General features: G+C 58.0%; 4 protein-coding genes across 4 annotated transcripts in view; 3 read left to right on the top strand and 1 right to left on the bottom strand.

Moving 5' to 3' along the window:
- ZFTRAF1 (zinc finger TRAF-type containing 1) overlaps positions 1–7,385 on the top strand; it is a 10,087-nt gene extending 2,702 nt beyond the window's left edge. Inside the window, exons 2-3 of the mRNA XM_082077554.1 lie at positions 798–1,009; positions 4,985–7,385. Coding sequence (XP_081933680.1) covers positions 798–1,009; positions 4,985–5,376 — 604 coding nt within the window. The 3' untranslated portion in view covers positions 5,377–7,385. The remainder of the gene's footprint in view (positions 1–797; positions 1,010–4,984) is intronic.
- A 12,455-nt stretch (positions 7,386–19,840) lies between these two features.
- On the top strand, positions 19,841–39,142 carry PPP1R16A (protein phosphatase 1 regulatory subunit 16A). Its single transcript, XM_082077552.1, has 11 exons — positions 19,841–19,925; positions 22,058–22,622; positions 22,894–22,964; positions 23,100–23,245; positions 26,184–26,287; positions 32,609–32,733; positions 33,923–34,048; positions 36,506–36,581; positions 38,446–38,575; positions 38,664–38,784; positions 38,868–39,142. The coding sequence occupies exons 2-11, from the start codon at positions 22,373–22,375 to the stop codon at positions 39,138–39,140; spliced, it is 1,422 nt and encodes a 473-aa protein (XP_081933678.1). The 5' UTR covers positions 19,841–19,925; positions 22,058–22,372; the 3' UTR covers positions 39,141–39,142.
- Positions 39,143–40,735: 1,593 nt separating this feature from the next.
- Positions 40,736–62,525, top strand: GPT (glutamic--pyruvic transaminase). The gene is made up of 12 exons (XM_082077553.1): positions 40,736–40,891; positions 44,239–44,398; positions 49,235–49,324; positions 49,417–49,525; positions 49,602–49,732; positions 53,252–53,495; positions 57,843–57,922; positions 58,002–58,138; positions 59,568–59,742; positions 60,722–60,877; positions 61,771–61,883; positions 62,139–62,525. The coding sequence occupies exons 2-12, from the start codon at positions 44,243–44,245 to the stop codon at positions 62,227–62,229; spliced, it is 1,482 nt and encodes a 493-aa protein (XP_081933679.1). The 5' UTR covers positions 40,736–40,891; positions 44,239–44,242; the 3' UTR covers positions 62,230–62,525.
- Positions 62,526–69,331: 6,806 nt separating this feature from the next.
- Positions 69,332–70,132, bottom strand: part of LOC309452890 (ATP-dependent DNA helicase Q4-like) — a gene marked incomplete at its 5' end in the record, with an annotated part of 4,949 nt that continues 4,148 nt past the window's right edge. The window contains 4 exons of the mRNA XM_082077551.1: positions 69,332–69,532; positions 69,637–69,742; positions 69,851–70,004; positions 70,083–70,132. The exon at positions 70,083–70,132 is cut by the window's right edge and continues 137 nt beyond it. Of these exons, the coding sequence (XP_081933677.1) occupies positions 69,411–69,532; positions 69,637–69,742; positions 69,851–70,004; positions 70,083–70,132 (432 nt within the window). The remainder of the gene's footprint in view (positions 69,533–69,636; positions 69,743–69,850; positions 70,005–70,082) is intronic.

The following is a 70,132-nucleotide window of genomic DNA, read 5'->3' as shown; positions in this document are numbered from 1 at the left end:
TTTGTTGCCATGTCTCCCGTCATTTTGACTCTACGTCCCACACAATTTTGACTCCATATCCCCCATCGTTCTGATGCCGTGTCCCCCATTATTTTGTTGCCGTGTCTCCTGTCATTTTGACTCCATGTCCCCCGTCATTTTGACTCCATGTCCCCCGTCATTTTGACTCCATATCCCGCATCATTTTGACTCCATATCCCGCATCATTTTGACTCCATATCCCGCATCATTTTGACTCCATATCCCGCATCATTTTGACTCCATATCCCGCATCATTTTAACACCGTGTCCCCCATCGTTTAGACACCGTGTCCCCCATCATTTAGACACCGTGTCCCCCATTATTTTGTTGCCATATCCCCCATCGTTCTGACGCCGCGTCCCCCATCGTTCTGACGCCGCGTCCCCCATCGTTCTGACGCCGCGTCCCCCATCGTTCTGTCACCATGTCCCCCGTCATTTTGACACCATATCCTGTATCGTTTTGTCGCCGCGTCCCCCATCATTTTGTCGCCGCGTCCCCCATCATTTTGTCGCCGCGTCCCCCATCATTTTGACGCCATGTCCCCCATCATTTTGACGCCGTGTCCCCCGTCATTCTGCCAACATGTCCCCATCATTTTGACACCATGTCCCCCATCATTCTGTCACCATGCCCCCATCATTTTGCCACCGTATCCCGCATCACTTTGCCATCACGTCCCGTCATTGCGTCACCGTGTCCCCATCGTGATTTCGAGCATCTCTTTCAACCGCAATGTTTCTCCAGCTCTAAATCCGCCTTTCCGCCCCAACAGGGTGACCCAGTGCAAATACAAGCGCATCGGCTGCCCCTGGCAAGGCCCCTTCCACGAATTAACGGTGCACGAGGCCGAGTGCACCCACCCCACCAAAACCGGCAACGAGCTCATGGAGATCTTAGACGAGATGGACCAAACGAGGAAAAAAGAAATGCAGCTTTACAACAGCATCTTCAGCCTCCTCAGCTTCGAGAAGATCGGCTACACAGGTAACGGCGCCGCCAAAAACCCGGCTTAATCTCGGGCGGGACGCGTTTGGTAGCGCCAAAGAGTTTAGAAGCGATCGATAGTTGATAAATCGCACCGTAAATGATGTTCCGGCGCCTTCTCGCTGGCTTTGCCGGTGATGGGTGTGGGAAGCACCGGTGATGCCGCACAGGTAGGTAAGCCGGGTTTTATTTGGGTGTATCTGTGTTAAAACCGGGTTTAGGCTTTAAACGCCATCCGGATTGTGTCACCAGGGTTTGTGCCGCCCCTCGGATCCCAATAAACGGCACTTGGCCACCCGAACCGCATCCGTCTGTCTGTACTGGACGTTGGAAAGCCTTTTGGCAGCCGTCAACCCCCTGACACCCCAAATCTCCCCATTTTGGGGGTGTTCTCCCCATCTTGGGGGTGTTCTCCAGCACTCTGCTCCTCCCTGACCCAAATCTCCCCATTTTGGGGCTCTTCTCCCCATTTTGGGGGTGTTCTCCAGCACTCTGCTCCTCCATGACCCAAATCTCCCAATTTTGGGGGTGTTCTCCCCATTTTGGGGGTGTTCTCCAGCACTCTGCTCCTCCCTGACCCAAATCTCCCCATTTTGGGGTGTTTTGCACAGGTTTGCTCTTCCCCAACCCATTCTCTCTCTATTTTTAGGGGTGTTCTGTCCATTTTTGGGGGTGTTTTCCAGCACTCTGCTCTCCCCTACCGAATCCTCCCTGGTGTGGGGTGTGTTCTCCCCATTTTTGGGGTGCATTTCCCATTTTATGTCCCTCCCCAACCCCAATTCTCCCCATTTTTGGGTGTCTTCTCCCCATTTTTGGATGTGTTTCCCATAGCTTTGCTCCTCCCCGACCCAAATTCTCCCCATTTTTGGGGGTGTTCTCCCCATTTTTGGGGTACATTTCCCATCTCTCTCCCCCTTCGAGACCCAAATTCTCCCCAGTTTTGGGCATGTTCTCCCCAGTTTTGGGCATGTTCTCCCCAATTCGGGGCATGTTCTCCCCATTTTTGGGGGGCATTTCCCAACTCTATCCCCCTCCCAGACCCCAAATCTCCCCATTTTGGGTGTGTTCTCCCCATTTTTGGGGTGCATTTCCCATCATTCTGCCCCTCCAAGACCCCAAATCTCCCCATTTTTGGGTGTGTTCTCCCCATTTTTTAGGTGTCTTCTCTCCATTTTTGGGTGAGTTTCCCATCACTCTGCCCCTCCCTGACCCCAATTCTCCCCATTTTCCAGTGTGTTCTCCCCATTTTTGGGGTGCATTTCCCACCTCTCTCCCCCTCCCTGACCCAAATCTCCCCATTATTGGGGTGCGTTCTCATTATTGGGGTTGTCTTCCAGCTCTTTCCCCCTCCCTGACCCAAATCTCCCCATTATTGGGGTGCATTCTCCCCATTTTTGGGTGTGTTCTCATTATTGGGGTTGTCTTCCAGCTCTTTCCCCCTCCCTGACCCCAAATCTCCTCATTTTTGGGTGTGTTCTCCCCATTTTTGGGTGGCTTTTCCCCATTTTTGGACATGTTTCCCATAGCTTTGCTCCTCCCTGACCCAGTTCTCCCCATTTTTGGGTGTGTTCTCCCCATTTTTGGGGTGCATTTCCCAACTCTCTCCCCCTCCCTGACCCAAATCTCCCCATTTTGGGGTGCGTTCTCTCCATTATTGGGGTGCGTTCTCATTATTGGGGTTGTCTTCCAGCTCTTTCCCCCTCCCTGACCCAAATCTCCCCATTATTGGGGTGTGCTCTACCCATTCTTGGGTGGCATTCTCCCCATTTTTGGGGGTGTCTTCCAGCTCTCTGTCCCTCCCTGACCCCAATTCTCCCCATTTTTGGGTGTCGTCTCCCCATATTTGGGTGACTTTCCCATCACTTTGCCCCTCCCAGACCCCAATTCTCCCCATTTTGGGTGTGTTCTCCCCATTTTTGGGTGACTTTCCCATCACTTTGCCCCTCCCAGACCCCAATTCTCCCCATTTTGGGTGTGTTCTCCCCATTTTTGGGGGGCATTTCCCAGTTCTCCCCCCTCCCTGACCCAAATCTCCCCATTTTGGGGTGCGCTCTCCCCATTTCTGGGGTGCGTTCTCCCCACTTTTGGGTTCTCCCCATTTTTGGATATTTTTCCCCGACCTCTTCTCCCTTTCATCCCAAATCTCCCCATTTTTGGGCACATTCTCTCCATTTTTGGGGGTGTCTTCCAGCTCTCTGCCCCTCTCTCACCCCAAATCTCCCCATTTTTGGGTGTGTTCTCCCCATTTTTGGGGGTGTATTTCCTATTTTCTCCCTCTCCTTGACCCAAATTCTCCCCATTTTTGGATGTGTTTCCCAGAGCTCTGCTCCCCCCCCAACCCAATTCTCCCCGTTTTTGGGTGTGTTCTCCCCATTTTTGGGGTGCATTTCCCAACTCTTTCCTCCTCCCTGACCCAAATCTCCCCATTTTGGGGTGTGCTCTCCCCATTTTTGGGTGTGTTCTCCTGATTATTTGGGGTGTCTTCCAGCTCTCTCCCCCTCCCTGACCCAAATCTCCCCATTATTGGAGTGAGTTCTCCCCATTTTTGGGGGTGTCTTCCAGCTCTCTGCCCCTCCCCAACCCCAATTCTCCCCATTTTTGGGTGTCTTCTCCACATATTTGGGTGAGTTTCCCATCACTCTGCCCCTCCCAGACCCCAATTCTCCCCATTTTTGGGTGTCTTCTCCCATTTTTGGGTGTGTTTCCCATAGCTTTGCTCCTCCCCAACCCCAATTCTCCCCATTTTTGGGTGTGTTCTCCCCATTTTTGGGTGAGTTTCCCATCACTCTGTCCCTCCCTGACCCCAATTCTCCCCATTTTTGGGGTGCATTTCCCAACTCTCTCCCCCTTCCAGACCCAAATTCTACCCATTTTGGACATGTTCTCTCCATTTTGGGGGCATGTTCTCCCCATTTTTGGGGGGCATTTCCGAACTCTATCCCCCTCCCAGACCCCAATTCTCCCCATTTTGGGTGTCTTCTCCCATTTTTGGGTGTGTTTCCCATCACTCTGCCCCTCCAAGACCCCAATTCTCCCCATTTTTGGGTGTCTTCTCCCATTTTTGGGTGTGTTTCCCATAGCTTTGCTCCTCCCCGACCCCAATTCTCCCCATTTTTGGGTGTCTTCTCCCCATATTTGGGTGACTTTCCCATCACTTTGCCCCTCCCAGACCCCAATTCTCCCAATTTTTGGGTGTGTTCTCCCCATTTTTGGGGTGTCTTCCAGCTCTTTCCCCCTCCCTGACCCAAATCTCCCCATTATTGGGGTGTGCTCTACCCATTATTTGGGTGCATTCTCCCCATTTTTGGGGGTGTCTTCCAGCTCTCTGTCCCTCCCAGACCCCAATTCTCCCCATTTTTGGGTGTCTTCTCCCCATATTTGGGTGAGTTTCCCATCACTCTGCCCCTCCCTGACCCCAATTCTCCCCATTTTTGGGCACGTTCTCCCCATTTTTGGGGTGCATTTTCACATTTTTCGCCCCTCCTTGACCCCAATTGTCCCCATTTTTGGGCATGTTCTCCCCATTCTTGGGGTGCATTTCCCAGCTCTCTGCCCTCCCTGACCCAAATGTCCCCATTTTGGGTGCGTTCTCCCCATTTTTGGATGTGTTTCCCATGGCTTTGCTCCTCCCCGACCCCAATTCCTCCCCATTTTCCGGTGTGTTCTCCCCATTTTCCGGTGTGTTCTCCCCATTTTCCGGTGTGTTCTCCCCATTTTTGGGGTGCATTTCCCACCTCTCTCCCCGTCCCTGACCCAAATCTCCCCATTATTGGGGTGCGCTCTCCCCATTATTGGTGTGTGCTCTCCCCATTTTTGGGTGTGTTCTCCTGATTATTTGGGGTGTCTTCCAGCTCTTTCCCCCTCCCTGACCGAAATCTCCCCATTTTGGGGAGCGCTCTCCCCATTTTGGGGCACGCTCCCCCCATTCCCGGCCTGCGCTTCCCATCTCTCTCCCCGTTTCTCCCCGCTCCGCAGAGGTCCAGTTCCGGCCGTACCGCACCGACGACTTCATCACCCGCCTGTACTACGAGACGCCGCGGCTGACGGTGCTGAACCAGACGTGGGTGCTCAAGGCGCGCGTCAACGACTCGGAGCGCAACCCCAACCTGTCCTGCAAGCGCACCCTCTCCTTCCAGCTCCTGCTCAAGAGCAAGGTCAACGCGCCGCTCGAATGCTCCTTCCTGTTGCTCGAGGGGCCCTACGACGACGTCAAGATCCGCCCCGTCATCTACCGCTTCGTCTTCAGCAACGAGAGCGCCGAGAGCGACTACCTGGCGCTGCCCATCCGCGACTCGGTGGAGTGCAACAAGCTGCTGGCGGCCAAGAACATCAACCTGCGCCTCTTCCTCTTCCAGAGCCAGAAATAGAGCGGGGAAACAGATGGGGAAACCCATGAAATGGTCATTGACTGGTGGCTCTTGCTCTTGCCGGGGCCGAGAATGAAATGAATAAACCATTGACTGGCAGATGGAGCCAGAAATTAAACCGATAAACCATTGACCTGAAATCGATCCAATAAACCATCGGCTGGTGCCTCTTTCTCTCCTAGAGCCAGAAATAAAACCCAAAAACCCCGATAAAATCATCATTGACTGGTGGCTCTTCCTCTTGCCAGAGCCAGAAATGAAATGAATAAACCATTGACATGCAACTCTGCCTCTTCCAGAACCAACAATGAAATGAATAAACCATTGACTGGCAGCCAGAGCTGGAAATCGAACCAATAAACCATCAGCCAGTGCCTCTTCCAGAGCCAGAAGTAGAGCGGAAAGAAGATGAGGAAAGCAATTAAATGGTCATTGACTGGTGGCTCTTGCTCTTGCCGGGGCCGAGAATGAAATGAATAAACCATTGACTGGCAGATGGAGCCAGAAATTAAACCGATAAACCATTGACCCGAAATCGAACCAATAAACCATCGGCTGGTGCCTCTTTCTCTCCTAGAGCCAGAAATAAAACCCCAAAACCCAAGAACACCAATAAAATCGTCATTGACTGGTGGCTCTTCCTCTTGCCTGAGCCAGAAATGAAGTGAATAAACCATTGACCGGCAACTCGGCCTCTTCCAGAACCAACAATGAAATGAATAAACCATTGACCGGCAGCCAGAGCTGGAAATCGAACCAATAAACCATCAACTGGTGCCTCTTCCAGAGCCAGAAACAGAGTGGAAAGAAGATGAGGAAAGCGATGAAATGGTCATTGACTGGTGGCTCTTGCTCTTGCCGGGGCCGAGAATGAAATGAATAAACCATTGACTGGCAGATGGAGCCAGAAATTAAACTGATAAACCATTGACCCGATGTCGAACCAATAAACCATTGGCCGGCAGCCGGAGCCAGAAATCAAACCGATAAACCATTGACCTGATATCGAACCAATAAACCATCGGCTGGCAGCCAGAACCAGAAATCAAACCGATAAACCATTGACCCGATATCGAACCAATAAACCATCGGCTGGCAGCCAGAACCAGAAATCAAACCGATAAACCATTGACCCGATATCGAACCAATAAACCATCGGCTGGCAGCCAGAACCAGAAATCAAACCGATAAACCATTGACTGGCAACCAGAGCCAGAAATGAAACCAATAAACCATTGACTGGTGTCTCTTCCTCTTCTAGAGCCAGAAATAAAGCCAAGAAAACTAATCAAATGGTCATTGAGAGGTGGTTCTTGCTCTTGCCAAAGCCAGAAATGGAATGAACGAACCATCAACTGTTGCATTTGCCTCTTCCGGAGTCAGAAATAAAACCCAAAACCCAATAAAATCATCGTTAACTGGTGGCTCTTCCTCTTCAGAAATGAAACAAACCCAAGAAAACCAACTAGAGACAGAAATAAAGTCAATAAACCATCAACCGGCGGCTCCTTCTCTTCCAGAACCCAAATAAACCATTGACCGGCAAAACCCATCGTTGAGCTTTTAATCTTCTGGAGGCGGAAATAAGAGAAATAAAGGTGTAAATTGGTGGATTTTCCTCTTCTAAAGACAGAAATAAATGGAATAAACCCAATAAAATCATCGACGGCTCAGAGGGAAAAATAGAATTAATAAAACCATCGAGGGGAGGCGGAAATGAAAGAAATACACCCGTAAATTGGCCGATTTTCCACTTCTGGAGGCAGAAATAACCCAATAAAACCATCGACTGGCGGCTCGGAGGCACAAATAAAATGAATAAACCCATCGCCCGGCGGTTTTTCCTCTTCCGGAGACGCAAATCGTTAAAAACTGGGAATAAAGCACCGAATCCCAGGAGGAAAATCCCGCGTCCCCCCCCGCGTTGCGCCCGCGGCTCCAAAGGCGGGAAAACGGGCCCTTTCGGGGGGTTTTACTGTGAGAATAAAGGAAATGGGAGTTTTCCAAGAGTTTTCTGGGGCGGCCTGAGGTTGGTGGTGAATTAAAATGGGGGTTTGGGGGTTCGGAGCGAAATTTGAGGGTGTTTTAATAAAATGTCAGGGGTTAGAATGGAATTGGAGGGGTTAAAACTGAGATTGGAGGGGTTAAAACTGGAATTGGAGTGGATAAAACTGAGATTTGAGGGGTTAAAACTGGAATTTGAGGGTTAAAGCTGGAATTGGAGTGGATAAAACTGAGATTTCAGGGGTTAAAACTGGAATTGGAGGGGTTAAAACTGGAATTGGAGGGGTTAAACGTGAGATTTGAGGGGTTAAATGTGAAATTTGAGGGGTTAAAAATGGAATTTGAAGGTTAAATCTGAAATTGGAGGGGTTAAAACTGACATTTGAGGTTTAAAACTGGAATTTGAGGGGTTAAAACTGGAATTTGAGGGGTTAAAACTGGAATTGGAGGGTTAAAACTGAAATTGGAGGGTTAAATCTGAAATTGGAGGGGTTAAATCTGAAAGTGGAGGGGTTAAATCTGAAATTGGAGAGGTTAAATCTGAAATTGGAGGGGTTAAAACTGGAATTTGAGGGTTAAAACTGAGATCTGAGGGGTTAAAACTGAAATTGGAGGGTTAAATCTGAAAGTGGAGGGGTTAAAACTGACATTTGAGGTTTAAAACTGCAATTGGAGGGGTTAAAACTGGAATTTGAGGGTTAAAACTGGAATTTGAGGGTTTAAAACTGAAATTGGAGGGTTAAAACTGGAATTGGAGGGGTTAAAACTGGAATTTGAGGGGTTAAAACTGAAATTGGAGGGTTAAATCTGAAAGTGGAGGGGTTAAAACTGACATTTGAGGTTTAAAACTGCAATTTGAGGGGTTAAAACTGGAATTTGAGGGTTAAAACTGCAATTTGAGGATTAAATCTGAAATTGGAGGATTTAAAACTGAAATTTGAGGGGTTAAAACTGAGATTTGAGGCGTTAAGACTGGAATTTGAGGGGTTAAGACTGCGATTTGAGGGTTTAAAACTGGAATTGGAGGGGTTAAAACTGGAATTAGAGGGCTTAAAACTGAAATTTGAGGGTTAAAACTGGAATTAGAGGGCTTAAAACTGAAATTTGAGGGTTAAAACTGGAATGTGAGGGTTTAAAACTGAGATTTGAGGGTTAAAACTGAAATTTGAGGGTTTAAAACTGAAATTGGAGGGTTAAAACTGAAATTTGAGGGGTTAAAATTGGAATTGGAGTGGTTAGAACTGAAATTTGAGGGTTAGATCTGCAATTTGAGTGGGTTTTCAAACTAAAATGTGAGTTTTTAAAACAAAATTGGGGAGTTTTTGAAGTGAAATTGGAGTGGTTTTAAAAGCGGAATTTGAGAGTTTAAAAGCAAAAGCTGAGTCGCGGTTTTAAACTAAATTTGAGGGTTTTTTAAAATTTGAGGGATTATAACAAAAATTAGGATTTTTTTTAAACTCAAATTTGAGTGTGTTTTAAAATCAGAATTTGAGGGGTTTTAACATCAGAATTTGAGTGGTTTTAAAATCAATATTTGAATGGTTTAAAACCAAAATTTGGTTTTAAAATCAAAATTTGAGTGTTTTTTAAACCAAAATTTGAGTGGTTTAAAACCAGAATTTGAGTGTTTTTAAATCAAAATCTGAGTGGTTTAAAACCAGAATTTGAGTGTTTTTAAATCAAAATTTGAGTGTTTTTTAAATCAAAATTTGAGTGTTTTTTAAATCAAAACTTGAGCAGTTTAAAACCAAAATTTGAAAGTTTTTTTAACCATAATTTGAGTGTGTTTTAAATCAGAATTCGAGTGGTTGAAAACCCAAATTTGAGTGGTTTTAAATCAAAATTTGAGTGGTTTTAAACCAGAATTTGAGTGTTTTTAAATCCAAATTTGAGTGTTTTTTAAAATCCAAATGTGAGTGGTTTAAAACCAGAATTTGAGTGGTTTTAAATCAGAACTTGAGTGGTTTAAAACCAGAATTTGAATGTGTTTTTAAATCAGAATTTGAGTGGTTTTAAAACCCAAATTTGAGTGTTTTTTAAACCAAAACTGGGTGGCTTTTAAATCAAAATTTGAATGTTTTTAAAATCAGAATTTGAGGGGTTGAAACCCCAAGTTTGAGTGGTTTTTAAATCAAAATTGGAGAGTTTTTAAAAATGAACATTTGAGTGGGTTTTAAAACCAAAATTTTTAAAACCAGAATCTGAGTCGCGGTTTTAAACTAAATCTGAGAGGGTATTTTAAACAAAAATTTGAGGGTTTTTTAACCAAAATTGGAATGTTTTTTAACCCAAATTTGAGTGTATTTTAAATAAAAAATTGAGTGGGTTTTAAAACCACAACTTTTTAAACCAGAATCTGAGTCGCGGTTTTAAACTAAATTTGAGTGGGTTTTAAAACCACAACTTTTTAAACCAGAATCTGAGTCGAGGTTTTAAACTAAATTTGAGAGGGTTTCATAACAAAAATTTGAGGAGTTTTTAACCAAAATTTGAGTGGTTTAAAACCAAAATTTGAGTGGGTTTAAATCAAAATTTGAGTGGTTTAAAACCAGAATTTGAGTGGTGTTTAAATCAATATTTGAATGGTTTAAAACCAAAATTTGAGTGTTTTTTAAACCAAAATTTGAGTGGTTTAAAACCCAAATTTGAGTGGGTTTAAATCAAAATTTGAGTGTATTTTAAATCAAAATTTGAGTGGTTTAAAACCAAAATTGTCGAGTTATTAAAAATCAAGATTTGAGTGGGTTTTAAAACCAGAATCTGAGTCACGGTTTTAAACTAAATCTGAGAGGGTATTTTAAACAAAAATTTGAGGGTTTTTTAACCAAAATTTGAGCGGTTTTAAATCCAAATTTGAGTGGTTTAAAACCAAAATTTGAGTGGGTTTAAAATCATAATTTGAGTGGGTTTTAAATCCAAATTTGAGTGGTTTAAAACCAAAATTTGAGTGGGTTTAAAATCATAGTATGAGAGGTTTATAAATCCAAATTTGAGTGGTTTAAAACCAAAATTTGAGTGGGTTTAAATCCAAATTTGAGTGGTTTTTAAACCAAAAATTGAGTGGTTTTAAAATAAAAATCTGAGTGTGTTTTTTAAATCAAAATTTTAGTGGTTTAAAACCAGAATTTGCGTGGTTTTAAAATCAAATTTGAGTGGTTTAAACCCAAAATGTCAGTGGTTTTTACCCCAAGTTTGAGGAGCAGGATCTGAACTAAATGTGAGGGGGTTTAAAACTGGAATTTGAGGGGTTTTAACCAAAATTTCAGTGTTTTTTAACCTAAATTTGAGGAGCAGTTTTAACTAAATTTAAATTTGTTTTTAACCCAAATTTTGAGGTTTTTTTTTAAACCAAATTTGATATTTTTTTTAAACAAAATTTGAGGGTTTTAAAATGGAATTTTAAGGGTTTTTCTAACCAAAATTTGGGAGTTTTTAAGCAAAATTTGAGGGGTTTGTAACCAAACCTGAGGGGTTGTTTTGAACTAAAGTTGAGGGTTTTCAACCCAAAATTTGGGTGGTTTTTTACAACCGGATTTGTGAGGTTTCTTTAACCAAAATTTGTGGCTTTTTAATGTGATATTTGAGGAGTTTTAAACCAAAACTAAGGAGTGGTTTTAACTAAATTCAAGGGGTTTTAAACAAAAATGTGAGGGTTTTTAAAACCAGGTTTGAGAGGGTTTTTTAACCAAAATTTGAGGGTTTTAAACCAATTTTTTTAAAGTCTTTAAACCAAAATTTGAGGGTTTTCATAACAAAAATTTGAGGTGGTTTTAACCCAAAGGAACGAGCTGGTTTTAACTAAATCTGAGGTGGTTCTAACCCAAAGTAACGAGCTGGTTTTAACTAAATCTGAGGTGGCTCTAGCCCAAAGTAACGAGCTGGTTTTAACTAAATCTGAGGTGGTTTTAACCCAAAGGAACGAGCTGGTTTTAACTAAATCTGAGGTGGTTGTAACCCAAAGGAACGAGCTGGTTTTAACTAAATCTGAGGTGGTTCTAACCCAAAGTAACGAGCTGGTTTTAACTAAATCTGAGGTGGCTCTAGCCCAAAGTAATGAGCTGGTTTTAACTAAATCTGAGGTGGTTTTAACCCAAAGGAACGAGCTGGTTTTAACTAAATCTGAGGTGGTTGTAACCCAAAGGAACGAGCTGGTTTTAACTAAATCTGAGGTGGTTTTAACCCAAAGTAACGAGCTGGTTTTAACTAAATTTGAGGTGGTTTTAACCCAAATGAATGAGCTGGTTTTAACTAAATCCGAGGTGGTTTTAACCCAAAGGAATGAGCTGGTTTTAACTAAATATGAGGGCTTTTAACCCAAAGGAACGAGCTGGTTTAACTAAATTTGAGGGGGTTTTACACCCAAAGTAGCGAGCTGGTTTTAACTAAATCTGAGGTGGTTTTAACCCAAAGGAACGAGCTGGTTTTAACTAAATTTGAGGTGGTTTTAACCCAAAGGAACGAGCTGGTTTTAACTAAATCTGAGGTGGTTTTAACCCAAAGGAACGAATTGGTTTAACTAAATTTGAGGGGGTTTTACACCCAAAGTAACGAGCTGGTTTTAACTAAATCTGAGGTGGTTTTAACCCAAAGGAACGAGCTGGTTTTAACTAAGTCTGAGGGGGTTTTAACCCAAAGGAACGAGCTGGTTTTAACTAAATCTGAGGTGGTTTTAACCCAAAGGAACGAGCTAGTTTTAACTAAATTTGAGGTGGTTTGAACCCAAAGGAACAAGCTGGTTTTAACTAAATTTGAGGTGGTTTTAACCCAAAGGAACGAGCTGGTTTAACTAAATTTGAGGGGGTTTTGCACCCGAAGTAACGAGCTGGTTTTAACTAAATCTGAGGTGGTTTTAACCCAAAGTAACGAGCTGGTTTTAACTAAATTTGAGGTGGTTTTAACCCAAAGGAACGAGCTGGTTTTAACTAAATTTGAGGTGGTTTTAACCCAAAGGAACGAGCTGGTTTTAACTAAATCTGAGGTGGTTTTAACCCAAATGAATGAACTGGTTTTAACTAAATCTGAGGGCTTTTAACCCAAAGGAACGAGCTGGTTTTAACTAAATCTGAGGTGGTTCTAACCCAAAGTAACGAGCTGGTTTTAACTAAATCTGAGGTGGCTCTAGCCCAAACTAACGAGCTGGTTTTAACTAAATCTGAGGTGGTTTTAACCCAAAGGAACGAGCTGGTTTTAACTAAATCTGAGGTGGTTGTAACCCAAAGGAACGAGCTGGTTTTAACTAAATCTGAGGTGGTTCTAACCCAAAGTAACGAGCTGGTTTTAACTAAATCTGAGGTGGCTCTAGCCCAAAGTAATGAGCTGGTTTTAACTAAATCTGAGGTGGTTTTAACCCAAAGGAACGAGCTGGTTTTAACTAAATCTGAGGTGGTTGTAACCCAAAGGAACGAGCTGGTTTTAACTAAATCTGAGGTGGTTTTAACCCAAAGTAACGAGCTGGTTTTAACTAAATTTGAGGTGGTTTTAACCCAAATGAATGAGCTGGTTTTAACTAAATCCGAGGTGGTTTTAACCCAAAGGAATGAGCTGGTTTTAACTAAATATGAGGGCTTTTAACCCAAAGGAACGAGCTGGTTTAACTAAATTTGAGGGGGTTTTACACCCAAAGTAGCGAGCTGGTTTTAACTAAATCTGAGGTGGTTTTAACCCAAAGGAACGAGCTGGTTTTAACTAAATTTGAGGTGGTTTTAACCCAAAGGAACGAGCTGGTTTTAACTAAATCTGAGGTGGTTTTAACCCAAAGGAACGAATTGGTTTAACTAAATTTGAGGGGGTTTTACACCCAAAGTAACGAGCTGGTTTTAACTAAATCTGAGGTGGTTTTAACCCAAAGGAACGAGCTGGTTTTAACTAAGTCTGAGGGGGTTTTAACCCAAAGGAACGAGCTGGTTTTAACTAAATCTGAGGTGGTTTTAACCCAAAGGAACGAGCTAGTTTTAACTAAATTTGAGGTGGTTTGAACCCAAAGGAACAAGCTGGTTTTAACTAAATTTGAGGTGGTTTTAACCCAAAGGAACGAGCTGGTTTAACTAAATTTGAGGGGGTTTTACACCCGAAGTAACGAGCTGGTTTTAACTAAATCTGAGGTGGTTTTAACCCAAAGTAACGAGCTGGTTTTAACTAAATTTGAGGTGGTTTTAACCCAAAGGAACGAGCTGGTTTTAACTAAATTTGAGGTGGTTTTAACCCAAAGGAACGAGCTGGTTTTAACTAAATCTGAGGTGGTTTTAACCCAAATGAATGAACTGGTTTTAACTAAATCTGAGGGCTTTTAACCCAAAGGAACGAGCTGGTTTAACTAAATTTGAGGGGGTTTTACACCCAAAGTAGCGAGCTGGTTTTAACTAAATCTGAGGTGGTTTTAACCCAAAGGAACGAGCTGGTTTTAACTACATTTGAGGTGGTTTTAACCCAAAATTTCAGTGTTGATTTAAAGCAGATTTGAGAGTTTTGTCTTTTAACTAAGATTTGAGGATTTAACCAAAATATTTGGATTTTTTGGACCAAATTTGAGGCTTTTCTTAACCAAAATTTGAGGATTTTTTAAACTGAAATTTGAGGGATTTAAACCAAAACTTGAGGGTTTTCTTAACCAAAAAAATTAGTGTTTTTTAAGCCAAATGTGAGGGGTTTTAAATCAAAAGTGAGGAGCGTGTAGTGAGGTGAGCGGGTGGTGAGCAGATACTCTCAGGATATACTTGGGGAACATACATATAATACATATATAATATATACAGCCATACCACCCTGAGAACACCTGATCTCATGTGATCTGGGAAGCTCAGCAGGGTCGGGCCCGCTCAGTACTTGGATGGGAGACCTTGTGGCCAGGAAGCCAATGGGACCTGGGGTGGGTTAGAAGGGGGTGGTCAGTAGGTCAGAGAGGTTCTCCTGCCCCTCTGCTCTGCCTTTGAAAAAGGGTTAAGTTCAAATACTATCAGGATATACTTGGGGATCATATATATATATGTAATGTATACAGCCATAGCACCCTGGGAATGCCTGGTCTGGGAAGCTAAGCAGGGTCGGCCCCGGTTAGTACTTGGATGGGAGACCTTATATATGTATACACAGCCATAGCACCCTGGGAATGCCTGGTCTGGGAAGCTAAGCAGGGTCGGCCCCGGTTAGTACTTGGATGGGAGACCTTATATGTATACACAGCCATAGCACCCTGGGAATGCCTGATCTGGGAAGCTAAGCAGGGTCGGGCCCGCTCAGTACTTGGATGGGAGACCTTGCGCCAGGAAGCCAATGGGGCCTGGGGTGGATTAGAAGGGGGTGGTCAGTAGGTCAGAGAGGTTTTTTTAACCAAAACGAGCAGTTTTTAACTCAATTTGAGGGGATTTTCAACCCAAAATTCAAGTGGTTTTTTTAAAACCAGATTTAAGAGCTGTTGGGTTTTTTAACTAAAATTCAATGTTTTAACTGAGGGTTTTTAACCCAAATTTGAAGGTTTCAACCCCAAATTTCACGGGGTTATTTAAATATGAAATTTGAGGCATTTTGAACGAAAATTTGTGTTTCTTTGGGGTTTTTTCTCAACCAAAACTTGAGGTTTTTTAAACAATTTCAGGAGTTTTAAGCAAGATTTGAGGTTTTTAAACTAAATTTAAGGGGATTTAACCAAAATTTGATCTTTTTAAACGAATTTGAGCATTTTTCTGACCAGAATTTGAGGGTGTTTCACCTTTTTTTTGGTGCAATTAGAAGGGCCAACGAGCTCCCGGCTCGTTAATTAACCAGTTGTTAATTAACCGATTTGAGAGACTAGTTTTTAATGCATTAATTTAAATTGGGGGGGAGGGGGGGGGATGTCACCCCTGTCCTCCCAGTTTGGGGAGACCCTGGGACTGGGAGCACTGGGAGCCCCAACTCTGCTCCCCCCGCTAATTAGTTCTGTGGTAATTAGTGATTGGGGGGGACTGGGGGCACTGGGATTGGTGTATGGGGGTTACTGGGGAAACTGGGGACACTGAACTGGGGTTACTGGGGAAACTGGGGAAGCTGAACTGGGGTTACTGGGAATACTGGGGAAACTGACTGGGAATACTGGAGAAACTGAACTGGGGTTACTGGAAATACTGGGGAAACTGAACTGGGGTTACTGGGGAAACTGAACTGGGGTTACTGGGAATACTGGGGAAACTGAACTGGAGTTACTGGGAATACTGGGGAAACTGAACTGGGAATACTGGAGAAACTGAACTGGGGTTACTGGGGAAACTGAACTTGGGGTACTGGGAATGCTGGGGAAACTGAGCTGGGGTTACTGGGGAAACTGGGGAAACTGAACTGGGGTTACTGGGAATACTGAACTGGGGTTACTGGGGAAACTGAACTGGGGTTACTGGGAATACTGGAGAAACTGAACTGGGGTTACTGGAGAAACTGAACTGGGGTTACTGGGAATACTGGGGAAACTGAACTGGGGTTACTGGGGAAGCTGAACTGGGGTTACTGGGAATACTGGGGAAACTGAACTGGAGTTACTGGGAATACTGGGGAAACTGAACTGGGAATACTGGAGAAACTGAACTGGGGTTACTGGGGAAGCTGAACTGGAGTTACTGGGGAAACTGAACTGGGGGTACTGGGAATACTGGGGAAACTGAACTGGGGTTACTGGGAATACTGGGGAAACTGAACTGGGGTTACTGGGGAAACTGGAGAAACTGAACTGGAGTTACTGGGAATACTGAACTGGGGGTACTGGGGAAACTGAACTGGAGTTACTGGGGAAACTGAACTGGGGTTACTGGGGAAACTGAACTGGAGTTACTGGGGAAACTGAACTGGAGTTACTGGGAATACTGGAGAAACTGAACTGGGGGTACTGGGGAAACTGAACTGGAGTTACTGGGAATACTGGAGAAACTGAACTGGGGTTACTGGGGAAACTGAACTGGAGTTACTGGGGAAACTGAACTGGAGTTACTGGGGAAACTGAACTGGAGTTACTGGGAATACTGGAGAAACTGAACTGGGGTTACTGGGGAAACTGGAGAAACTGAACTGGAGTTACTGGGAATACTGAACTGGGGGTACTGGGGAAACTGAACTGGAGTTACTGGGGAAACTGAACTGGGGTTACTGGGGAAACTGAACTGGGGGTACTGGGGAAACTGAACTGGGGTTACTGGGGAAACTGAACTGGGGTTACTGGGGAAACTGAACTGGAGTTACTGGGGAAACTGAACTGGGGTTACTGGGGAAACTGAACTGGGGTTACTGGGGAAACTGGAGAAACTGAACTGGGGTTACTGGGGAAACTGAGCTGGAGTTACTGGGGAAACTGAACTGGGGTTACTGGGAATACTGGAGAAGCTGAACTGGGGTTACTGGGAATACTGGAGAAGCTGAACTGGGGTTACTGGGAAAACTGAACTGGAGTTACTGGGGAAACTGAACTGGGGGTACTGGGGAAACTGAACTGGAGTTACTGGGGAAACTGAACTGGAGTTACTGGGGAAACTGAACTGGAGTTACTGGGGTTACTGGAGAAACTGAACTGGGGTTACTGGGGAAACTGGAGAAACTGAACTGGAGTTACTGGGAATACTGAACTGGGGGTACTGGGGAAACTGAACTGGAGTTACTGGGGAAACTGAACTGGGGTTACTGGGGAAACTGAACTGGGGTTACTGGGGAAACTGGAGAAACTGAACTGGGGTTACTGGGAATACTGGGGAAACTGAACTGGGGTTACTGGGGACACTGAACTGGAGTTACTGGGGAAACTGAACTGGGGTTACTGGGGACACTGAACTGGGGTTACTGGGGACACTGAACTGGAGTTACTGGAGAAACTGAACTGGGGTTACTGGGGAAACTGAGCTGGAGTTACTGGGGAAACTGAACTGGGGTTACTGGGAATACTGGAGAAGCTGAACTGGGGTTACTGGGAAAACTGAACTGGAGTTACTGGGGAAACTGAACTGGGGTTACTGGGGAAACTGAACTGGGGTTACTGGGGAAACTGGAGAAACTGAACTGGAGTTACTGGGAATACTGGGGAAACTGAACTGGGGTTACTGGGGACACTGAACTGGAGTTACTGGGAATACTGGGGAAACTGAACTGGGGTTACTGGGAAACTGGGGACACTGGACTGGGGGTACTGGGGAAACTGAACTGGGGTTACTGGGAATACTGGGGAAACTGAACTGGGGGTAGTGGGGATACTGGGGGCACTGGGCTGGGTATACGGGGGATACTGGGAGGCACTGGGCTGTGGATACAGGGCACTGGGCTGGGGGTTATTTGGGATACTGGGGGCACTGGGAATGGTGTATGTGGGCTACTGGGGAGACTGGGGGCACTGGGAATTTGGGTTACTGGGGAAACTGGGAGTTACTGGGCTGGGTGTAAGGAGGATTACTGGAGATACTGGGGGCACTGGGAATGGTATATGGGGGTTACTGGGGATTACTGGGGATACTGGGGGCAATGAGCTGGAGGTTACTGGGGAAACTGGGAGGCTTAGGGGTAATACTGGGGGAACTGGACTGTCCTGAGCTGCAGGGTCGCATGTGGGGGCACTGGGAGCACTGGGAATACTGGGAGGCACTGGGTGGGGGTTACTGGGAGCACTGGATGAGGGTTACTGGGGGCACTGGGAGGCACTGGGTGGAAGGCACTGGGTTGGGGTTACTGGGAGCACTGGGGGGTACTGGGTGGGGGTTACTGGGAGCACTGGGGGGTACTGGGTGGGGGTTACTGGGAGCACTGGGGGGTACTGGGTGGGGGTACTGGGAGCACTGGGGGGTACTGGGAGCACTGGGAGGCACTGGGTGGGGGGGCACTGGGTGAAGTTACTGGGTGTACTGGGTGAGGGTTACTGGGAGTACTGGGAGGGACTGGGTGGGGGGTACTGGGAGCACTGGGGGGTACTGGGAGCACTGGGAGGGACTGGGAGGCACTGGGTGGGGAGTACTCGGGGTACTGGGAGCACTGGGAGGGACTGGGTGGGGGTACTGGGAGCACTGGGAGGGGCTGGGTGGGGGTACTGGGAGCAGTGGGAGGCACTGGGTGGGGAGCACTCGGGGTACTGGGAGCACTGGGAGGGGCTGGGTGGGGGTTACTGGGAGCACTGGGTGGGGGTTACTGGGAGCACTGGGAGCACTGGGTGGGGGTTACTGGGAGCACTGGGTGGGGGTTACTGGGAGGTACTGGGTGGGGGTTACTGGGAGCACTGGGAGGCACTGGGTGGGGGGGCACTGGGTGAAGTTACTGGGTGTACTGGGTGAGGGTTACTGGGAGTACTGGGAGGGACTGGGTGGGGGGTACTGGGAGCACTAGGAGGCACTGGGAGGCACTGGGTGGGGAGTACTCGGGGTACTGGGAGCACTGGGAGGGACTGGGTGGGGGTACTGGGAGCACTGGGAGGGACCGGGTGGGAGTTACTGGGAGCACTGGGAGGGACCGGGTGGGAGTTACTGGGAGCACTGGGAGGGGCTGGGTGGGGGTACTGGGAGGGGCTGGGTGGGGGCACTGGGAGGGGCTGGGTGGGGGCACTGGGAGGGGCTGGGTGGGGGTACTGGGAGGGGCTGGGTGGGGGTACTGGGAGGGGTTGGGTGGGGGTACTGGGAGGGGCTGGGTGGGGGTACTGGGAGGGGCTGGGTGGGGGTACTGGGAGCACTGGGAGCACTGGGCAGGGCACACTGGGAGCTGTTGGTTCACTGGGGTTACTGGGAGCACCAGTGAGGCTGAACTGGGGCGTCAGACTGGGGGTACTGGGAGCTACTGGTGGGACAGGGTTTGGGGACAGGGTTTGGGGACAAGGGGTGGGGTCAGGGGACAGGGGGTGGGGCCACAGGACAGGGGGTGGGGCCAGGGATTGGGGACACAGGGCAGGGGTGGGGTCAGGAGTGGCCGCTTCCTCCTCCCGCCAGGGGGCGCCGCCGCCTCACCCCGCCCCTCCCGCCGCCATCTTGGGAGTGGCCGCTTCCCCCTCCCGCCGCCATCTTGGGAGTGGCGCCCCCCCCCCCCCCCCCCCCCCCCCCCGCCGCCATCTCGGGAGTGGCCGCATCCCCCTCCCGCCGCCATCTCGAGAGTGGCCGCGTCCTCCTCCCGCCGCCATCTCGGGAGTGGCCGCGTCCTCCTCCCGCCGCCATCTCGGGAGTGGCCGCGTCCTCCTCCCGCCGCCATCTCGGGAGTGGCCGCATCCCCCCTCCCGCCGCCATCTCGGGAGTGGCCGCGTCCTCCTCCCGCCGCCATCTCGGGAGTGGCCGCGTCCTCCTCCCGCCGCCATCTCGGGAGTGGCCGCATCCCCCCTCCCGCCGCCATCTCGGGAGTGGCCGCATCCCCCCTCCCGCCGCCATCTTGGGAGTTCATCCCCCTCCCGCCGCCATCTTGGGAGTGGCCGCCCACCGCCACCTTGGGAGTGGTCACGTCCCCCTTCCTGCCCGAAGTCCCGCCCACTTCCGGCGTCCCCGGAAGCGTGGCCGGTTGCCATGGCGCTGTGCGGCGCGGCCCCGCCCCCGGGAGCGGCAGCGCTTCGGGCAGGGCCGCGGCCCCGGCGCCGGCAGGTACGGGCGGGACGGGACGGGGGGACAGCGGCGACACGGGGGGGCGGGGACCGCGGGGGGGCTGCCCCGGGGGTGGGGGGGACCCCTGGGGACAGGAGCCGGGGCGGGGGGGCCCCCCGGACAGCCCCAGCCGGGCGGGGGCGGCGCTTGGGGACAAGGCGGGGGTTGGGGGCACCGGGGGGTCCCCTGGGGGATGGGGACGTGGGGGTCACGTGGGGACAGACCCCCCGGGGATGGGGACGTGGGGTCCCCCCAGGTGTCCCCTCAGCACCGATGGCCCTTGAGTCTTGGAGACATAGGGGTCCCCTTGGGGTCCCTTGGGGACAAGGTTGCCCCCAGGGCTTGGGGACATGGGGGTCCCCTCAAGTGTCCCTTGGGGACAGAACTCACTGGGGCTTGGGGACATGGGGGTCCCCTCTGGAGTGACCCTGGGGACAAACCCCCCAGGGCTTGGGGACATGGGGGTCCCCTTGGGAGCCTCTTGGGGACAGAACTCACTAGGGCTTGGGGACGTGGGGTCCCCTCTGGGTTGACCCATGGGGACAAACCCACTGGGGCTTGGGGACATGGGGGTCCCCTTGGGAGCCTCTTGGGGACAAACCCCCCAGGGCTTGGGGACATGGGGGTCCCCTCTGGGGTGACCCTGGGGACAAACCCCCCAGGGCTTGGGGACATGGGGGTCCCCTCTGGGGTGACCCTTGGGGACAACTCCCCCAGGGCTTGGGGACGTGGGGTCCCCTCTGGGGTGACCCTTGGGGACAGAACTCACTAGGGCTTGGGGACATGGGGGTCCCCTCTGGGGTGACCCTTGGGACAAACTTCCCCAGGGCTTGGGGACATGGGGGTCCCCACAAGTGTCCCTTGGGGACAGAACTCACTGGGGCTTGGGGACACGGGGGTCCCCTTGGGAGCCTCATGGGGACAAACCCCCCAGGGCTTGGGGACATGGGGGTCCCCTCTGGGGTGACCCTTGGGGACAGAACTCACTAGGGCTTGGTTGGGGACGTGGGGTCCCCTCTGGGGTGACCCTTGGGGACAAATGTCCCCGGCGCTTGGGGACATGGGGGTCCCCTCAAGTGTCCCTTGGGGACAGAACTCACTGGGGCTTGGGGACATGGGGGTCCCCTCTGGGGTGACCCTGGGGACAAACTCCCCAGGGCTTGGGGACATGGGGGTCCCCTCAAGTGTCCCTTAGAGACAGACCCCCCAAGTGTGGGGACATGGGGGTCCCTTGGGGACACACCCCCCTGGGCCTGGTGACATGGGGGTCCCTAATGGACAAGGTCCCTCCCAGGGCTTGGTGACCTGGGGTCCCCTCAAGTGTCCCTTGGGGACCTGAGTGTCCCCTCAGGACTGACCCCCGTTAAGCCTTGGGGACATGGGTGTCCCCTCCTGTGTCCCCTGGGGTCAACCCCCCCTTCCTTGTGTCCCTTTCCCATCCCCTTGGGTGCCCCCCAGGTGTGTGACCATGGGGGTCCCTTGGGGACACCCCGCGGGCTTTGGGGACACGGGGGCGTCCCGGCACCGTCCCCCCCGTCACGGAAACGCTCGCCTATCAATTATTCAACCCTTATGCAGGTGGAAACAAATTTGAAAGTGTAATGGCCGCTGCTCGTTAATTAACGAAGCGACGAGCGCCGGGATTTACCCATTTTCGGGGGGTCGATTTTGGGGTGGATTCGGTGAACCGGCGCAATCCCGGGCGCCAATTCCGGGTGGATTTAAGCCCGGATTAAACCTCCAGGAGTTTTTAATAGTGTTTCTATGGGATGATTTTGCTGGCGGACTTTGCTCCGGTGAAAGCGCCGGTGGGAGGGAAGGAACCGGTTGCCGGTGCTGCCGGCTCTGCCGGAATCCGCCCGTTCCCGCCCTGCCCGGCGGGCGACGCCGGCGTCGGGCGCGCCCGGTTTCGCCGCTACCAAAACACCCCGATCCGGCACAGATTTCAGCGTCTCCCCCCTCTCACCGCTCCGTTTCCACCCCGGTAACCCCTGACGGAATTTCCCCGCCGTTCGGTTTTGTGGGTTAATCCCGGCTTAAGGAGCAGAAACGGCCGAACCGGCGCTGAGTTGGTTGAGCCTCTCACTGCTTTTGAACCGTTTTCAATGTTTCCCCCCTTGGTTTTGCCGCAGGAGCTTCGTCCCGACGCGCCGGCGACGCCGAACGAGCGAATGGTGGTCGAGCTGAAGTTAATCAAGCGGCAAACACCGTCTCCATCGCACGACGCCGGTGAACTCAGCACCCTCCGGCGCCTTTGGGTGCTAAGAACGGGCGACACGGAGCGCGGGACATGATCCCGAAGCGCCGATCGGCGACACCGGCGGTGACGCCGCGGGGAAGCGGCACCACCCGGGGTTGAGCCGGATCGCCTGGCGCGGGGTGATGGTTGTGGGGACGCCGGCGGCTCCGCACCCCGTTCCCGCGGCCGTGGGCTCCGGCGCGGCGCCATGGCCGAGCACGCGGAGCTGCTGGCCGAGATGGCGGCGGTGGCGCGGCTCAGCACCCCCGAGCGCCTCAAACACGCCCAAAAACGCCGGGCCCAGCAGCTGAAGAAATGGGCTCAGCTGGAGAAGGAGCCGCCGGCGGGAGCCGAGAGGAGGAGGAAGAGGAGGAAGAGCGGCGGCCACACCAGGATGGTGACGTTTCCCGACAGCGTCCGGCTGCTGGAGGCGGCCGCCCGGCGCGACGCCGAGGAAGGTGACACCAAAGGAACCGCCGACCCCCAAATCCTATTATTTTGGGATGTAAACCCCAATTTCGCCGCTCAAATCCTCAAAAATTTGGCGTGGTGATGTCGGTCAATCCAACACATGGTGGCCCCACCTGGGATGGTTTAAAGTCCCGCTGCGCCGGTTCCAAAGTCCTGGTCAAAGTGGCGGCGCCACCGGGATGCTGCCAGCACAGCCCGCAGATCCCACTTAAAATCCTTCAAATCATTCATTTTTGGTGTTTCTTTAATTGTCCACAGTCCGGCAGTTCCTGGCAAGCGGCGTCAGCCCCGATCTCTGCAACGAGGACGGTCTCACCGCGCTGCACCAGGTACGGCGGCGCCGCTCCATGACTCGGTTTGGTGACACCGGGGTGAAGCGTCAACATCCTTGTGACTCGTTGGGGACACGCGGTGACAGCTCCGCGGTGCCCAAATCCACCCCGGTTTCTGTCCCCCCCTCGCAGTGCTGCATCGACGACTTCGGGGACGTGGTGACGACGCTGCTGGACGCCGGCGCCGACGTCAACGCGCGGGACAGCGAGCTCTGGACGCCGCTCCACGCCGCCGCCACCTGCGGCCACCTCCGCCTGGTCCAGCAGCTCATCCAACGGTAACACCGCCGCGGCGGTGGGGACACGGTGGTGTTGGGGACATGGTGGCGGTGGGGACACACCAGGGTTGGGGACGCAGCGGCGCTGGGGATGTGGCGGCATTGGGGACATGGCAGCGTTGGGGACATGGCTGCGGGTTGGGGACACAGCGGCGGTGGGGACACAGCTGTTTTAGGGAAATGGTGGCGCTGGGGACACGGCAGCATTGGGGACACGGCAGCATTGGGGACACGGCAGCGTGGGGACACGGCGGCGTTAGGGACGTGGCGACGTTGGGGACGCGCCAGGGTCGGGGAGACGGCGGCATTGGAGACATGGTGGTGTTGGGGACACGTGGGCGTTGGGGACGCGCCAGGGTTGGGGACACGGTGGCGTTGGGGACACGGTGGCGTTGGGGACACGGTGGCAGTGGGGACACACCAGGGTCCGGGACGCAGCAGCGTTGGGGACATGGCAGCGCTGGGGACGTGCCGGGGTCCGGGATGCAGTGGTGTTGGGGATGTGGTGGCATTAGGGACGCGCCGGGGTTGGGGACAGGGCGGTGCTGGGGACACAGTGCTGGTGGGGACGCGCCGGAGTCAGGGACATGGCAGCGTTGGGGACGCGCTGGGGTCGGGGACACAGTGGTGTTGGGGACATGGTGGCGCTGGGGACATGGCGGTGTTGGGGACACGGCAGCGTGGGGGACGCGCTGGGGTCGGGGACACGGCGGTGTTGGGGACACGGCGGCGTGGGGGACGCACCAGGGTTGAGGACATGGCAGCGTTGGGGACACGGTGACCTTGGAGACACGGCGGCATTGGGGACGTGGTGACGTTGGGGACATGGCAGGGTTGGGGACACAGCGGCGGTAGGACACAGCTGTTTTAGGGACACGGCGGCTCTGGGGACATGGTGGTGTTGGGAACATGGTGGCGCTGGGGCCATGGCGGTGCTGGGGACACGGCGGCGTTGGGGACACACCAGGATCAGGGACACAGCGGTGTTGGGGACATGACGACATTGGGGACGCGCTGGGGTCAGGGACACGGCAGCGTTGAAGACACGGCGGTGTTGGGGACACGTCGGGGTTGGGGACGTGCCAGGGTTGGGGACGCGGCGGTGTTGGGGACATGCCAGGGTTGGGGACGGGGCAGCAATGGGGACACGGCGGCGTTGGGGACGCGTTGGGGTCAGGGACACGGCGGCGTTGGAGACACGGCGGCGTTGGGGACACGCCGGGGTTGGGGACGCGCCAGGGTTGGGGACACGGAGGCGTTGGGGACATGGCGGTGTTGGGGACACGCCAGGGTTGGGGACAGGGCATCATTGGGGACACGGCGACATTGAGGATGCGCTGGGGTCGGGGACAGGGTGGTGCTGGGGACACAGTGCTGGTGGGGACACGGTGGCGTTGGGGATGCGCCAGGGTCGGGGACACAGCGGTGTTTGGGACACGGTGGCGTTGGGGACACGCCGGGGTCGGGGACATGGTGGCATTGGGGACACACCGGGGTCGGGGATATGGTGGCATTGGGGACACGCTGGCGTTGGGGACACGCCGGGGTCGGGGACATGGTGGCGTTAGGGACACGGTGGCGGTGGGGATGCACCAGGGTTGGGGACACAACGGCGGTAGGAGACAGCTGTTTTAGGGACATGGTGGTGTTGGGGACACGGCAGCATTGGGGACACGGCAGCGTTGGGGACACAGCGGCGTTAGGGACGTGGCGGCGTTGGGGACGTGCCAGGGTTGGGGACACAGTGGCGTTAGGGACACGGTGGTGTTGGGGATGTGCCAGGGTCGGGGACATGGTGGCGTTGGGGACACGGCGGCGGTGGGGACGTGCGAGGGTCGGGGACATGGTGGCATTAGGGACACGGTGGTGTTGGGGATGCGCCAGGGTTGGGGACGCGGCGGCGGTAGGACACAGCTGTTTTAGGAACACGGCGGCGCTGGGGACATGGTGGTGTTGGGGACATGGCGGCGTTGGGGACACAGCGGTTTTGGGGACACGGTGGTGTTAGGGACACAGTGGCATTGGGGACGTGCCGGGGTCGGGAACACGGCGACATTGGGGACACACCAGGATCTGGGACACAGCGGTGTTGGGGACACAGTGGCGTTGGGGATGCGCTGGGGACAGGGACATGGCAGCGCTGGGGACACAGCGCCGGTGGGGACACGGCAGTGTTGGGGACGCGCCGGGGTCGGGGACGCGGTGCCGGTGGGGACACGGTGGTGTTGGGGACATGGCGGCATTGGGGATGTGCTGGGGACAGGGACACAGTGGCGCTGGGGTCAGGGACATGGTGGTGCTGAGGACATGGTGGCGGTGGGGACATGGTGGTGCTGGGGACACGGCGGGGCTGGGGACACGGCGGGGCTGGGGACATGGTGGCGGTGGGGACATGGCAGCGGTGGGGACATGGCGGTGGTGGGGACATGGCGGTGTTGGGGAAACAGCGGCCCTGGGGACGCGCTGGGGTCTGGGACACGGCGTCATTGGTGACACGGCGGCGGTGGGGACGCGCCAGGGTTGGGGACACGGTGGCATTGGGGGCACGGCAGCATTGGGGACACGGCAGCGTTGGGGACACAGCAGCGTTGGGGACATGGCGGCATTGGGGACACACCGGGGTCGGGGATGCAGTGACGTTGGGGACACGGCGGCATTGGGGACACACCGGGGCCGGGGACGCGGTGGCGTTGGCCACACGGCGGTGTTGGGGACATGGTGGCATTGGGGACACACCGGGGTCGGGGACGCGGTGGCGTTGGCGACACGGCAGCGCTGGGGACATGGCGGCATTGGGGACATGGCGGCATTGGGGACACACCGGGGTTGGGGACGCGGTGGCGTTGGCGACACGGCAGATTTGGGGACACGGCGGCAGTGGGGACACATGGAGGTCGGGGCCGCGGCGTTGTGACGCTCGTTCCTGTCACCGAAACAGCGGCGCCGACCTCCTGGCCGTCAACTCGGACGGCAACATGCCCTACGACCTGTGCGAGGACGAGGAGACGCTGGACTGCATCGAGACGGCCATGGCGGAGCAGGGTGAGCGCCGCGGGCGGGGCCGTGTGCTCCGCCATGTCCCCATCGCTCGGGGACAAACGCGCGTTCACGGGGTCGGGTGGCGGGTTTGTCACTTAACGTGGGGGGACCCGCCAGCGGAGGCGGCCGAGCTGGGACCGCGGGTCCTTCCCTCCCGATAAGTTCGCTCCACACTCTGTATTTTAAAGCTCCCAAGGAAAACTCCGAGGGGAGACCTGAACCCATTCACAAAATCAAAGTTTCAGGTGTTCCCTCCATTATAACCCGTCCAGGATTCTTCTTTCCCCAATAACCATTCACTTTGGACTCTGTATTTTTAAGTTCCAAAGCAGAACTTTGAGGGGAGGCCTGAACAAAATCAAACTTTGAGCTGTTCCCTCCTTTATAACCCGTTCAGGATTCTTCTCACCCTGATAATCGCTCCACACTCTGTATTTAGGACTCTGGACTCTGTATTTTAAAGTTCCGAAGCAGAACTTCGAGGGGAGGCCTGAACCCATTCACAAAATCAAACTTTCGGGTGTTCCCTCCTTTATAACCCGTTCAGGATTCTTCTCTCCCCAATAACCATTGACTCTGGACTCTGTATTTTAAAATTCCAAAGCAAAACCTTGAGGGGAGGCCTGAACCCGTTCACAAAATCAAACTTTGAGGTGTTCCCTCCTTTATAACCCGTTCAGGATTCTTCTCTCCCCAATAACCATTGACTTTGGGCTCTGTATTTTAAAGTTCTAAATCAAAACTTCGAGGGGAGGCCTGAACCCATTCACAAAATCAAAGTTTGAGGTGTTCCCTCCTTTATGACCCGTTCAGGATTCTTCTCTCCCCAATAACCGTTCACCCCACACTCTGTATTTTAAAGTTGTAAAGCAGAACTTTGAGGGGAGACCTGAACCCGTTCACAAAATCAAAGTTTCGGGTGTTCCCTCCTTTATAACCCGTTCAGGATTCTTCTCTCCCCAAAACCTGTTCACTTCAGACTCTGTATTTTAAAGTTCTAAAGCAGAACTTTGAGAGGAGGCCTGAACCCATTCACAAAATCAATGTATCGGGTGTTTCTTCCTTTATAACCTGTTCAGGATTCTTCTCACCCTGATAATCGCTCCACACTGTATTTAGAACTCCACACTCTGTATTTTAAAGTTCCAAAGCAGAACTTTGAGGGGAGGCCTGAACCCGTTCACAAAATCAAACTTTGAGGTGTTCCCTCCTTTATAACCCGTTCAGGATTCTTCTCTCCCCAATAACCATTGACTCTGGACTCTGTATTTTAAAGTTCCGAAGCAGAACTTTGAGGGGAGGCCTGAACCTGTTCACAATAACAAACTTTGAGGTGTTCCCTCCTTTATAACCCGTTCAGGATTCTTCTTTACCTGATAATTGTTCACTCCACCCTCTGTATTTTAAAGTTCTAAAGCAGAACTTTGAGGGGAGGCCTGAACCCATTCACACAATCAAACTTTGAGCTGTTCCCTCCTTTATAACCCGTTCAGGATTCTTCTCACCCTGATAATCGCTCCAGACTCTGTATTTAGGACTCTGGACTCTGTATTTTAAAGTTCCGAAGCAGAACTTCGAGGGGAGGCCTGAACCCATTCACAAAATCAAACTTTGAGCTGTTCCCTCCTTTATAACCCGCTCAGGATTCTTCTCTCCCCAATAACCGTTCACTTCTGATTCTGTATTTTGAAGTCATAAAGCAGCACTTTGAGGGGAGGGCTGAACCTGTTCACAAAATCAACCTTTCAGGGTTCTTCTCTCCCTGATAACTGCTCCACATTCTGTATTTAGAACATCAGAGTCTGTAATTTAAAGTTCCAAAGCAGAACTTTGAGGGGAGGCCTGTGCCCGCTCACAAAATCAAACTTTGAGGTGTTCCCTCCTTTATAACCCGTTCAGGATTCTTCTCTCCCCAATAACCATTGACTTTGGGGTCTGTATTTTAAAGTTCTAAATCAAAACTTTGAGAGGAGGCCTGAACCCATTCACAAAATCAATGTTTCGGGTGTTCCCTCCTTTATAACCTGTTCAGGATTCTTCTCACCCTGATAATCGCTCCACACTGTATTTAGAACTCCACACTTTGTATTTTAAAGTTCCAAAGCAGAACTTTGAGGGGAGGCCTGAACCCGTTCACAAAATCAAACTTTGAGATGTTCCCTTATTTATAACCCATTCAGAATTCTTCTCTCCCCAATAACCGTTCACTCCACACTCTGTATTTTAAAGTTCTAAATCAAAACTTCGAGGGGAGACGTGAACCCATTCACAAAATCAAACTTTTGGGTGTTCCCTCCTTTATAACCCGTTCAGGATTCTTCTCTCCCCAATAACCATTGACTTTGGGCTCTGTATTTTAAAGTTCTAAATCAAAACTTTGAGGGGAGGCCTGTGCCTGTTCACACAATCAAACTTTGAGGTGTTCCCTCCTTTATAACCCGTTCAGGATTCTTCTCTCCCCAATAACCGTTCACTTTGGACTCTGTAATTTAAAGTTCCAAAGCAGAACTTCGAGGGGAGACCTGAACCCATTCACACAATCAAACTTTCGGGTGTTCCCTCCTTTATAATCCGTTCAGGATTCTTCTCTCCCCAATAACCATTGACTTTGGGCTCTGTATTTTAAAGTTCTAAATCAAAACTTTGAGGGGAGGCCTGAACCCATTCACAAAATCAAACTTTGAGCTGTTCCCTCCTTTATAACCCATTCAGGATTCTTCTCTCCCCAATAACCATTGACTTTGGGCTCTGTAATTTAAAGTTCCAAAGCAAAACTTTGAGGGGAGGCCTGAACCCATTCACAAAATCAAACTTTGAGCTGTTCCCTCCTTTATAACCTGTTCAGGATTCTATTCACCCTAATAAATATTCACTCCACACTCTGTATTTAGAGCCCCCAAGGAAAACTTTGAGGGGAGGCCTGTGCCTGTTCACACAATCAAACTTTGAGGTGTTCCCTCCATTATGACCCGTTCAGGATTCTTCTCTCCCCAATAACCGTTTGCTCCGGACTCTGATTTTGTGAACAGGTTCAGGCCTCCCCTACAAGTTTTACTTTGGAACTTTAAAATACAAACTTTCAGGATTCTTCTCACCCTGATAATCGCTCCACACTCTGTATTTAGGACTCTGGACTCTGTATTTTAAAGTTCTAAAGCAGAACTTTTGAGGGGAGGCCTGAACCTGTTCACAATAACAAACTTTGAGGTGTTCCCTCCTTTATAACCCGTTCAGGATTCTTCTTTACCTGATAATTGTTCACTCCACACTCTGTATTTTAAAGTTCTAAAGCAAAACTTTGAGGGGAGGCCTGAACCCATTCACAAAATCAAACTTTGAGGATTCTTCTCTCCCCGATAACCGTTCGTCCCGGGCTCCACGTTCCCCCAGGGCCCCAAGAACCCCCCCAGACCCAGTGACCCCCCAGGGACCCAAGAACCCCCCATAGACACAGTGACCCCCCCAAGGGACCCAAGAACCCCCCACAGATCCAGTGACCCCCCCCAGGGACTCAAGAACCCCCCCCAGACCCAGTGACCCCCTCAGGGACCCAAGAACCCCCCACAGACCCAGTGACCCCCCCAGGGACCCAAGAACCCCCCATAGACCCAGTGACACCCCCAGGGACCCAAGAACCCCCCCAGACCCACTGACGCCCCAGGACCCAAGAATCCCCCATAGACACAGTGACCCCCCCCAGGGACCCAAGAACCCCCCATAGACACAGTGACCCCCCAGGACCCAAGAACCTCCCATAGACACAGTGACCCCCCCAAGGGACCCAAGAACCCCCCACAGATCCAGTGACCCCCTCAGGGACCCAAGAACCCCCCATAGACACAGTGACCCCCCAAGGGCCCCAAGAACCCTCCCCAGACCCAGTGACCCCCCCAGGGACCCAAGAACCCCCCACAGACCCAGTGACACCCCCAGGGACCCAAGAACCCCCCCAGACCCACTGACGCCCCAGGACCCAAGAATCCCCCATAGACACAGTGACCCCCCCCAGGGACCCAAGAACCCCCCACAGACCCAGTGACCCCCCAGGGGACCCAAGAACCCCCCACAGACCCAGTGACCCCCCCGGGGACCCAAGAACCCCCCCAGACCCAGTGACCCCCCAGGGACCCAAGAACCCCCCACAGACCCACTGACACCCCAGGACCCAAGAATCCCCCATAGACACAGTGACCCCCCCCAGGGACCCAAGAACCCGCCATAGACACAGTGACCCCCCAGGACCCAAGAATCCCCCATAGACACAGTGACCCCCCAAGGGACCCAAGAACCACCCCCCAACCCAGTGACCCCCCCAGGGACCCAAGAACCCCCCATAGACACAGTGACCCCCCAGGGACCCAAGAACCCCCCATAGACACAGTGGCCCCCCAGGGTCCCGAGCCCCCCTCCCAGCCCCAGTGACTCGTTACATTTACTGTACGTTTATTACACTAAATGATTAATATTAAACTTAAATTGGGCTCATCCACTGACCCGTTAATAAAACCATCCCCGTGGGACATTGGGGACACCAAGGACACTTTTGGGGACACTTAGGCACAATATTGGGGACACTATGGAGCAAGATTTGGGACATTGGGGACACCCGGGACACTATAAGGGACACTTGGGGACACTATTTGGGACACTGGGGACAGCAGGGAGCAAGAATTGGGACACTGGGGACACCAAGGACACTACGGGGGACACTTTGGGACAATATTGGGGACATTGGGGACACTATTGGGCTCCTTGGGGACACTATATAGGACACTGCTCTGGTTTGGTTGTTGGGGGGTCAAGCACATCCCCTATGTCCCCTTTGTCACCTCAATGTTCCCTTTTGTCACCTGGGTGTCCCCTTTGTCACCTTGATGTCCCCTTTGTCACCTCAGTGTTCCCCTTGTCACCTTGATGTCCCCTTTGTCCCCCTGGTGTCCCCTTTGTCCCCCTGGTGTCCCCTTTGTCACCTCGGTGTCCCGTTTGTCACCTCCATGTCCCTTTTGTCACCTCCATGTCCCCTTTGTCACCCTGGTGTCCCCTTTGTCACCTCAATGCTCCCTTTGTCACCTCAATGCTCCCTTTGTCGCCTCAATGTTCTCTTTGTCATCTCTGTGTCCCCTTTGTCACCTTGATGTCCCCATTGTCACCCTGGTGTCCCCTTTGTCACCTCGCTGTCCCTTTTGTCACCCTGGTGTCCCCTGTGTCACCTCGAAGTCCTCATATTCACCTCGGTGTCCCCTTTGTCACCTCGGTGTCCCCTTTGTCACCTCCATGTCCCCTTTGTCACCTCAGTGTCCCCCTTGTCACCTCTGTGTCCCATTTGTCACCCTAGTGTCCCCTTTGTCACCTCAGTGTTCCCTTTTGTCACCTCGGTGTCCCCTTTGTCACCTTGATGTTTCCTTTTGTCACCTCGATGTCCAGTTTGTCACCCTGGTGTCCTGTTTGTCACCCTGGTGTCCCCATTTTCACCTCCATGTCCCCATTGTCACCTCGGTGTCCCCATTGTCACCCTGGTGGCCCGTTTGTCACCCTGGTGTCCTGTTTGTAACTTCTATGTCCCCATTGTCACCTCGGTGTCCCCTTTGTCACCTCCATGTCCCCTTTGTCACCCTGGTGTCCCCTTTGTCACCTCAGTGTCCCCTTTGTCACCTCCATGTCCCGTTCATCACCTTGGTGTCCCTTTTGTCACCTCAATGCTCCCTTTGTCACCTCAATGTCCCCTTTGTCACCTCGGTGTCCCCTTTGTCACCTCGATGTCCCCATTGTCACCTTGGTGTCCCCTTTGTCACCTCAGTGTCCCCATTGTCACCTCGATGTCCCCTTTGTCACCTCCATGTCCCATTTGTCACCTCGATGTTCCCTTTGTCACCTCCATGTCTTCTTGGTCACCTCGATGTCCCCATTGTCACCTCGGTGTCCCCTTTGTCACCCTGATGTCCCCTGTGTCACCTCGATGTCCCCTTTGTCACCTTGGTGTCCCCTTTGTTGCCTCTGTGTCCCTTTTGTCACCCTGGTGTCCCCTTTGTCACCTTGGTGTCCCCTTTGTCACCTCCATTTCCCTTTTGTCACCTCCATGTCCCGTTTGTCACCTCGGTGTCCCCTTTGTCACCTCAATGTTCTCTTTGTCATCTCTGTGTCCCCTTTGTCACCTCGATGTCCCCTGTGTCACCTCGGTGTCCCCTTTGTCACCCCGATGTCCCCATTGTCACCCTGACGTCTCCTGTGTCACCTCGGTGTCCCGTTTGTCACCGCGATGTCCCCTGTGTCACCTCGGCATCCCGTTTGTCACCGCGTGTCCCGTTGTCCCCGCTGTCCCCGCAGGGATCACGCAGGAGAAGATCGAGGCCGCCCGCGGTGCCACGGAGCGCGAGATGCTGCGGGAGATCCGGCGCCTGCTGCGGGCGGGGGGCGACCTGGACGCGCCGCGGGGACACGGCGCCACCTTGGTAGGACACGGGGACACCGGGGGGTGGGGACCTCCATACGGTGACAACGGGGGGCGGGGGGTGACCTTAAACAGCCAAACTGCAGCCCCCGCCCGGTGAACATGGGGAACATGGAACCCTTGGGGGTGACAATGGGACCCCCCAACCTGCTCCGGGTGACGGCACCGGCTGAGAAGTGCCGGTGCTGTAAGGTGATGTGAGAACCCATGGGTGGCCCCCCAGCACCCAAACCCACCCTGGGGGCGTCAAACACACCCCCGGGGGCACCCACAGTCCCCAGGGGCCACCTAAACCCCCCTGGCAGCACCCAAATGACCTGGGGATCACCCACACACCCCTGGGGGCACCTAAATGGCCCAGGGGGCACTCAAATGCTTGGGGGCACCTAAACACCCCCTGGGGGCACCCAAATGGCCTGGGAGCACCCAAATGCTTGGGGGCACCTAAACACCCTTTGGGGGCACCCAAAAGTCCTGGGGGGCACCCACAACCCCCAGGGGCCACCTAAACCCCCCTGGCAGCACCCAAATGGCCTGGGGGGCACCCAAATGCTTGGGGGCACCTAAACACCCCATGGGGGCACCCAAATGGCCTGGGAGGCACCCAAATGCTCGGGGCCACCCACACCCCCATGGGGGCATCCAAATGGCCAGGGGGGCACCCAGACACCTCTGAGGGCATCAATTCCCCCCTGGGGGCACCCAAATGGCCCAGGGGGGCACCCAAATGGTCAGGGGCACCCAACCCCCCCACTCTGGCAGCACCCAAATGGCCTGGGGGTCACCCACACACCCTTGGGGGCACCCAAATGGCCCAGGGGGCACCTAAACACCCCCTGGGGGCACCCAAATGGCCTGGGAGGCACCGAAATGCTTGGGGCCACCCACACCCCCATGGGGCACCCAAATGGCCCAGGGGGGCACCCAAATGGTCAGGGGCACCCAACCCCCCGCCTCTGGAAGCACCCAAATGGCCTGGGGGTCACCCACACACCCTTGGGGGCACCCAAATGGCCCAGGGGGCACCCAAATGCTTGGGGGCACCTAAACACCCCCTGGGGGCACCCAAATGGCCTGTGGGTCACCCATAACCCTTGAGGGCACCCAGACCTCCCGGGGGACACCCAAATGGTTTGTTCCCCTCCCCGAGCTGTCCCCAGCCCTGTCACCTCTTTGTCCCCACCTGGCAGCTCCACATCGCGGCGGCCAATGGTTACGTTGAGGCTGCCGAGCTGCTGCTGGAGCACCGGGCCAGTGTCACCGCGCAGGACCGCGATGGGTGGCAGCCGCTCCACGCCGCCGCGTGCTGGGGACAGGTGGGTGACAAGGGGGCGGGTGACAAGGCGGGGGTGACAAGGGGGCACGTGACAACAGGGCGGGTGACAAGGGGACGGGGGACAAAGGGTTGGGCGGCAATGGGACAGGGGACAAGGGGACGAGTGACAATGGGATGGGTGACGAAAAGGGGACGGGTGACAACGTGGCGGGTGACAACGGGGCAGGTGACAGGGGGACGGGTGGCAACAGGACGGGTGACAAGGGGACGGGTGACAATGGGGCGGGTGACAAGGGGGTGGGTGACAAGGGGACGGGTGACAACAGGGCAGGTGACAATGCGGCGGGTGGCAACGGGACAGGTGACAAGGGGACGGGTGGCAACGGGACGGGTGACAATGGGGACGGGTGGCAACGGGACAGGTGACAAGGGGACGGGTGACAACGTGGCAGGTGACAAGGGGACGGGTGACAACAGGGCAGGTGACAATGTGGCGGGTGGCAACGGGACAGGTGACAAGGGGGCGGGTGACAAGGGGGCAGGTGAAAAGGGGGTGGGGGACAATGGGGCGGGTGACAACGTGGCGGGTGACAACGTGGTGGGTGACAAGGGGACGGGTGACAAGGGGGTGGGTGACAAGGGGGCGGGTGACAACAGGATGGGGGCCAAGGGGACAGGAGACAACGGGGCGGGTGACAACGGGATGGGTGACAACAAGGGGACGGGTGACAACGTGGCGGGTGACAACGTGGCGGGTGACAACATGGCAAGTGACAACGGGGCAGGTGACAAGGGGACGGGTGGCAACGGGACGGGTGACAAGGGGACGGGTGACAATGGGGCGGGTGACAATGTGGCGGGTGACAAGGGGACGGGGGACAACGGGGAGGGGGATAACGGGGTGGGTGACAAGGGGACGTGTGACAAGGGGACAGGGGACAAGGGGATGGGCGGCAACGGGACAGGGGACAAGTGGACGGGGGACAACGGGATGGGGGACAAGGGGACGGGTGACATCGGGGTGGGGGCCAAGGGGACGGGTGACAACGGGGCGGGGGACAATGGGGTGGGTGACAAGAGGACAGGGGACAAGGGGACGGGTGACAATGGGGTGGGTGGTAACGTGGTGGGTGACAAGGGGACGGGTGACAACAAGGCGGGTGACAACGGGGTGGGTAACAACAGGTTGGGGGGCAAGGGGACGGGGGACAACAGGGCAGGGGACAAGGGGACGGGTGACAACGGGACGGGGGTCAATGGGACGGGTGACAAGGGGACAGGTGACAACGGGGCAGGTGACAAGGGGATGAGTGACAACAGGGTGGGTGACAACGAGGCGGGTGACAACGGGGTGGGTAACAATGGAGCGGGTGACAAGGGGACGGGTGGCAACGGCACAGGTGGCAACGGGACGGGGGAAAACGGGACGGGTGACAAAGGGGACAGGTGACAACAGGGCGGGTGACAACGGGATGGGTGACGACAAGGGGACGGGTGACAACGGGGCAGGTGACAACGGGGCAGGTGACAAGGGGACGGGTGACAATGGGACGGGTGACAATGTGGTGGGTGGCAACGGGACGGGAGACAAGGGGACGGGTGACAACGGGGCGGGTGACAATGGGGTGGGTAACAACGGGGCGGGTGACAACAGGATGGGGGGCAAGGGGACGGGTGACAACGTGGCAGGTGGCAACGGGACGGGTGACAATGGGACTGGTGACAACAGGATGGGTGACAATGGGGCGGGTGATAACGAGGTGGGTGACAACAGGGTGGGTAACAACGGGGCGGGTGACAACAGGCTGGGGGGCAAGGGGACGGGTGACAATGTGGCAGGTGGCAACGGGACGGGTGACAAGAGGATGGGTGACAACGGGATGGGTGACAATGGGGCGGGTGATAACGAGGTGGGTGACAACGGGGTGGGTAACAACGGGGCGGGTGACAACAGGCTGGGGGGCAAGGGGATGGGTGACAATGTGGCAGGTGGCAACGGGACGGGTGACAAGAGGATGGGTGACAACGGGATGGGTGACAATGGGGCGGGTGATAACGAGGTGGGTGACAACGGGGGGGGTAACAACGGGGCGGGTGACAACAGGCTGGGGGGCAAGGGGACGGGTGACAATGTGGCAGGTGGCAACGGGACGGGTGACAAGAGGATGGGTGACAACGGGATGGGTGACAACGGGATGGGTAACAACGGGGCGGGTGACAAGGGGATGGGTGGCAACGGGACGGGGGACAACGGGACGGGTGACAAGGAGATGGGTGACAACAGGGCGGGTGACAACGAGGCGGGTGACAACGGGGTGGGTAACAACGGGGTGGGTGACAACGAGGCGGGTGACAACGGGACGGGTGACAACGGGATGGGTGGCAACAGGGCGGGTGACAAGGGGATGGGTGACAACGGGGCGGGTGACAAGGGGCCAGGTTCCCCGCGCCGAACCGGCCCCCCGGCCGCGGTTGCCGGGCCGCCCGCCCCGTGCAGGTGCCGCTGCTGGAGCTGCTGGTGGCTCACGGCGCCGACCTCAACGCCAAATCGCTGCTGGACGAGACGCCTCTGGGTGAGCTTCCGGATCTTTCGGGGGGTGTTTTATCACCGCGAGACAGTTTTATGGTCATTCCAGGGGGTTATTTGTCACCGCAAGACGGTTTTATGGTCATTCCAGGGGTTTATTTAGCACCGCGAGACCTTTTTTGGTGACTTTTGGGGTCTATTTTTCACCACAAGACTTTTTTGCAATGACTTGTTGCATTTATTTATCACCTCTAGACATTATTTCAGTGACTTTTGGGGTTTATTTATCACCTCAAGATGTTTTTTCAGTGATTAGTTGGGTTTATTTATACCCACGAGACCTTTTTTTGGTGACTTTTGGCATTTATTTATCACCGTGAGACCTTTTTTTGGTGCCTTTTGGGGTTTATTTATCACCCCAAGACATTTTTGTGGTGAATTTTGGCGTTTATTTATCACCTCATGACATTTTTTTGGTGATTTGTTGGGTTTATTTATCCCTACGAGACCTTTTTTTGGTGACTTTTGGGATTTATTTATCACCTCAAGACATTATTTCAGTGACTTTTGGGGTTTATTTATCACCGTGAGACCTTTTTTTGGTGACTCGGGGGTTTATTTATCACCTCAAGACATTTTTGAGGTGATTTGTTGGGTTTATTTATCACGACGAGACCTTTTTTGGTGCCTTTTGGGGTTTATTTATCACCTCAAGACCTTTTCTGGTGACTTTTGGGGTTTATTTATCACCCCAAGACATTTTTTTGGTGACTTGAGGGGTTTATTTATCACCGCAAGACATTTTTGTGGGGATTTGTTGGGTTCATTTATCCCCTCAAGACCTTTTCTGGTGACTTTTGGGGTTTATTTATCACTGTGAGACCTTTTTTTGGTGACTTTTGGAGTTTATTTATCACCCCAAGACATTTTTTTAGTGACTCGAGGGGTTTATTTATCACCCCAAGACATTTTTGTGGTGACTTTTGGGGTTTATTTGTCACCGTGAGACCTTTTTTTGGTGCCTTTTGGGGTTTATTTATCACCCCAAGACATTTTTGTGGTGACTTTTGGGGTTTATTTATCATGGTGAGACCTTTTTGTGGTGATTTGTTGGGTTTATTTATCCCCTCAAGACCTTTTTTGGTGCCTTTTGGGGTTTATTTATCACCGTGAGACCTTTTTTTGGTGACTTTTGGGGTTTATTTATCACCCCAAGACATTTTTGTGGTGATTTGTTGGGTTTATTTATCCCCTCAAGACGTTTTTTGGTGCCTTTTGGGGTTTATTTATCACCCCAAGACCTTTTTTGGTGCCTTTTGGGGGTTTATTTATCACCCCAAGACATTTTTGTGGTGACTTTTGGGGTTTATTTATCACCCCAAGACAGTTTTTGATGACTTTTGGCATTTATTTATCGCCGTGAGACCTTTTTTTGGTGCCTTTTGGGGTTTATTTATCACCCCAAGACATTTTTGTGGTGATTTGTTGGGTTTATTTATCCCCTCAAGACCTTTTTTGGTGCCTTTTGGGGTTTATTTATCACCATGAGACCTTTTTTGGTGACTTTTGGGGTTTATTTATCACCGTGAGACATTTTTTTGGTGACTTTTGGCATTTATTTATCACCATGAGACCTTTTTTTGGTGACTTTTGGGGGTTTATTTATCACCTCAAGACATATTTTGGTGACTTTTGGCATTTATTGATCACCATGATACCTTTTTTTGGTGCCTTTTGGGGTTTATTTATCCCCCCAAGACGTTTTTGTGATGACTTTTGGGGTTCATTTATGACCACGCCACGTGTTTTCGGTGACTTTTGGGGTTTATTTATCACCCCAAGACATATATTCGGTGACTCGTTGGGCTCATCCCCGACCGCGCGGCGTCTTTTTGGTGCCCCCCCCGCAGACGTCTGCGGCGACGACGAGGTCCGCGCCAAACTCCTGGAGCTGAAGCACAAACACGCCGCCGTCATGAAATCCCACGACAGGACCAAATCTCTTCTCCAGCGCCGCACGTCCAGCGCCGGCAGCCGCGGGTAAACCCTCCGGCACCACCGTGGCGCTTCGGGGCGGGGCGGGGGGGTCCCCATTTCCTTTTAACCCCCCCCGAAACGCCCCCGGTAGGAAGGTGGTTCGGCGCGCCAGCCTGTCGGAGCGCACCAGCCTTTACCGCAAGGAGCAGCAGCGCGAAGCCATCGTTTGGCAACGCGCCGAGCGCCGCGACAGCGAGGACGACGAGCGGCACGTGAGTGTTTGGCGCCGCGGTCGAGCGTCCCCCTCCATCACCGTGTCCCCCCCGCCACCCCCGTGGTGTTTTTCCCCCACCAGGACCCCCCGCCGCAGCGCAACGGCGCGGCCGCCAAACCGGAACGCGGCGCCGGCGACGCCGACAGGACCCCCAATACCTTGGCCGACCTCAAACGGCACCGAGCGGCCGCCAAAATGCAGCACCCGCCCGCCACGGGGGGGACGGGGAACGCGGGACCCCCCGCCGTGGTGGCGGCGCCCGGGGGTGACAATGGGGACCCCCCGTTGCTCCGGCTCACGGCTCCAGCTGAGGAGTCGCCGGCTGAGAAGCGCCGGTGCTGTAAGGTGATGTGAGCACCCATGGGTGGCCCCCCCCGGCACCCAAACACACCCTGGGGGTGTCAAACCCACCCCTGGGGGGCATCCAAACCCTCTTGGGGCACCCAAAAGGTCTGGAGGGCATCCAAATCCCCATGGGGGCATCAATATCCCCCTGGGGGCACCTAAATGGCCTGGGGGGCACCCACAACCCGCTGGGGGCACCCAAATGGCCTGGGAGGCACCCATACGCCTTTGGAGGCACCTAAATGGCCTGGGGGGGCACCCAAAAGGTCTGGAGGGCACCCAAACCCCCATGGGGGCATCAATATCCCCCTGGGGGCACCTAAATGGCCTGGGGGGCACCCACAACCTGCTGGGAGCACCCAAATGGCCTGGGGGGCACCCATACACCTTTGGGGGCACCTAAATGGCCTGGGGGGCACCCAAATGGCTTGGGGGGCACCCACGCCCCTCTTGGGGCACCTAAATGTCCCGGGGGGCACCCAAAAGGCCTGGGGGGCACCCACACCCCTCTTGGGGCACCTAAATGTCCTGGGGAGCACCCACAACCTTCTGGGGGCACCCAAATGGCCTGGGGGGCACCCATACCCTTTGGGGGGCACCCAAATGGCCCAGGGGGCACCCAAATGGCTTGGGGGGCACCCACACCCCTCTTGAGGCACCCAAGTGGCCTGGGGGGCACCCACAACCTGCTGGGGGCACCCAAGTGGCCTGGGGGGCACCCATACGCCTTTGGGGGCACCTAAATGGCCTGGGGGGCACCCAAATGGGCCAGGGGGCACCCAAATGGCTTGGGGGGCACCCACACCCCTCTTGGGACACTTAAATATCCTGGGGGGCACCAACAATCTGCTGGGGACACCCAAATGGCCTGGGGGGCACCCAAATGGCCTGGGAGGCACCCGAATGGCCTGGGGGGCACCCAAACCCTCCTGGGGGCACCCAAATGGCCCAGGGGGCACCTAAACCCCCTTGGGGCCACCCAAATGGCCTGGGGGGTGCCCAAACCCCCCTGGGGGCACCCAAATGGCCCAGGGGGCACCTAAACCCCCTTGGGGCCACCCAAATGACCTGGGGGGCTCCCAAACCCTGTGGGGGCACCCAAAAGGCCTGGGGGGGCACCCAAACCCCCCTGGGGGCACCTAAATGGCCTGGGGGGCACCTAAACCCCCATGGGGGCAACCCAAAAGGCCTGGGGGGGCTCCCAAACCCTATGGGGGCACCCAAATGGCCAGGGGGGCACCCACACCCCTCTGGGGGCATCAAACCCACCCCTGGGGGCGTCCGAATGGCCTCCGGGTGGGGGGGGGCACCCAAACCCCCTATGGGGTCACCCAACCGCCCCCTGCTGGGCGACTTTTGCCTCTTTCTGGGCTCTTTTTACCTCCTCCCCCCCCCCCAAAAAAAAAAAAAAACAACCCCAAACCACCCAAAAATGGCTTTTATTGTTATTTTAATTGTTATTTCTGCTCGGGATCGAAGCTCCGGTTCCTTTGCGCCCGGGACGGGGGGGTCGCCACGTCCCTTGTCCCCGCGTCACCAGCTGCCGCGCGGTGTCACCTGTTCAAGACGCGGTAAAAATAGCCCCGTCTTGGCCCCCCCCCTGGCCCCCTAAGTCCCCGCCCCACGGCGCTGCGCCCCACGGGGTTTTTTATGGGGTTTGGGGGGGGGGTTGATATTTCGGGAGCCGGCAATAGGTCACGAGCGCCGCGGTGACACCCCCCGTGTCCCCTGTCCCCCCCCCGGCTGCCCCACGGACACAGGTGAGTGGCTATAGGGGGCTCGGCCCCACGGTGCTGTGGGGTGGGGGGGGTGATTGGTGCTGCCCCATGGGGCAGGGATGGGGGGGTTTGCTATGGGGTGCTGCATGTGGGGGGTTGGTTATGGGGCAGCCTGTATAGGGGGTGTCTGTAGGACACACTATGTAGGGGGAGTGTCTATGGGGCACCCTATAGCAGGGGTGTATATAGGGCACCCGCTATAGGGGTGTCTACAGGGTGCCCTATATAGGGAGTAACTATAGGGTGCTCTATATAGGGGTGTCTATAGGGAACCCTGTACAGGGGGTGTCTATGGGGCATCCTATGGCAGGGTGTGTCTATAGGGCACCCTATATAGGGGGTATCTATAGGGCACCCTATATAGGGGGTGTCTATAGGGCACCCTATAGAAGTGGGTGTCTATGGGGCACCCCATATAGGGGGTATCTATAGGACACCTCATATAAGGGTGTCTATAGGGCATCCTATAGCAGGCGTGTGTATAGGGTGCCCTATAGCGGGTGTATATATGGGGCACCCTATATAGGGTGTGTCTATGGGCCACCCTATCTAGGGATGTCTGTAGAATGCCCTATAGCGAGGGTGTCTGTGTGGTGCCCTATAGCAGGGGTATCTACAGGGCACCCCGTATAGGGTGTGTCTATAAGGCACCGTATATAGGTTTGTCTATAGGGTGCCCTATAGCACGGGGTATCTATAGGACACCCTATATAGAGGTGTCTATAGGGCGCCCTATTGGAGGGGGTGTCTATGGGGCGCCCCATATAGGGGGTATCTATAGGACACCTTATATAGGGGTGTCTATAGGGCACCCTGTAGCGCTTCGCTCACCCCCCCATTGACCCCTCCTGCCTCGGCAGCAGCTGCAGCCAATCGGCTTCGGGTGGGCGGGGCCGGGGTGGGCGGGGCGAGTGCTCGGCGCTCGGATTGGTCGGGGAGAGGGGGCGGGGCCGGGGGCGGCTCGGGGTGCCCGTTGCGGCCGGTAGGGGGCGCTGCGGGCACTGGGGCCCATGAAGAGTCGCGGGTCAGTGGGGCCGGGGGGGCGGGGGGGGGGGCCGGGGACACTGGGTGGCACTGGGGACACTGGGGGACACTGGGGGATTGTCCCCGTGTCCCCACAACCTGCATGTCCCCGTCATCATGTTCCATATGTCACGTCCCCATGTTGAGTCCTGTGTTCTCCGTGTCCCAATGTCCCTCGTGTCCCGTGTCTACATGTCCCCGTGTCCCTTGTCCTCCATGTCCCACGTCGGCCCGTGTCCCCTGTGCCCCCGCTGTCCCCATGTGCGTCCCATGTCCTAATGTCCCTCATGTCCCCATGTCTACATGGCCCCCATGTCCCTGTGTCCCATGTCCCTCCTGTCCCCATGTCCCCATGTCCCACATGGTCCCGTGTCCCATGTCCCCTCGTCCCCATGTCCTCCATGTCCCCCATGGTTCTGTGTCTCTGTGTCCCCATGTCCCTGTGTCTCATGTCCTGTGTCCCCCCATTCCCATGTGCGCCATGTCCCCATGTCCCCCATATCCCTGTGTCCCCACATCCCCATGTCCTTGTCCCCCATGTCCCCCATGGTCCCATATCCCCCATGTCCCCCTTGTCCCTTTTACCCCGTGTCCCCATGTCCCAAACATCCCTGTATCACTCTTGTCCCGTGTCCCCCGTGTCCCCATGTCCCCGTCCCCTGTGTCCCCCGTGTCCCCCTTGTCCCTTTTACCCCATGTCCCCACGTCCCAAACATCCCTGTATTGCTCTTGTCCCGTGTCCCCCATGTCCCCGTCCCCTCCATGTCCCCCGTGTCCCCCGTGGTCCCATATCCCCCATGTCCCCCTTGTCCCTTTTACCCCGTGTCCCCATGTCCCAAACATCCCTGTATCGCTCTTGTCCGGTGTCCCCCGTGTCCCACACGTCCCCGTCCCCTCCATGTCCCCCGTGTCCCCCGTGGTCCCATATCCCCCATGTCCCCCTTGTCCCTTTTACCCCGTGTCCCCATGTCCCAAACATCCCTGTATCGCTCTTGTCCGGTGTCCCCCGTGTCCCCCACGTCCCCGTCCCCTCTATGTCCCTGTCCCCGTGTCCCCCATGTCCCCGTCCCCTCCATGTCCCCTGTGTCCCCCGTGGTCCCATATCCCCCATGTCCCCCTCGTCCCTTTTACCCCGTGTCCCCACGTCCCAAACATCCCTGTGTCGCTCTTGTCCAGTATCCCCCGTGTCCCCCACGTCCCCGTCCCCTCCATGTCCCTGTCCCCGTGTCCCCACGTCCCGTGTCCCAGCCCGTGGGACAGGACCCTCCGTGGGGGGGACACCGGGGAGGGGCGGGCGGCGCCATCGGGCCGGTCCGGGGGCTGCGGGGGGGACGGGCCGGGCCGGGAACCGTGGGGACCGCGCTGCTCCCGAGCCCCCGCTGCCCGGTTTCGGTGCCCGGTGCCCGGTGTTAATGCCGGTGCCAGCACCCGGACTCGGTCCCGGTGCCAATGCCCGGCGCTCATACCGGTGCCGGTACCCGCTGCCCGCTCCGGGTGCCCGGTTTCAGTGCCCGGTTTCGCTGCCCGGTGCTCAGTCCCAGTTCCCGGTACCAGTACCCGCTCCCCGGTTCCCGTCGCCGCCGCTTCCAGCGCTCGCTGCCCGTTGTCCCGCCGCCCCGCGCCGCTTCCCGCACCCGCTGCCCCCGCGGCGGGTCCGTTACCGGTGCGGTTGCCGGAACCCGTTGCGCTCCCGCGCCCGGTGCCGGTTGCCGGTGCCCGTTGCCCGGGGCGGTTCCGCGCCCGGTGCCGGTTGCCGGGGGCGGTTCCGCTGCGGGTGCCGGTTCCCGGTGCCGGTCCCCGCTTGCCGGTGCCGGTTCCCGGTGCCCATTCGCCGGGGCGGTTCCGCGCCCGGTGCCGGTTGCCGGGGGCGGTTCCGTTGTGGGTGCCGGTTGCCGGGGGCGGTTCCGCTGCGGGTACCGGTTCCCGGTGCCGGTCCCCGCTTGCCGGTGCCGGTGCCCGGTGCCCGTTGCCCGGGGCGGTTCCGCGCCCGGTGCCGGTTGCCGGGGGCGGTTCCGCTGCGGGTGCCGGTTCCCGGTGCCGGTCCCCGCTTGCCGGTGGCCCGTTCGCCGGGGCGGTCCCGGTGCCGGTGCCGGTTCCCGGTGCCCGTTGCCGGGGCGGTCCCGGTGCCGGTCCCCGCTTGCCGGTGCCGGTTCCCGGGGGCGGTTCCGTTGCGGGTGCCGGTTCCCGGTGCCCGTTCCCCGGGGCGGTCCCGGTGCCCGTTGTCCCGCTTGCCGGTGCCCGTTGCCCGGGGCGGTGCCGGATGGGGGGGCCTGTTCGCGGGCGTTCAGGCGGCTCCGGCCCCGCAGGGTCATGTCGGCGGCGGCGGCGGCGGCGGCGGGGCCCGGGGGGGGCCGGGGGCCGGTGCTGACCTCCCGGACCATGAACCCGGCGGTGCGGAGGGTGGAATACGCCGTGCGGGGCCCCATCGTCACCCGAGCCATGCAGCTGGAGCGGGAGCTGCAGCAGGTACCCCCGGAACGGGACACCCCCAAAACGGGACACCCCCCAACCGGGACCACAAGAACGGGACATCCCCAAAAAGGGAACCCCCGGATTGGGAAACCCCCCAAACTGGGACCACCAGAACGGGACATCCCCAAAAAGGGAACCCCCGGAACGGGACACCCCCAAAACGGGACCACCAGAACGGGACCCCCAGAACCGGACCCCCCCAAACAGGGACACCCCCAAACCAGGACCACAAGAACGGGACATCCCCAAAACGGGACCCCCAGAACGGGACCCCCAGAACCGGACCCCCCCAAACAGGGACACCCCCAAACCAGGACCACAAGAACGGGACCCCCCCCAAAAAGGGAACCCCCGGAACGGGACAGCCCCCAAACCGGGACCACCAGAATGGGACATCCCCAAACCGGGACCCCCAGAAGGGGACATCCCCAAAACGGGAACCCCCGGAATGGGAACCCCCAGAACAGGACCACAAGAACGGGACACCCCAAAAAGGGAACCCCTGGAACGGGACACCCCCCAAAGCGGGACCACCAGAATGGGACATCCCCAAACCGGGACCCCCAGAACCGGACCCCCCCCAAACAGGGACATCCCCAAACCGGGACCACAAGAACGGGACATCCCCAAAACGGGACCACCAGAACGGCACCCCCCCAGAACGGGAACCCCCGGAATGGGACACCCCCCAAACTGGGACCCCCAGAACCAGACCCCCCCAAACCGGGACCACAAGAACGGGACATCCCCAAAAAGGGAACCCCCGGATTGGGACAGCCCCCAAACTGGGACCACCAGAACGGGACATCCCCAAAACGGGAACCCCCGGAACGGGAACCCCCAGAACAGGACCCCCCAAACAGGGACACCCCCAAACCAGGACCACAAGAACGGGACATCCCCAAAAGGGAACCCCCGGAATGGGAACCCCCAGAACAGGACCACAAGAACGGGACACCCCAAAAAGGGAACCCCCGGAACGGGACACCCCCCAAAGCGGGACCACCAGAATGGGACATCCCCAAACCGGGACCCCCAGAACCGGACCCCCCCCAAACAGGGACATCCCCAAACCGGGACCACAAGAACGGGACATCCCCAAAACGGGACCACCAGAACGGCACCCCCCCAGAACGGGAACCCCCGGAATGGGACACCCCCCAAACTGGGACCCCCAGAACCAGACCCCCCCAAACCGGGACCACAAGAACGGGACATCCCCAAAAAGGGAACCCCCGGATTGGGACACCCCCCAAACTGGGACCACCAGAACGGGACATCCCCAAAAAGGGAACCCCCGGAACGGGAACCCCCAGAACAGGACCACAAGAACGGGACATCCCCAAAACCGGACCCCCAGAACCGGACCCCCCCCCAAACAGGGACATCCCCAAACCGGGACCACAAGAACGGGACCCTCCCAAAAAGGGAACCCCCAGAATGGGATCTCCCCCAAAACGGGAACCCCCAGAACCGGACCCTCCCAAACAGGGACACCCCCAAAACGGGACCCCTAGAATGGGAACCTCCAAACAGGGACACCCCCAAAACGGGAGCACAAGAACAGCACCCCCCCAAAACGGGGACACCCTCAGAACAGGACCCCCAGAACCGGACCCCCCCAAACAGGGACACCCCCAAACCGGGACCACAAGAACGGGACCCCCCCCAAAATGGGAACCCCCGGAACAGGGCACCCCCAAGATGGGACCCCCAGAACTGGATCCCCCCAAACAGGAACATCCCAAAATGGGACCTCTAGAATGGGAACCTCCAAACAGGGACACCCCCAAAACGGGATCCCCAGAAGGGGACACCCCCAAAACGGGACCACAAGAATAGCACCCCCCCAAACAGGGACACCCCAAACCGGGACACCCCCAGAACAGGACCCCCAGAACCGGACCCCCCCAAACAGGGACACCTCCAAACCAGGACCACAAGAACAGGACCCCCCAAAATGGGATCCCCCCAAACGGGGACACCCCCAAACCGGGACACCCCCAAAACGGGACCCCCAGAACAGGACCCCCCCCCCCGAACCCTTTGAGCACCCCAAACCTGGGGACCCCCCAACCGGGACTTCCCTGACACCCCCAAACCTGGGGACCCCCCCCAAACCCTGGAACCCCCAAACAGGGACCCCACAGATTCGCCCCCCCCCCCCCCCTCCAAGGTGTCCCCCCCCTTGTCACCGCATGCACCTGGGGACCTTCCCATGGTCACCGTGGGACCGGGACCAGGTGGGTCCCCTGGGTGGGGGGTGGGGTGTCCCATGGGTGGGGGTGGGTGACACCCTTGGGGACAACAAGGGGGGTCACCAAGCAACCCAAGATGCCACCCTTGGGGACACCCGGGGGTTCCCCGAGCACCCATAGGGTGCTCGGGGAACCCCCGGGTGTCCCCAAGGGTGTCCCTCACTCCCCACCCATGTGTGACAAGGGTGGTGGTGGCAGTTGGGGACAGAGTCCGGCCTCAGCGGAGGTGACCAAAGTCCAGAGCTGGGTGGGAGGTGTCCCCTGCCTGTCCCAGTGTCCCCAACTGTCACCACTTGTCCACACTGTCCCCACATCCCCGTTGTCCCCATATCTCAGCCGCCCCTCCACTGTCCCCACATCCCCGTTGTCCCCAGTGTCCCCATATCTCAGTCACCCCCCCACTGTCCCCACATCCCCGTTGTCCCCAGTGTCCCCATATCTCAGTCACCCCCCCACTGTCCCCACATCCCCGTTGTCCCCATATCTCAGTCACCCCCCCACTGTCCCCACATCCCCGTTGTCCCCAGTGTCCCCATATCTCAGTCACCCCCCCACTGTCCCCACATCCCCATTGTCCCCATATCTCAGCCATCCCCCCACTGTCCCCACATCCCCGTTGTCCCCAGTGTCCCCATATCTCAGCCACCCCCCCACTGTCCCCACATCCCCATTGTCCCCAGTGTCCCCATATCTCAGCCACCCCCCCACTGTCCCCACATCCCCATTGTCCCCAGTGTCCCCATATCTCAGCCACCCCCCCACTGTCCCCACATCCCCGTTGTCCCCATATCTCAGTCACCCCCCCACTGTCCCCACATCCCCGTTGTCCCCAGTGTCCCCATATCTCAGTCACCCCCACACTGTCCCCACATCCCTATTGTCCCCAGTGTCCCCATATGTCCCTACACCCCCGGGTAGGGGACACTGGGGTGATGGCAGGACCTGGTTGAGGGGGATGTCACCCCACTGCTTGTGTCACCCGTGGCACAGCAGTGACATTCACAGATTGGGGGGGGGGGGCTTGATCCTGACCTCTGTCCCCTGTCCCCATCCCTGTCCCCATTGTGTCCCTGTCCCCATCCCTGACACTGTCCCCTGTCCCCATCCCTTCCACTGTCCCCATCCCCATTCCTGTCCCCTGTCCCTGTTCTCTGTCTCTTGTCCCCACCCCTGTCCCCAATCCTGTCCCCATCATTGTCCCTGGCACTGTCCCCATCCATATCCATGTCCCCTGTCCCCATCCCTGTCCCTGTCCCCATCATCCATGTCCCTGGCTCTGTCCCTGTCCCCTGTCCCTGATCCTGTCCCCATTGCTGTCCCTGTCCCCATATCTGTCCCCATCCCCGTCCCTGTCCCCACCGCTGTCCTCTGTCCCCATCCCCATCCCTGTCCCCATCCCCATCCCTGTCCCTGTCCCCATCCTTGTCCCCATCATTGTCCCTGTCTCTGTCCCTGTCCTTACCCCTGTCCCCATCATCCATGTCCCTGGCTCTGTCCCTGTCCCCTATCCCTGATCCTGTCCCCATTACTGTCTGTCCCCATCCCTGTCCCCATCCTTGTCCCTGTCCCCATCCCTGTCCCCACTGCTGTCCCCTGTCCCCATCCTTGTCCCCATCCCCGTCCCTGTCCCCACCGCTGTCCCCTGTCCCCATCCTCATCCCTGTCCCCATCCCCGTCCCTGTCCCCACCGCTGTCCCGTCCCCATTTCCATCCCTGTCCCCACTGCTGTCCCCATCCCCATCCCTGTCCCCATCCCCATCCCTGTCCCTGTCCCCATCCTTGTCCCCATCTCTGTCCCCACCGCTGTCCCCTGTCCCCATCTCCACCCCTGTCCGCACTGCTGTCCCCATCCCCATCCCCGTCCCTGTCCCCACTGCTGTCCCCTGTCCCCATCCCCATCCCTGTCCCCATCCCCATACCTGTCCCTGTCCCCATCCTTGTCCCCATCTCTGTCCCCACCGCTGTCCCCTGTCCCCATTTCCATCCCTGTCCCCACTGCTGTCCCCATCCCTGTCCCTGTCCCCATCCATGTCCCTATTCTTGTCCCTGTCCCCAGCGCTGTCCTCTGTCCCCATCCCCATCCCCGTCCCTGTCCCTGTCCCCATCCTTGTCCCCATCTCTGTCCCCACCGCTGTCCCCTGTCCCCATCCCTGTCCCTGTCCCCATCCCTGTCCCCATCCTTGTCCCTGTCCCCATCCCTGTCCCCACTGCTGTCCTCTGTCCCCATCCCTGTCCCCATCCCCGTCCCCATCCTTGTCCCTTTCCCCACTGCTGTCCCCTGTCCCCATCCCCATCCCTGTCCCCATCCCCGTCCCTGTCCCTGTCCCCATCCTTGTCCCCATCATCCATGTCCCTGGCTCTGTCCCTGTCCCCTGTCCCTGATCCTGTCCCCATTGCTGTCCCTGTCCCCATATCCATCCCCATCCCTGTCCCCATCCCCGTCCCTGTCCCCACCACTGTCCCCTGTCCCCATCCCTGTCCCCATCCCCGTCCCTGTCCCCACCACTGTCCCCTGTCCCCATCCCTGTCCCCATCCCCGTCCGTGTCCCCACCGCTGTCCCTGTCCCCTCAGGGAGCCTCCAAGCCCTTCACGGAGGTGATCAAGGCCAACATCGGTGACGCCCACGCCATGGGCCAGAAACCCATCACCTTCCTCCGCCAGGTACCGGGACGGGGCGGCGGGGGGGGGTGTGATAACGGGGACCGGGAGGGGACCCAGGTGTCCGGTGCTGACCCGCTGTCCCCAACGCCCAGGTGACAGCCCTGTGCGTGTACCCCGAGCTCATGAACGACAAATCCATCCCGTCGGACGCCAGGGACCGTGCCAAGCGGCTGCTGGCGGCCTGCGGCGGCCAGAGCGCCGGTGAGCGCCCCGGGGGCCACCAACCGCCCCCGACGTCCCCTCCCCGGACCCCCTAATGTCACCTCGGTGTCCCCAGGTGCCTACAGCGCCAGCCCCGGCATCGAGCTGGTGCGGCAGCACGTGGCGCGGTTCCTGCAGCAGCGCGACGGCGTCGCCGCCGACCCCCAGAACATCTTCCTGGCCACCGGCGCCAGCGACGCCATCGTGGTACGGGGACACGGGACCGTCCCCCGTGTCACTCAGGGCGCGGTGCCACCAGCCGGCCGTTCCCACGGCGGGTCCCCACAAAGGGACCTTTGTGGCGCGGTTGGCAGCGGCGCCGGGGACGGGCGGTGCCAAGGTTTGGGGAGGGGGGGTTGGTGGCGTCGGGGACAATGTGTCCCCTGCTGTCCCCATGGCTGCCCGGTGTCCCCACGCCTCCCTGGGGACTGTGCCAGCTCCCTGCCCCCAGTGCCGCTGGCACTGGGCTCTTCTCACGCTGTCCCTGTCCCTGGGATGTCCCCATAATGTCCCCATGGCCATGCTGTCCCTGTGCCATCCCAGTGCTCCCATCATCCCTGGCCTTCGCTGTCCCCAAGCCCACCCCAACCTTGTCCCCATATTGTCCCCACACTACACTGTCCACGTCCCATGCCTACACCCCCCTGTCCCGATATTGTCCCCATGCCACACTGTCCTTGTCCCCATGCCCACATCCCACTGTCCCCATTTCCACACCATCCCGTTCCCATGCCAACTTGTCCCCATATTGTTCCCATGCCACACTGTCCCTGTCCCCATGCCCACAACCCCTTGTCCCTATACCATCTTGTCCCCATATTGTCCCCATGCCCACACTCCCCTGTCCCCTGACTGTCCCCATACCACTTTGTCCCCACATCATCCCCTTGCCCACACCATCCTGTCCCCTCATTGTCCCCATGCCCACGCCATCCTGTCCCCTCACCACCCTGTCCCCTCACCACCCCGTCCCCACATTGTCCCCACGCCCAAATCAACCCTGTCCCCATAATATCCCCATGCCACACTGTCCCTGTCTCATTCCCACACCATCCTGTCCCCATATTGTCCCCATACCCACACCATCCTGTCCCCTCATTGTCCCCATGCCCACGCCATCCTGTCCCCTCACCACCCCGTCCCCACATTGTCCACACACCCAAATCAACCCTGTCCCCATAATATCCCCATGCCACACTGTCCCTGTCCCCATTCCCACACCATCCTGTCCCCATATTGTCCCCATACCCACACCATCCTGTCCCCCTCTGTCCCCACACCCACATCCCCTTGCTGTCCCCAAGCCCACACTGTCTCTGTCCCCATATTGTCCCTGTGCCCACACCAACCCTGTCCCCATATTGTCCTCATGCCTACACCATGCTGTCCCCTCATTGTCCCCATGCCCACACTGTCCATCCCCATATTGTCCCCATGCCCACACCCCCCTGTCCCCATATCGTCCCCATGCCCACAGCATCCTGTCCCCTCATTGTCCCCATGCCCACACCACCCTGTCCCCATATTGTCCCCATGCCCACACTGTCCCTGTCCCCATATTGTCCCCATGCCCATCCCATCCCTGTCCCCTCATTGTCCCCATGCCCACACCGTCCCTGTCCCAATATTGTCCCCGTGCCCACAGCCCCTGTCCCCTCATTGTCCCCATGCCCACACTGTCTGTCCCAATATTGTCCCCATGCCCACACCACCCTGTCCCCTCATTGTCCCCATGCCCACACCGTCCCTGTCCCCATATTGTCCCCGTGCCCACACCATCCCAGTCCCCATACTGTCCCATGCCCAGGGCATGCTGTCCCCTCACCACCCTGTCCTCGCACTGTCCCCATGCCCACAGCACCTGTTCCCATATTGTCCCCATGCCCACACCACCCTGTCCCCATATTGTCCCCATGCCCACACCATCCTGTCCCCGCACTGTCCCCATGCCCACATCACCCTGTCCCCTCACCACCCTGTCCCCGCACTGTCCCCATGCCCACATCACCCTGTCCCCTCACCACCCTGTCCCCGCACTGTCCCCATGCCCACACCACCCTGTCCCCTCACCACTCTGTCCCCACACTGTCCCCATGCCCACACCACCCTGTCCCCTCATTGTCCCCATGCCCACAGCATGCTGTCCCTGCACTGTCCCCATGCCCACAGCATGCTGTCCCCTCACCACCCTGTCCTCACACTGTCCCCATGCCCACAGCATGCTGTCCCCTCATTGTCGTCATGCCCACAGTGTCCCTGTCCCCATATTGCCCCCATGCCCACACCATCCTGTCCTGACCCTGTCCCCATGCCCACACCATCTCTGTCCCCACACTGTCCCCATGCCCACACCACCCTGTCCCCTCATTGTCCCCATGCCCACAGCATGCTGTCCCTGCACTGTCCCCATGCCCACAGTATGCTGTCCCCTCACCACCCTGTCCTCACACTGTCCCCATGCCCACACCACCCTGTCCCCTCATTGTCGCCATGCCCACAGCATCCTGTCCCCGCACTGTCCCCATGCCCACAGCATCCTGTCAGCTCACCACCCTGTCCCCTCATTGTCCCCATGCCCACAGTGTCCCTGTCCCCATATTGCCCCCATGCCCACACCATCCTGTACCCACCCTGTCCCCATGCCCACACCATCTCTGTCCCCACACTGTCCCCATGCCCACACCACCCTGTCCCCTCACCACCCTGTCCCCCCACTGTCCCCATGCCCATAGCATGCTGTCCCCTCATTGTCCCCATGCCCACAGCATCCTGTCCCCACACTGTCCCCATACCCACAGCATGCTGTCCCCTCACCACCCTGCCCCCTCATTGTCCCCATGACCACAGTGTCCCTGTCCCCATATTGTCCCCATGCCCACACCACCCTGTCCCCTCACCACCCTGTCCCCTCATGGTCACCATGACCACAGTGTCCCTCTCCCAATATTGTCCCCATACCCACACCATCCTGTCCCCATATTGTCCCTATGCCCACACCACCCTTTCCCCTCCCCACCCTGTCCCCTCATTGTCCCCATGCCCACAGCATCCTGTCCCCATATTGTCCCCATGCCCACACCACCCTGTCCCCTCACCACCTTGTCCCCTCATTGTCCCCATGACCACCCTGTCCCCATATTGTCCCCATGCCCACACCATCCTGTCCCCACACTGTCCCCATGCCCACACCACCCTGTCCCCTCATCACCCTGACCCCACACTGTCCCCATGTCCACAGCATCCTGTCCCCATATTGTCCCTATGCCCACAGCATGCTGTCCCCTCATGGTCCCCATACCCACACCATCCTGTCCCCATATTGTCCCTGTGCCCACACCAACCCGGTCCCCATATTGTCCCATGCCCACAGCATCCCTGTCCCCACCCTGTCCCCATGCCCACAGCATGCTGTCCCTTCAGCACCCTGTCCTCACACTGTCCCCATGCCCACATCACCCTGTCCCCATATTGTCCCTATGCCCACAGCATGCTGTCCCCTCACCACCCTGTCCTCGCACTGTCCCCATGCCCACAGCATGCTGTCCCCATATTGTCCCCATGCCCACATCACCCTGTCCCCATATTGTCCCCATGCCCACAGCATGCTGTCTCCTCACCACCCTGTCCCTGCACTGTCCCCATGCCCACAGCATCCTGTCCCCACACTGTCCCCATGCCCACACCACCCTGTCCCCTCACCACCCTGTCCCCGCGCTGTCCCCGCAGTTCATCCTGAAGCTGCTGGTGTCGGGCTCGGGGCCGTCGCGCACGGGGGTGCTGGTGCCCATCCCGCAGTACCCGCTGTACTCGGCCGCCATCGCGGAGCTCAGCGTCGTGCAGCTGGGCTACTACCTGGCCGAGGAGCAGTGCTGGGCGCTGGAGGTGGCCGAGCTGCGCCGCGTGCTGGCAAAGGGACGGCAGCACTGCTGTCCCCGCGTCCTCTGCGTCATCAACCCCGGCAACCCCACCGGTACCGCACGGGGACACCCCAGGGTGGGACCCCGGGGATGGGATGGCACCCCGGGGGTGATCCCAGGGCTGGAATGGGACTCTGGGCTGGATTGGAACCCCAAGACTGGAATGGGACCCCAGGGATGGGATGGGACCCCAGGAATGGGATGGGACCCCAGGGGTGATCCCAGGGCTGGGATGGGACTCTGGGGCTGGACTGGGACCCCAAGACTGGAATGGGACCCCAGGGATGGAATGGGACTCTGGGGCTGGAGTAGGACCCCAAGACTGGGATGGGACCCCAGGGGTGATCCCAGGGATGGGATGGAACTCTGGGGTTGGACTGGGACCCCAAGACTGGGATGGGACTCTGGGGCCAGACTAGGACCCCAAGACTGGGATAGGACCCCAGGGATGGGATGGGAACCCAGGGATGGGATGGGACCCCAGAGATGGGAATGGAACCCAGGGGCGATCCCAAGGCTGGGATGGAACTCTGGGGTTGGACTAGGACCCCAAGACTGGGATGTGACCCCAGGGATGGGATGGGACCCCAGGGGTGATCCCAGGGCTGGGATGGGACTCTGGGCTGGACTGGGACCCCAAGACTGGAATGGGACCCCAGGGATGGGATGGGACCCCAGGTATGGAATGGGACCCCAGGGGTGATCCCAGGGATGGGATGGGACTCTGGGGATGGACTGGGACCCCAAGACTGGAATGGGACCCCAGGGATGGAATGGGACCCCAGGGGTGATCCCAGGGCTGGGATGGGACTCTGGGCTGGACTGGGACGCCAAGACTGGAATGGGAACCCAGGGATGGGCTGGGACCCTGGGGCTGGACTAGGACCCCAAGACTGGGATGGGACCCCAGGGATGGGTGGGACCCCAGGGGTGATCCCAGGGCTGGGATGGGACTCTGGGCTGGACTGGAACCCCAAGACTGGAATGGGACCCCAGGGATGGGTGGGACCCCAAGTATGAGATGGGACCCCAGGGATGGGATTGAATGGGACCCCAGGGGTGATCCCAGGGATGGGATGGGACTCTGGGCTGGACGGGGACGCCAAGACTGGAATGGGAACCCAGGGATGGGATGGGACCCCAGGGGTGATCCCAGGGCTGGGATGGGACTCTAGGCTGGACTGGGACCCCAAGACTGGGATGGGACTGGGACTCTGGGCTGGACTGGGACCCCAAGACTGGAAAGGGACCCCAGGGATGGGGTGGGACCCCAGGGGTGATCCCAGGGCTGGGATGGGACCCCAAGACTGGAATGGGACCCCAGGGATGGGGTGGGACCCCAGGGGTGATCCCAGGGCTGGGATGGGACCCCAAGACTGGAATGGGACCCCAGGGATGGGGTGGGACCCCAGGGGTGATCCCAGGGCTGAGATGGGACCCCAAGACTGGAATGGGACCCCAGGGATGGGGTGGGACCCCAGGGGTGATCCCAGGGATGGGATGGGACTCTGGGGCTGGACTGGGACCCCAAGACTGGGATGGGACCTCAGGGATGGGATGGGAACCCAGGGATGGGATTAGATGGGACCCCAGGGATGGGATGGGAACCCAGGGATGGGATGGGACGGGACCCCAAGGACAGGATGGGAACCCATGGATGGGATGGGACCCCAGAGATGGGAATGGAACCCAGGGGCAATCCCAGGGCTGGGATGGAACTCTGGGCTGGACTAGGACCCAAGACTGGGATGGGACCCCAGGGATGGGATGGGACCCCAGGGGCAATCCTAGGGCTGGGATGGGACTCTGGGGCTGGACTGGGACCCCAAGACTGGGATGGGACCCCAAGACTGGGACTGGGACTCTGGGGCTGGACTGGGACCCCAGGGATGGGATTGGATGGGACCCCAGGGGTGATCCCAGGGCTGGGATGGGACTCTGGGCTGGACTAGGACCCCAAGACTGGCATGGGACCCCAGGGATGGGCTGGGACCCTGGTGTGGGGGTGGGACCCCAAGTGGGTGATGCCAGGGCTGGGGTGGGACCCTGGGGTGGTGCAATGGGATTTGACTGGGACCCCAAGACTGGACTGGGGTCCCAGGGCTGGACTGGGACCCTTAGACTGAGACTGGGACCCTGAGTTTAAAACTGGGACCCTGAGTTTGAAGCCATGACCTCATGACTAGACTGGGACCTGGCAGGCTGGGATTGTGTGGTTGGATTGGGACCCTGGGGTTGGACTGGGACCCCCAGTGCTCTGCTGGTACTGGGGTTGGGACCAGGACCCCCCAAACCCAACCAGTGCTGGGGTTGGGACCCCCAGTGCTCTACTGGTACTGGGGTTGGGACCAGGACCCCCCCAAGCCCAACCAGTGCTGGGGTTGGGACCCCCAGTGCTCTACTGGTACTGGGGTTGGGACCAGGACCTTTAAACCCCAACCAGTACCAGGACTGGGCACCCAAAACCCAACCAGTGCTGGGGCTGGGACCCCCAGTGCTCTACTGGTCCTGGGATTGGGACCAGGACCTCCAATACCCAACCAGTGCTGGGGTTGGGACTCCCAGTGCTTTACTGGTACTGGAGTTGGGACCAGGACCCTTAAACCCCAACCAGTGCTGGGGCTGGGACCCCCAGTGCTTTACTGGTACTGGGGTTGGGACCAGGACCCTTAAACCCCAACCAGGACCAGGATTGGGACCCCCAGTGCTCTACTGGTACTGAGGTTGGGGCCAGGACCCCCAAAACCCAACCAGTGCTGGGGTTGGGACCCCCAGTGCTCTACTGGTACTGGGGTTGGGACCAGGACCCCCAAAACCCAACCAGTACCAGGACTGGGCACCCAAAACCCAACCAGTGCTGAGGCTGGGACCCCCAGTGCTCTACTGGTCCTGGGATTGGGACCAGGACCCCCCCAAACCCAACCAGTGCTGGGGTTGGGACCCCCAGTGCTCTACTGGTACTGGGGTTGGGACCAGGACCTTTAAACCCCAACCAGTACCAGGACTGGGACCCACAGTGCTCTACTGGTACTGGAGTTGGGGCCAGGACTCTTAAACCCCAACCAGTACCAGGACTGGGCACCCAAAACCCAACCAGTGCTGGGGCTGGGACCCCCAGTGCTCTACTGGTACTGGGGTTGGGACCAGGACCCCCAAAACCCAACCAGTACCAGGACTGGGCACCCAAAACCCAACCAGTGCTGAGGCTGGGACCCCCAGTGCTCTACTGGTCCTGGGATTGGGACCAGGACCCCCCCAAACCCAACCAGTGCTGGGGTTGGGACCCCCAGTGCTCTACTGGTACTGGGGTTGGGACCAGGACCTTTAAACCCCAACCAGTACCAGGACTGGGACCCACAGTGCTCTACTGGTACTGGAGTTGGGGCCAGGACTCTTAAACCCCAACCAGTACCAGGACTGGGCACCCAAAACCCAACCAGTGCTGGGGCTGGGACCCCCAGTGCTCTACTGGTACTGGGGTTGGGACCAGGACCCCCCCAAACCCAACCAGTGCTGGGGTTGGGACCCCCAGTGCTCTACTGGTACTGGGGTTGGGACCAGGACCTTTAAACCCCAACCAGTACCAGGACTGGGACCCACAGTGCTCTACTGGTACTGGAGCTGGGGCCAGGACCCCCAAAACCCAACCAGTGCTGGGGTTGGGACCCCCAGTGCTCTACTGGTACTGGGGTTGGGACCAGGACCCACAATACCCAACCAGTGCTGGGGCTGGGACCCCCAGTGCTCTACTGGTCCTGGGACTGGGACCAGGACCCCCCCAAACCCAACCAGTGCTGGGGTTGGGACCCCCAGTGCTTTACTGGTACTGGAGTTGGGACCAGGACCCTTAAACCCCAACCAGGACCAGGATTGGGACCCCCAGTGCTCTACTGGTACTGAGGTTGGGGCCAGGACCCCCCAAACCCAACCAGTGCTGGGGTTGGGACCCCCAGTGCTCTACTGGTACTGGGGTTGGGGCCAGGACCCCCAAAACCCAACCAGTGCTGGGGTTGGGACCCCCAGTGCTCTACTGGTACTGGGGTTGGGACCAGGACCCCCAAAACCCAACCAGTACCAGGACTGGGCACCCAAAACCCAACCAGTGCTGAGGCTGGGATCCCCAGTGCTCTACTGGTACTGGGGTTGGGACCAGGACCCCCAAAACCCAACCAGTGCTGGGGTTGGGACCCCCAGTGCTCTACTGGTACTGGGGTTGGGACCAGGACCCCCAAAACCCAACCAGTGTTGAGGCTGGTACCGCCAGTACTCTACTGGTATCAGTACTGGAACCCCCAATGCTCTACTGGGACTGGGACCAGGAACCCCAAAACCCAACCAGTACCGGGACTGGGACCCCCAGTGCCAGCACCACGATGTCCCCTGACGCCGTGTCCCCCCAGGCCAGGTCCAGAGCCGCCAGTGCATCGAGGACGTCATCAGGTTCGCCTATGAGGAGAACCTCTTCCTTATGGCCGATGAGGTGGGTGGGACCTGTGGGGTATCCCCACCACCTGGGGAGGACCCTGGCGTCCGGGTGACACCCCCTCCTCCACACCCAGGTGTACCAAGACAACATCTATGCCAAGGGCTCGGCTTTCTACTCCTTCAAGAAGGTTCTGAGCGAGATGGGGTCGCCTTACTCGGAGACGGTAGAGCTGGCCTCCTTCCACTCCATCTCCAAGGGCTTCATGGGAGAGTGAGTCCCACCACCCCCTTGTTCCAGCCCCCCGGCCATTGTCACCCCAGGGGTGGGTGGTCACACTCCCATGGGTCGTAAGGATGTCACTGACATGGGATGGAGATGATGCAGCCCCATGGGTGCGAGAGTGGAGATGATGCCACCACCCCATGGGTGCCATGGGTTTGAGATGGTGATGTCAACCACCTCATGGAACTCTTGGGTTTGAGATGGTGATGCCACCACCCCATGGCTCCAAGGGTGGGGACTTTGATGCCACCACCTCATGGATACCATGGGTTTGAGATGGTGATGCCACCACCCCATGGATGCCGTGGGTTTGGGATGGTGATGCCACCACCATATGGATCTCCTGGGATGGTGATGCCACCACCTCAGGGATACCATTGGTTTGAGACGGTGATGCCACCACCCCACAGATCTTCTGGGATGGAGATGGTGATGCCACCACTCCATGGATGCCACGGGTTTGGGATGGTGATGCCACCACCCCATGGATGCCGTGGGTGAAACTGGTGATGCCACCACCCCATGAGTCCTAGGGGTGGAGCCGGATGTACTCCAACCCTATGAACCCCTACGGTGGAGATGATGCTACAACCCCGTGGGTCCCAAGAGTGGGGATGGTGATGCCATGACCTTGTGAGGACAACATGACACAACTTTGTGGGTGTCAGAGGACAGAGATGCCACAGCCTGGTGGCTCCTTGTCCTTTGGTTCCCACCATGGACCCCATCCATAGGTCCCATCTGTGTGTCCATTTCTGTAGATTCCCGTCCATGGGTGCCAATCATGGACGCCACCCATGGGTCCCACCTGTGGGTCTTTCTCTGTAGGTTCCTGTCCATGGGTTCCTATCACAGAACCCATCCATAGGTCCCATCTGTGAGTCCATCTCTGTAGGTTCTTGTCCATGGGTCCCCACCATGGACTTCATCCATGGTTTCCCACCATGGAGCTCATCCATGGCTCCCACCTGTGGGTCTCTCTCTATAGGCTCCTGTCCATGGGTTCCTATCACGGAACCCATCCATAGGTCCCATCTGTGGGTCCATCTCTGTAGGTTCTTGTCCATGGTTTCCCCCCATGGGCCTCATCCATGGCTCCCACCTGTGGGTTTCTCTCTGTAGGTTCCTGTCCATGGGTTCCTATCATGGAACCCATCCATAGGTACCATCTGTGGGTCCATCTCTGTAGGTTCTTGTCCAGGGGCTCTCACCATGAACTTCATCCATGGATTCCCACCATGGATGCATGGGTGCCACCTGTAGGTCCCTGTCCAGGTCTCCTCCTCCTAATCCATCCCACCCGATCCATGGGTCCCAACTCATGGGTGGGTCCCTTCTGGTGTATCCACCCACGTGTCCCTATGTCCCCCACCCTGTGGGTGTTGGCTGGTGCCACCACGGGCCGTGTTGGTGCCAGGTGCGGTTTCCGTGGCGGGTACGTGGAGGTGATAAACATGGACCCCGAGGTGAAGGAGCAGTTGGTCAAGCTGGTGTCGGTGCGGCTGTGCCCACCCGTGTCCGGGCAGATCCTCTTGGGCGCCCTCGTGGACCCACCACAACCTGGAGAACCTTCATACGAGACATTCATGGCTGTGAGGGACGGGGAGGGGTGGGAGAGAATGGGGTGGGGAATGGGATGGATGGGATGAGGTGGGATGGGATGGGGAAGGGGACACAATGGGATGGGATGGATGGGATGGGATGGGATGGATGGGATGGGGTGGGATGGGGAAGGGGACACAATGGGATGGGATGGGATGGGATGGGATGGGATGGGATGGGATGGGATGGGATGGGATGGGATGGGGAAGGGAACACAATGGGATGGGATAGGATGGGATGAGATGAATGGGATGGATGGGATGGGGTGGGATGGGGTGGATGGGATGGGGTGGGATGGATGGGAGGGATGGGATGGGATGGAGTGGGATGGGATGGGACGGGATGGATGGGATGGATGGGATGGATAGGATGGATTGGATGGGGTGGGATGGGGTGGATGGGATGGGGTGGGATGGGGTGGATGGGATGGATGGGATGGGATGGGGTGGGATGGATGGGAGGGACGGGATGGAGTGGGATGGGATGGGACGGGATGGATGGGATGGATGGGATGGGGTGGGATGGGGTGGATGGGATGGGGTGGGATGGATGGGATGGGATGGGGAAGGGGACACATTGGGATGGGATGGGATAGGATGGGATGGGGACACAATGGGATGGGATGGGGAAGAGAACACAATGGGATGAGATGGGATGGGATGGGATGGATAGGATGGGATGGATGGGATGGATGGATGGGATGGGTTAGAGAAGGATGCGTTGGGGTGGGATGGGATGGATGAGGACGTATTGAGATTGGATGGGATGGGGTGGGATGGGATGGATGAGGATGTGTTGGGATTGGATGGGATGGATGGGATATGATGGGCTGGATGAGGATGTGTTGGGATTGGATGGGCTGGATGGGATATGATGGGCTGCATGAGGACGCGTTGGGATTGGATGGGCCGGATGAGGATGCACTGGGGAGCCGCGGATGGGGCGGGACGGGCTGTCCCTGTCCCGCAGGAGAAGAAGGCCGTGCTCAGCACCCTGGCCCACAAGGCCCAGCTCACCCAGGAGATCTTCAACAAGACCCCCGGCATCCACTGCAACCCCGTCCAGGGGGCCATGTACTCCTTCCCCCGCATCGACCTGCCGCCCCGCGCCATCGCCGCCGCCAAGGTGCTGTGGGGCTGGGCCCTGTGGGGCTGGGCAGGATGAGACCTGGACCATGTGGGGCTGGGCAGGATCCAGCCTGGTCCATATGGGGCTGGGCATGATGAATCCTGGTCTGTGTGGAGCTGGACGTGATGAATCCTGGTCCATGTGGGGCTGGACTTGACAAGTTCTGGTCTATGTGGGGCTGGACTTGGTGAGTTCTGGTCCATGTGGGGCTGGACATGATGAATCCTGGTCTATGTGGGGCTGGACGTGATGAGTTCTGGTCTATGTGGGGCTGAGCATGATGAGTTCTGGTCAATGTGGGGCTGGACATGATGATTCCAGGTCCATGTGGGGCTGGACATGATGAGTTCTGGTCCATGTGGGGCTGGACATGATGAGTTCTGGTCCATGTGGGGCTGGACATGATGAATCCTGGTCCATGTGGGGCTGGACTTGATGAGTTCTGGTCCATGTGGGGCTGGACATGATGAATCCTGGTCCATGTGGAGCTGGATGTGATGATTTCTGGTCTATGTGGGGCTGAGCATGATGAATCCTGGTCCATGTGGGGCTGGACATGATGACTTCTGGTCTATGTGGGGCTGGACATGATGATTTCTGGTCTATGTGGGGCTGGACGTGGTGAATCCTGGTCCATGTGGGGCTGGACTTGGTGAATCCTGGTCCATGTGGGGCTGGACATGATGAATCCTGGTTCATTTGAGGCTGGATGTGCCGAATCCTGGTCTACGTGGGGCTGGGAAGGTTGAGTCCTGGTCCATGTGGGTCTGGATCAATTGGCTGGCCACCACCCCTCTTAGAGACCCATGGGGCTCATCCTGCCCCATCCGTGGGTCCGGGCGCCCCATGCTGAGCCATGGGGGGCGCTGACCCCCGTCCCCGTCCCACAGGAGAAGGGTCAAGCCCCCGACATGTTCTTCTGCATGAGGCTGCTGGAGGAGACGGGGATCTGCGTGGTGCCGGGCAGCGGCTTCGGGCAGCGCGAGGGCACCTTCCACTTCCGGTGGGTGCTGGGGGGGGGGGGGGACGGGCTGGAGTTGGGGGTCACAGCTGGAGAAATGGGGCTGGACCACCCCCAGCCCCCCTCTCCCCATTGGTGGGTGCTGGAAGGCGCAAGGTCTTGGGGTGGTCAATGGGTTGGGTGTTGAGGGGCTTGTTGGGGGGGGCGGAGATGGAGTTATGGGATTCAGGGGGGGTTGTGGGGGTGTGCGCCCCCCAAATTCTGGTGAAAACCCCCTTGTCCCCCATCCCCACCCAGGATGACCATCCTCCCGCCCACCGAGAAGCTGAAGGTCCTGCTGGAGAAGCTCAGCAGCTTCTACACCAAGTTCGTCAAGGAGTTCTCCTAATTACACCCCCACCCCCCACCCCCCCCACCCTCTGGCACCCACTGTCCCCCCACCCACCCGCACCCACCACCCCACACTCCCACCGGGTGCCGCGGGCCGGGACCCTGCCCTGGGTCATCTCCAAGTGCCTTCAACCTCTTGGTGCCTTCACGTTGGGGACACAAGGAACACGCCGCGTCCCCGGGCTGGTCCCCTCCCCCCTGTCCCCATGTCCCCTGGTGGGGGGTGACATGGGGACAAGGGGCAGGGCCAGCTCACCCCTCGGAAACCCCAGTAATAAATGGGTAGTGACCAGCTGGGTTGGGTTGTGCGTCACTCATGGGTGTCACCCACAGCAGTGACAACCTGGTGGGGGGGGGGACACACGGGTGGTCACACAGCCCCACACTGTCCCATTGTCCCCAATCACCTCCTGGTGGCCAAAGCCAGTGGTCCCCAACCAGCTCCTCTGGCTTAACCTTCCCCCAGTGCCACCATCTGGGATGTCCTCCTTGGCCAACCTCAACCGGCCACCTCAGAATGGGACATCCTGGGGACATCTTGGGGACATCCTGGGGACAGGAGCCACCCCAGGGACGTGGGACAGCGTGGGGGGTGGGGGGTGTCCTGGTGACATGGGACAACCCAGGGAGATGGGACACCATGGGAGATAGGACACTGTGGGGACATGGGACATCCTGGGGACATGGGACAGCCCAGGGACTATGGGCTGTCCTGGGGATATGGGATACAGTGTGAGTACAGGACATCTTGGGGACATGGGACATCCTGGGGACAACATGGGATTGTGGTGACATCTGGGGACATGGGACACCATGGGAGTCCGGGGCATCTTGGGGACATGGGACATTTTGGGGACACAGGGCTTTGCAGGGACATTGGACACCATGGGAGCGTGGGGAACCCCATAGTACGGGACATTCTGGGGACACGGGACAACCCAGGGACTATGGGATGTCCTGGGGACATGGGACACCATGGGAGTACAGGGCATCTTGGGGACATGGGACATTTTGGGGACACAGGGCTTTGCAGGGACATTGGACACTACGGGAGTGTGGGGAACCCCATAGTACGGGACATTCTGGGGACACGGGACAACCCAGGGACTATGGGATGTCCTGGGGACATGGGACACCATGGGAGTACAGGGCATCTTGGGGACATGGGACATCCTGGGGACATGGGAAATGCTGGGGACAGGAACCATCCCAGGGACAAGGGACAGTGTGGGGAGCCCTGTGGTGTGGTGGGGTGTCCTGGGGACATGGGACAACCCAGGGAGATGGGACACCATGGGAGATAGGACACCATGGGGACATGGGACAGCCCAGGGACTATGAGGTGTCCTGGGGACATGGGACACAGTGCGAGTACAGGACATCTTGGGGACATGGGACATCTTGGGGATAGGAGCCATCCTAGGCACAGCATGGGATTGTGGGGACACCTGGGGACATGGGACACCATGGGAGTCCAGGGCATCTTGGGGACATAGGACATCCTGGGGACAGCATGGGACTGTGGGGACACCTGGGGACATGGGACACCATGGGAGTCCAGGGCATCTTGGGGACATAGGACATCCTGGGGACAGCATGGGACTGTGGGGACACCTGGGGACATGGGACACCATGGGAGTCCAGGGCATCTTGGGGACATGGGACATCCTGGGGACACGGGACTTTCCAGGGACATTGGACACCGAGGGAACCCCATGGCGTGGGACAACCTGGGGACAAGTGGCATCCTGGGGACACGCGACACTCCCCCCTCACCTTGTTCCACCACCGCAGGGTCACGAGGGGGTGACACAGAAACGTGGCCGTGGGGTCCATGGCAGCGTTTATTGGTGTCCCCTGGTGTCCCCTCGCCCTGGTGGGGTCGGAGCTTCAGCCCCAGCCCCTCAAGGGACAGGGGGTGGCTTTGGGACATCCCTGGTGATGCTGGGTGGCTTTGGGACACCCTTGTGGTCCCCGCCTGCCCCCCATTAGATCCAAGGGTGGACAACCCAGGGAGATGGGACACCATGGGACATCTTGGGGACATCCTGGGGACAGGAGCCACCCCAGGGACGTGGGACAGTGTGGGGGTGTGGGGTGTCCTGGCGACATGGGACAACCCAGGGAGATGGGACACCATGGGAGATAGGACACTGTGGGGACATGGGACATCTTGGGGACATGGGACAGCCCAGGGACTATGGGCTGTCCTGGGGATATGGGACACAGTGTGAGTACAGGACATCTTGGGGACATGGGACATCTTGGGGACAGCATGGGATTGTGGGGACATCTGGGGACATGGGACACCGTGGGAGATGGGACACCATGGGAGTCCGGGGCATCTTGGGGACATGGGACATTTTGGGGACACAGGGCTTTGCAGGGACACTGGACACCATGGGAGCGTGGGGAACCCCATAGTATGGGACAGTCTTGTCCCCTGGGGATGGGGACCCCCATGGGGACACCCATGTCCTCATTGGGTCTATTGTGGGGACCGTGACACTCCCAGCCCCAGAGGATGAGGAGGACACGGGTGGGGGTGACGCCGCATCCCACGGGCCACGGAGGGGCCGGTGACAAGGCCGAGGTGACACCGGCACCGCGCTCAGAGCTCGGGGGTGACGCTGTAGACCTCGACCTCGCAGAGAGCCAGCTGCTCCTCCCGCCCGGGGACGGTGACGGTGACATAGCGGCCGCGCAGCCCGTGGCAGCAAATGGTGCTGAGCGACCCGGGGCCGGCGTCCGTGATGGTGCCGCAGCTGCGGGGACGGACAGACGGGGCTCAGGTGACACCGGTGACACCGGTGGCGTCCCCGGCGTGGAATGCGACGTTTGGTGGCTCACATGGGGTTGTCCCTGCCGCGCTCGCCCGGCGCGTCGCCGACGTGGACCTGCGCTCCCCGCAGGCGCTGCCAGCAGCAATCCTGCCGGTTCTTCACCAGCACGGCCGCCACGGCGCGCCGCGCACCCAGGTCCACGCTCCACCACGGCTCCCGCTCGCGCCGCGTGTGGCTGCACGAGCCGCGCCGCCAAACGCCGTCCCGCTTCCCGTCCACCGCGTTGGCCGCCGCGCCGGCGCCCGTGGATGTGGATGATTGAGTCGCCCAGCGCTCCCGCGCCACGTTGGGGGCTGCGAAGGCCGCGCGGGCGGTTCGGTGGGTGCCGGGGTGGGTGATGGCGCCCGGGGCGGGGGGGTGGGTTTTGGTGTGATCTCACCTCCCGGCAGCGGCGTGCAGCCTTGCCGGAGCACCTGCACCTCGCACAGCGCCAGCGCCGCCTCCCGCTCGGGGATGAGGATGGTGACGTAGCGACCGCGAAGGCCGTGGCAGCAAATGGTGCTGGTGGAGCCGGGGCTGGTGTCCGTGATGATGCCGCAGCTGCCGGGAGAGGGAGGAGGACGATGAGCCGGCGCGGGTCCCGGCACGAGGTGACGGTGACGGTGCCACCGGTGCTCACACGGGGTTGCGTTTGCCGTGGTCGACCAAGGAGTCGCCGACGTGGACCTGGGCACCCTTCAGCCTCTCCCAGCAGCAGTCGCGGCGGTTGGTGACGGTGACGGCGTAGATGGCGTGCCGGGCGCCCAGGTCCACGCGCCACCACGGCTCCGGCTCCTCCATGGTGTGGGCGCAGGAGCCGTGTTCCCAGTTACTGTCCTGGTTCCCGTCCACGGCGTTGCCGGCGCCGCTGGTGGCGTCCAGCAGTGATGACTGCGCGGCCGGCCGGCCCAGCGCCACGTTCTGGGCTGCGGGGACGGCCGTGGGGGTGACACGTCCCCGAGGAGCCCTCCCCGGTGTCCCCGCCGCGCACTCACCGCCGGGCAGCGCCGCGCAGCCGTGTTCCACCACCTCCACCTCGCACAGGCTCAGCCGCTCCTCCCGCCCCGGGATGGCGACGGTGACGTAGCGGCCGCGCAGCCCGTGGCAGCAAACGGTGCTGGTGGAGCCGGGGCCGGTGTCCGTGATGATGCCGCAGCTGCGGGACGGTGAGCGGTGAGGGCGGGCGAGCGCCGGAGCGGCCGCAGGGCACAGGGTGGGCGCTTTGGCACTCACACGGGGTTGTTGGTGCCGTGGCCGGCGAGGGAGTCGCCGACGTGGACGCGGGCGCCCTTGAGCCGGTGCCAGCAGCAATCCAGGCGGTTCCTCACCAGCACGGCCGCCACCGCGCGCCGCCAGCCCAGGTCCACCGTCCACCACGGCTCCGGCTCGCGCTCCGTTTGGGAGCAAGAGCCGCGGTGCCAGTTCCCGTCCCGGTTCCCGTCCACAGCGTTGATGGCCTCACTGGTGCCACCGGCCGTGGACGACTGAGCCGCCGGGCGCCGCAGCGCCAGGTTTTGGGCTGGGGGACGCCAGGGGACGGTGACAGCGGCTCCGGGCACTCGCAGTGACACAGAGTCACCGTCCGCCCCGGCACCGCCGTGCGCATCCCCACGAGCTTAGGGACATGTGTGACACCTCCGTCCCCAACCCCATGGCTCCCCCCGCTCCCCGTTTCCCCCCAGGGACTCGGGGATGTCACCGCTCACCCGTGGCCACCCGGCGCGTGCCGGGGGCTTTGCCAGGCCTTACCGCCAGGCGGGGGGACGCAGCTCTGCACCGTCACCTCCACCTCGCACAGCACGAGGAAATCCTCCCGGCCGGGGATGATGATGGAGACGTAGCGCCCGGGCAGCCCGTTGCAGCAGACGGTGCTGGCGGAACCGGGGCCGGTGTCCAAGATGACGCCGCAGCTGCCGGGAGGGAACCGTCACGGCCACGGCAGAGCGGGGGGTTTGGTGGGGACACCACGTCCCCGGGGACCCCACTCACACGGGGTTGCGTTTGCCGTGGTCGACCAAGGAGTCGCCGACGTGGACCTGGGCGCCCAGGAGACTCTCCCAGCAGCAGTCGCGGCGGTTGGTGACGGTGACGGCGTAGACGGCGTGCCGGGCGCCCAGGTCCACGTACCACCACGGCTCCGGCTCCTTCTCGGTGTGGGCGCAGGAGCCATCACCGCTCCCGTCCACGGCGTTGGCGGCCGAGGTGCCGCCGTTCAGCGCCGACGACTGAGCCACGGGCCGGCCCAGCGCCACGTTGGGGGCTGGAAGAACCGGGGGGAGTGTGGCAGGGGGGTCACCGGCGCCGGTAACCACCCCCCATGCCCCTCGGGACCCCCGTCACCTGCGGGCAGGGGGGGGCAGCCCTGCAGCACGACCTCCACCTCGCACAGCACCAGCGCGGCCGAGCGCCCGGGGAGGAGGACGGAGACGTAACGACCCGGCAAACCGGCGCAGCAAACGGTGCTGAGCGACCCGGGACCGGCGTCCGTGATGGTGCCACAACTGTGGGGACGGAGCGACGGGGCTCAGGTGACACCGGTGACACCGGTGGCGTCCCCAGCGTGGAATGTGACGTTTGGTGGCTCACATGGGGTTGTCCCTGCCGCGCTCGCCCGGCGCGTCGCCGACGTGGACCTGCGCTCCCCGCAGGCGCTGCCAGCAGCAATCCTGCCGGTTCTTCACCAGCACGGCCGCCACGGCGCGCCGCCCGCCCAGGTCCACGCTCCACCACGGCTCCCGCTCGCGCCGCGTGTGGCTGCACGATCCGTGCTGCCAAACGCCGTCCCAGTTCCCGTCCACCGCGTTGGCGGCGATGCTGATGTTGCCGAAGACCGAGGACTGGCTGGCCGGCCGGCCCAGCGCCGCGTTAAACGCTGCCGAAAGCATCAAGCCCGTCACCGGGGGGTCCCGGTGAGGGTTTGTCTTGCCGGCAGCGCCGCCGGGGATGGGACTCACCGGATGGCGGGATGACGCAGCTCTGGGTGGCCAAATCCTGTGCCAGGACCTCGCCGAGCAGCAGCAGCGCCCATGGCAGGGCCATGACGGTTTTTGCCACCATGGAAAGGGGACGTGGCGCTTGGGGACAACCCTGGTTGCCGTGAGAGAGTTTTGGCACCGTCAGAGGAGCCTGGGCCGCTCTCCGGTGTATCCCGAGCCCAGCGGTCGCACTGTTGGCACTTACCACAACACACACTGGTGAGGGGAGGATGGAGAGGCTGCACCGGCGTTGTCTCCAGGATGAGGATGAGGAGGGAACCGGCTGTGCCGCGGGTTGTGCCGCAAGCTTCCCCCAGGGATGAAGGAGGAGGAGAGATGGAGGAGGCTGTGCGGCGCCGGCACCGGCTCGGCACCCAGCCCGGCCTCAGCACCCATCTCCGCTGGTTAATGTTTAAAAAGGCTTTTGGCAACGCTGCCGGGGAAACGCTGCGGCGTGACCGTCCCAAACGGCGGGTGCCACCGCGCCGGGAAGGCACAGGGCGTCCCCGTGGGGAGAAACTGGGGCGTGAAGCTCTCCCGGTCAGGAACCCGTTTCCAGCCTGGCCAGGAGGGTTTTATCTGCCCAAGAGCCACTGGTGGCAAAAACCAAACTGGTTTTGGGGTGGAAAAAGGGTTTTACCGCCCTCAGGGCACCCTGAGAGGTGGGTGCTGGGGAGGGGCACCCAGTTTTGGGGAGGGGGACAGGTTGGCACAGGCAGGGGATCAGAGCCGTGGTGGCACCTGGTGGCACCGGGTGCGGTGAGGGCAGGGATGCTGGTGGCCTCCTGGTGACGGGCACGGTGATGGGACCCCCTGTTGCCATGGCAACAGGCATCCTACCCCCTCATTGCCATGGCAACGGGCATCTTGCCCCCGTCACCATGGCGATGGGCATCCTACAGTCCCATCACTATGGCAACAGGCATCCTACCCCCTCTTTGCCATGGCAACGGGCATCTTACCCCCGGTCACTATGGCAACGGGCATCCTACACCCCCATTGCCATGGCGACAGGCATCCTACCCCCATCACCACGGCAATGGGCATCCTAAACCCTTGTTGCCATGGCAACAAGCATCCTACATCACCGTGGTGACAACTCCCTTGTTGCCGTGGTGACAAACCCATCACCGTGGCACTGCCCTGTTACCATGGCAACAGACACCACGCTACCATGGCAACTACCCCCCCACCCAGTACCACCTCCCTGATGTTACAATAGCAACAACACCCCAACATCACCCTGGCAACGCCCCCGGCACATGCAAAGCATAGGCAGGAAATTGGGTTAAAAAATGGGCGTTTTTTATTAATTCTTTTTAAAAAAAAAAAAACAAAAATGGTGTCCCCAGGGGGGTGACATCCCCGAGTGGCCCCGGGTGTCACCTGCTGGCCAGGATCTCCTCGGTGGCCAAGCGGGTGAGGCGGTGGAAGTCAAAAGCGAGATGTTTCCTCCAAAAGCGGCGATCGCGGCCGTAGATGTCGGCGGGGAAACAGGGGCTGCCTGCGGGGAGAGACGTCCCCCCGGTGACGAAGTGACAACCGGGGGACAGAGCGAGATGGACAGATGTCGATTTGTTACCCGAACCCCCGCTCGGTTTCTGTTACCGATGCCGTGGAAGATCCTGGCGACGGCTCGGCCGGTAAACGTCTCGTCGTGGCGGATGGCGAGGAAGCGGCGGACGTCGGCGCGGATTTGGTCCTCCCAGTGCCGCTGCGAGGGACGTGGTGACAGGGGGATGTCGCCTCCCTCCTCTTCCTCACCCCCCCGGTTTATTGAACCCCGTGTCGGAAACACCGGGGATTTGCTGGATTTACTCACTTGAGCGCCATCAAGAGCTTCCTCCTGCTCTTCCTCCTCCTCGCCGTGCGCTGCCGGCTCCGTCTCAAAATAGCGGCTCAACAGAGCCTTCAACCGCGAGCTCCTCTCCTCCTCCTCCTCCTCGCCGTGAGGGCCGCAGCTCTGGAAAGCCACGCTGTGCGCCGCCGTCAACCCCTCCCCACCCCAGCACCCAAACTGGGAGAACTGGGAACAGTGAGGGGGTTTTTCTCACCTCCGGAAGGCGCGGAAACAAGCGCGGAGTTGGGCGAGAGCCGCTTTTTC

This window comes from Streptopelia decaocto (genome assembly GCF_964273445.1).
Source record: "Streptopelia decaocto genome assembly, contig: HAP1_SCAFFOLD_424, whole genome shotgun sequence".
Classification (NCBI taxonomy): Eukaryota; Metazoa; Chordata; class Aves; order Columbiformes; family Columbidae; genus Streptopelia; species Streptopelia decaocto.
The sequence above is the reverse complement of the archived record's forward strand: the minus strand, read 5'-3'. Positions and strand labels throughout refer to the sequence as shown.

What these genes read in the sequence shown, in the direction of transcription:
- GPT (XM_082077553.1), top strand. Translation starts at nt 44,243, where the DNA reads ATGTCGGCGGCGGCGGCGGCGGCGGCGGGGCCCGGGGGGGGCCGGGGG. An exon ending in TCCAAGGGCTTCATGGGAGA is followed by an intron (nt 58,139 to 59,567) that starts GTGAGTCCCACC and finishes TGTTGGTGCCAG; the next exon opens with GTGCGGTTTCCGTGGCGGGT. An exon ending in GCGCCATCGCCGCCGCCAAG is followed by an intron (nt 60,878 to 61,770) that starts GTGCTGTGGGGC and finishes CCCGTCCCACAG; the next exon opens with GAGAAGGGTCAAGCCCCCGA.
- PPP1R16A (XM_082077552.1), top strand. Translation starts at nt 22,373, where the DNA reads ATGGCCGAGCACGCGGAGCTGCTGGCCGAGATGGCGGCGGTGGCGCGG. An exon ending in GTCTCACCGCGCTGCACCAG is followed by an intron (nt 22,965 to 23,099) that starts GTACGGCGGCGC and finishes CCCCCCTCGCAG; the next exon opens with TGCTGCATCGACGACTTCGG. An exon ending in GGGGACACGGCGCCACCTTG is followed by an intron (nt 32,734 to 33,922) that starts GTAGGACACGGG and finishes CCCACCTGGCAG; the next exon opens with CTCCACATCGCGGCGGCCAA.